At 45.5% G+C, this 72,089-nt stretch overlaps 1 protein-coding gene and 1 long non-coding RNA gene across 2 annotated transcripts in view; one reads left to right on the top strand and one right to left on the bottom strand.

Moving 5' to 3' along the window:
• Positions 1-39,757: 39,757 nt before the first annotated feature.
• LOC141258237 (uncharacterized) lies at positions 39,758-58,258 on the bottom strand. Its single transcript, XR_012318250.1, has 3 exons — positions 57,597-58,258; positions 47,097-47,170; positions 39,758-40,596 (listed from the first exon to the last, which is right to left on the bottom strand). It is a non-coding gene; the product is annotated as an uncharacterized lncRNA (long non-coding RNA).
• Positions 58,259-63,602: 5,344 nt separating this feature from the next.
• TAB2 (TGF-beta activated kinase 1 (MAP3K7) binding protein 2) overlaps positions 63,603-72,089 on the top strand; it is a 73,415-nt gene continuing 64,928 nt past the window's right edge. The window contains 1 exon segment of the mRNA XM_073671397.1: positions 63,603-63,985. The gene's annotated coding sequence lies outside the window, so the exon portion shown is untranslated.

Genomic DNA, 72,089 nt, shown 5'->3' with positions numbered 1-72,089 from the left:
CTGGAGCGGTGAGCAAGAGTAGAGCAGGACAAGGCCGCCAGGAGCGGTGAGCAAAGGGTCAGAGCTGAGTGAGACTGCCGGAGCAGTGAGCAAGAGTAAAGCAGGACGAGACCGCCTGGAGCGGTGAGCAAGAGTAAAGCAAGACTGCCGGAGCAGTGAGCAAAAGGATAAGAGCGGAGCAAGGCTGTCGGAGCAGCGAGCAAAGGAGTCAGAGCAGGCTAGAACCGCCGGAGCGGTAAGCAAAGGAGTCAGAGCAGGCTAGAACCGCCGGAGCGGTGAGCAAAGGAGCCAGAGCAGGCTAGAACCGCCGGAGCGGGGAGCAAAGGAGTCAGAGCAGGCTAGAACTGCCGGAGCGGTGAGCAAAGGAGTCAGAGCAGGCAAGGCTGAGCAGGGGGGACAGGGCTCTGTTCACACGGAACAGACAGGAAGGGAAAGGCAGAGCCAGATACCCACAGGGTGCTTGCAGTGAAGTAGCGAGTGGACCACAAACTCACAAACGGGAGTACAGAGACAACAAGCAGGAGTTAGGTACGAGTTCAGACTCTGCAGAAAAAGGAAGGGAACGGACATAGAGGCAAAACAGGTAAAGGATAGGAGAGAGTTCAGACTGGAACTGAGTGTACGGAGGAGACCGACACTGCAGCGGAATACAGGAGCGGGTCTGGGAATACGGCCCCCAGAGAGGCAGGACGAACAGGCAAGGAGCGTGTTCAGACAGGACAGACAAGATACAGGAGCGGGTCTAGGTAATCGGCCCCTAGAAGGCGGGAGGAACAGGCAAGGAGCGTGTTCAGACAGGACAGACAAGATACAGGAGCGGGTCTGGGAATATGACCCCCAGAGAGGCAGGACGAACAGGCAAAGAGCGTGTTCAGACAGGACAGACAAGATACAGGAGCGGGTCTAGGTAATCGGCCCCTAGAAGGCGGGAGGAACAGGCTAGGAGCGTGTTCAGACAGGACAGACAAGATACAGGAGCGGGTCTAGGTAATCGGCCCCTAGAAGGCAGGAGGAACAGGCTAGGAGCGTGTTCAGACAGGACAGACAAGATACAGGAGCGGGTCTAGGTAATCGGCCCCTAGAAGGCAGGAGGAACAGGCTAGGAGCGTGTTCAGACAGGCCTGGAAATACAGCCTCCAGGATAGGCAGACAAGAGAACACAGAACGGGACCTGGCACCTTCAGAGTGCAAGCACACACTGAAAGAAACACTATGCTCAGGCAGGGATTGATTGGAGCAGCTGGGTTATATACCAGGTGACAGACAGCAATAGGCTGAGGACGCACAAGGGGTGTGACCCACAACAGGTACAAAAAGCAGGAAGTGATCGGGCGCCGCCCTTAAGCAGCAGAAACAGACACAAACAGACAGCATGGAGGGAAGCCAGAGAGACATTCTGGACTGGAGATCAAGTGCGCGCTCTTGCACAGTGGGAGATGGACCACCATGCAAGGGCGCCGCCAGGTATGTTACAGTACCCCCCCCCCCTTACGCCCCCTCTTCTTCAGGCCTGCCAGAATCTTCCGCAGGGAATTCGAGGGCCAATCCTTCACTTTAAGGAGATCACTCCCACTGTCCACAGGAAAAACTGGTCTCATCTGGTTAGCTAGGATGCTACCTCCTATCCAGCCATCCTCAGCAACAGACGAAATGGGTGGAGTACCAGGAACAGCACACAAGGAAGTCACTCTCCACATATTTTCAGGTGGCACCCCAGAGGGTACAGGAGACAACTGGAAGTCCTCCACCGGGTTGGAGGGGAGCAGAGACTTGGGGGTAAACTCTGCTTCGAGGTACATCTTGTCAAGCTCACAGGAAGAAATAGACGGGTTATCAGGTACAGGATGAGGAAAAATCACTGTCTCTTTGTTATCTGGTGGTACCCCAGAGGATTCAGAAAACAACTGGAGGTCCTCCGCCGGGTCAGAAGAGTGCAGAGGCTCGGAGAAAACATCTGCTTCAGAGTACACTAGGTCGGACTCACTGGACGAAGCAGGTGAGGTATCGGGTACCGAGTATAGGAAAGTCTCTGTCCATTCACCACCAGGTGGCACCCCGAAGGGTTCTGGAGACAACTGGAGGTCCTCCGCCTGATCGGAGGGGTGTAGAGACTCGGGAGTAACCTCTGCTTCAGAGTACACTAGGTCAGACTCACTGGACGAAGCAAGCGAGGTATCAGATCCAGGATATAGGAAAGTCTCTGTCCATTCACCACCAGGTGGCACCCCGAAGGGTTCTGGAGACAACTGGAGGTCCTCCACCTGGTCAGAGGGGGGTAGAGACTCATGGGTAACCTCTGCTTCAGAGTACACTAGGTTGGACTCACTGGACGAAGCAAGCGAGGTATCAGGTACAGAGTATAGGAGAGTCTCTGTCCTTTCGCTACCAGGTAGCACCCCGAAGGGTTCTGGAGACAACTGGAGGTCCTCCGCCTGGTCGGAGGGGTGTAGAGACTCGGGGGTAACCTCTGCTTCAGAGTACACTAGGTCGGACTCACTGGACGAAGCAGGTGAGGTATCGGGTACCGAGTATAGGAAAGTCTCTGTCCATTCACCACCAGGTGGCACCCCGAAGGGTTCTGGAGACAACTGGAGGTCCTCCGCCTGATCGGAGGGGTGTAGAGACTCGGGAGTAACCTCTGCTTCAGAGTACACTAGGTCAGACTCACTGGACGAAGCAAGCGAGGTATCAGGTACAGAGTATAGGAGAGTCTCTGTCCTTTCGCTACCAGGTAGCACCCCGAAGGGTTCTGGAGACAACTGGAGGTCCTCCGCCTGGTCGGAGGGGTGTAGAGACTCGGGGGTAACTACCACTTTGGGGTACCCATTGTCAGGCTCACAGGACGGAGCGGACAAAGTATCGAGTACCAGGTGTAGAGAAGTCTCTCTCCATTTGTCATCGAGAGATATCCCGGAGGATTCAGGAGGCAACAGGGGGCCCTCCGCCAGGTAGTAGAGGTGCACAGACTCTGAGGTAACCACAGCTTTGGAGCATCCTTGGACATGCACACCGGTTAAAGTGGGTGAAGCATCAGATGCCGGGTGCAGGAAGTTCTCCTGTGTGGAGTCTGGATGGGCAGAAGTCTCTTCGGGCAGGAGAACTGGTGCACTACCCACGCACATTACCCGTTGGGGCTTCTCCGGGATACAGGGAGATAAAGCTTCAGTAGGGACTTCAAGGTTGGGGTCAGGAGGTCTCAGGGAGGACAGACCCTGGCGTGACGGCTTGCCTCTCCGTCTAGCACGTCTGGACTGCCTCTTGAGGTTGGGAGAAGTATTCCGGAAAGCGTAGTCACCCTGTGAGGATTCTGGGTGGGCAGTAGTCTCATTGGGCTGGAGGACTATTGCGCTACCCACACACATTACCCATCGGGGCTGCTCCGGAATATTGGGAAGTGAAGCTTCAGCAGGAGCCTCTGGGTTAGGATCATCGAAGACCATTAGAAAGGCCACCAGGAAGGCCATTAGGTCCAGGAGGATCGGATCCTGTGTTTCATATAGGGGGTTGATCCATTCCAAGGCATCACCCGCCAGGTAAGACATAATGAATGCCACCTTAACCCGATCGGTGGGAAAACATAGAGGGTAGAACTTGAAGTGTAGCATGCATTGCTCCACAAATGCACGACTTTGACTTGGATCCCCATAGTAACGTAGCGGATCCGCAGGAACGAGAGCAGATAGATCCATCTGGACGGGTGCGTAATTAGCCAGGAACTCAGCTAGAGAAAAAAAATTGTATTTATTTATTTTTAATGCATGTATTCGCTGGAAAACGTCTCAGAGAGCGAAGGCCGTGGGGCTCAACGGGAACCATGGCCTGAGCATGCTGTAATGCACACGCCCGGGCTGAGCGGCGTGTGCGTGTGATTCCACTGGACCGTGCAGGAGAGTGAATGCCTGGAGGGGCGTAACTAGGTATTCACCCGATCCGACCAGGGTCGCACGACGGCATACGACGCCAGTGCACCAAGGAGGAACCGAGCAGAGGGACCAGGTGCTACTCCAGGACAGACCCCGGACACGGCTGTTGACCCACACAGGGGAATACAGGAACAGGCTGGTAGGCTGGCGCACAGACTGGTGGGTATAGGCAGGCACGACTGGTATGCAGGCAGGCGGGTAAGCAGGCAGGGGGGTACAGGCAAGCACAGCTAGAGTGCAGACAGGGAGGCACTAGCAGGTAGGAACACAGGCGGGATAGGACCCAGTACACACTGGGACTCAGGAACAATACAGGCAGAAGGGTACAGGCAAGCACAGCTAGAGTGCAGACTGGGAGGCACTAGCAGGTAGGGACACTGGCGGGATAGGACCCAGTACACACTGGGACTCAGGAACAGAACCACAGATGTGGCGGACAAACACAGCAGAGTGAGGCCGCCCAGAGAGGTGAACGAGAACAGGGCAGGACAAGACCGCCTGGAGCGGTGAGCAAGAGTAGAGCAGGACAAGGCCGCCAGGAGCGGTGAGCAAAGGGTCAGAGCTGAGCGAGACTGCCGGAGCAGTGAGCAAGAGTAAAGCAGGACGAGACCGCCTGGAGCGGTGAGCAAGAGTGGAGCAAGACTGCCGGAGCAGTGAGCAAAAGGATAAGAGCGGAGCAAGGCTGCCGGAGCAGCGAGCAAAGGAGTCAGAGCAGGCTAGAACCGCCGGAGCGGTAAGCAAAGGAGTCAGAGCAGGCTAGAACCGCCGGAGCGGTAAGCAAAGGAACCAGAGCAGGCTAGAACCGCCAGAGCGGGGAGCAAAGGAGTCAGAGCAGGCTAGAACCGCCGGAGCGGTAAGCAAAGGAGTCAGAGCAGGCAAGGCTGAGCAGGGGGGACAGGGCTCTGTTCACACGGAACAGACAGGAAGGGAAAGGCAGAGCCAGATACCCACAGGGTGCTTGCAGTGAAGTAGCGAGTGGACCACAAACTCACAAACGTGAATACAGAGACAACAAGCAGGAGTTAGGTACGAGTTCAGACTCTGCAGAAAAAGGAAGGGAACGGACATAGAGGCAAAACAGGTAAAGGATAGGAGAGAGTTCAGACTGGAACTGAGTGTACGGAGGAGACCGACACTGCAGCGGAATACAGGAGCGGGTCTGGGAATACGGCCCCCAGAGAGGCAGGACGAACAGGCAAGGAGCGTGTTCCGACAGGACAGACAAGATACAGGAGCGGGTCTGGGAATACGACCCCTAGAGAGGCAGGACGAACAGGCAAAGAGCGTGTTCAGACAGGACAGACAAGATACAGGAGCGGGTCTAGGTAATCGGCCCCTAGAAGGCGGGAGGAACAGGCTAGGAGCGTGTTCAGACAGGACAGACAAGATACAGGAGCGGGTCTAGGTAATCGGCCCCTAGAAGGCAGGAGGAACAGGCTAGGAGCGTGTTCAGACAGGCCTGGAAATACAACATTAGAAAGATTTTGTGTTTAAATATTGTCAATATGTGATGTTAATGGTCTAATCTATGTGCCTTAGGCTATATATGTATACCACATTGCCCGAAAGGGTTTTAAATGTTTTTATGGGCATAATGAAGATTTTTTTATCACTTTTCTGTCTGCTGTGACTTAATAAAAGTATTGATCAAATATGAATGAATATGACTATTTTATATAATATTTGAAACTAATGAAGGAGATACATTAATGGTTATTGATTCTTGTGGGTAACTCCTTATAATATATTCAATGGACCTATATATCCATATTTTTCTAATTACCTCTGTGTTTTGTGTGGATTCAGGATCCAATATGGACTTTCGCAGTCGCGATGCAAACTGGGCTACACAGCTGGTGGAAATGTTTGGTAATGAATACCGCATGGGATCGGATCCTCCTATGCAACAATGTCATGAGTTGGAAACAAATTTAAAGAAACTACTCTATAAACGTACAAAAGCTTGGTGGAATAAAGCTACACTTGAACAATATTTAAGCAAAGATATTACACCTAGAGGCTTACGTGTTCAGGTATATCCAGCATTTTCAGTGGAAGATGATATTTTTATAAAAAGATGGGAAGATGCATGTAAACTTTGCTCCCGTACTATGATAGAGCTCCTAATCGGCTTAGATAAGAAATTAATAGAAAATCTTGAAATTGAAATAGAGGACGCTCAAAAAGAACTGAGATCTAAATCCTCAAAGGAAGCCTTAGAAATATTTGAGAAGGAATTAAGCAACGAGTATGGAAAATGGGAGACATATTAAAAATCTTAAAATGAAGAAATATCAGCGTGATATTACAGATTATCAAAAGGACAGAGTGTTTAAATGGCATCAAGGTCATAGGAATTTTCGAGCACGATCAATATCTAGAAATGACTCTATCTCTTCTAATGAAAGCAACTCTGCGGTTCGTTTTTTAGTCAAACGTTCAGCCACAGAGGACGATCCAGGTCCAGAAAAAGGAAGACGAATGGAAACCAGAAAATTTACCAGCGCCAAAAAAAAGACAGGAGCGCCGTGGAGGGAACAATTGAAAAAGACGAGCTAAAGGTAATTAATTTATCGGATAAAATACTAACAAATGAACAGATCGAAGTTTTGAGTAAGGGGTTAACCTTTTCCCCTGTCTCAAACTATGATCAATTCACGGCAATTAAGGATATAAATCTATTCAGTCGTAAATTACTTCTTAAAAAACACTTCTTCAAATCGGACGACGCTTTCCTCAGGGAGGCGTCGACCGAAGAAAGAGAAGCAGTTCATATACTTGAATCACTTCTTGATGAGCAAAATGGGGGTATTGGGGATGATCCTAAGTTCCCACCATTCATTAAGAAAAAATCAACAATGTGTCCTCCCTTGTCCGCCTGTCCAGTGATTGAGATGTTTACAAAATTAGTCACTGAGGAGCTGAGACATCTACCGAATAAACGTACACATGACAATTTAAGTTTGGGTCAGAGAACTGCACTTTATGAATTAAGAAATATGACGGACATAGTAATAAAAAGAGCGGACAAGGGAGGAAATATTGTCATTTGGCCGACTATTAAATATGAAAGGGAGGCTAATAGACAGTTGAACAATAAAATATGTTACAGGAAACTGGAAAAAAATCCAATAGTATCTTTTAGTAAAGAACTGATGATAATTTTGGATACAGCTTTACAAAAAAATATCATCCCTAAATCAATATATGATGGTCTTGTTGTTTCAAACCCAGTAATACCCACCCTATACTTCTTACCCAAAATTCACAAAGACATTGCTGACCCTCCAGGCAGACCTATTGTCTCGGGCAACAATAGTCTTTGTGAACCAATATGCAAATTTTTGGATTATTATCTAAAACCCCTTATGCAAAACTTACCATCTTACATTAGGGACTCCACAGATCTGCTGATAAGATTAAAGGATGTCTCCTTAGATCAGGATGTCATCATGGTGACTGCGGACATCGAGTCTCTATATACCTCAATTAGACACGAGGATGGACTGAAAGCAGTAGAATTCTTTCTAAAATCTACACACCTGGATCCCCATTTGACTGTATTAATTTTACAATTGCTTGATTTTGTGTTAAAACATAATTTCTTCCTATTTAAAGATCGAATGTATCTACAGGAGAGAGGCACTGCAATGGGGGCGTCTTGTGCGCCCGCTTATGCGTGCCTCTTTCTTGGATACTGGGAGCATAACATTATTTTCCCAGCAACAGAAAATGGTGCAGTCCAAATGTGGGTGAGATTCATAGATGATCTTTTCATCATATGGCAAGGTGAGGAAACAGTCTTGGAGAAATTCCTCCAGGACTTAAACATCAATATGTATAATATCAAGTTGACATATGCCTCGAGCTCTGAGGAAATTGACTTTCTAGATTTGAAAATTAAAAGGGAGGAAAACGGCAGGCTATCCACAGATATCTATAGGAAAAACACGGCTGTGAATGATATTCTTAATGCCAAATCGTCTCATCCTCCTCAGGTCATTAGATCTATACCGACTGGTCAGTTCCTCAGGGCTCGACGCATCTGCTCAACTGATGCTTTGTTCGAAAAACAAGCAATAGACTTGACAAGGAGATTCGATGCCCGCAGCTACAGAAATGATGTCATCCTGAGGGGATATCAAAGAGCTAAAATGACTAGCAGAAATGAACTTTTAAAACCTAAAATTAAAAAGCAAGATCAAAATGTGAGATTCATTACCCCTTACCATGGTCAATGGAGGGAAATGTATGGGATTATTAATAAATACTGGCCTATTCTTCTATCCGATCCTACACTAAACCAATTTATTTAAAAAAAAACCCTCAATAACCCCAAAACGATCAAAAACATTAACAGATATTTTGGTGAGAAGTCATTACATCCCCCCAAAACCGCAAAATATATTCACTGCCAATATTACCTATAGACAGGGATGCTTTTCTTGCGGTTCATGTGGGGCTTGCCCCCAGATTGATAGGACAAAGGAATTTTTTGATTCCACAAAAAAGAAGATATTTAAAATCTCTGAATTCATTAACTGTCGGTCCACAGGAATAATCTACTGGGCAATTTGCCCATGTGATTTAATTTACATAGGACTAACATCTCGAGAATTCAGAGTAAGGATTTTGGAGCATATCAAAGATATAAAAAATGCGAAAAAATGTGATAAACCTGAGGAAATCGTTTTTTTAAAAAATATACCAAAGCATTTCAAGGAATGTCATAATGGTAACTGGAGACTATTACGCTTCAGGGGTATTGATAAAATCAATCTGGGAGCGAGAGGGGGAAACCTTAAGAAAATGCTTGAACAAAGAGAGACCAAATGGATAACTACTCTGAACACGATTAAGCCCAAAGGGTTAAATGACTTGACAAGCTTTGTTTCATTTTTGTGACTTATGACATTGTTGCTACTATGATCTAAAATGAGGATTACTGATATATATGTGTAATACAAATATGTTTTGTACATGTATGAGAAATATAAGTATGGTATAAGATATTATAAAATATTGATTGTACTGATGGATTGATCTATGTGGTATCTATATGATTATATACTGCAGGCTAAATATTGCAAATATTAAGTAGAGGAATATAATGGGCTAATAATATGACTTGAGCAATAATGTAAGACAATGTAAATATATGGATAACTTTATACCTGTCCTTAAAATCTATCTGTTTTAAATTAGAGCTTGACATGATATGCACTACCTGAATATGGAGGAAAATCTAATTTCATATAAAAGACAAGTGCACTAAATAAAGAAGAACAAAAAGGAAAGAGAAAACAAAGTAAAAGATATGAAAAAGAGAAAAATACATCTTTAGAAGACAAGATTTAATAATAGATATATAAGACATACCACATTTAAATGATTAAAATAGATATTGTGGATCTTTTCTGTGGAAATTGCATAATGTTGGGCTAGAAGGCAAGAAGTGAATAGCTAAGGGCAAATTTTGCCCATTTGCAAAATGGTGGTAGACTATCTATGGTGGTGCGCGCCCCCGCCGCGTCATACTGTCCTCGCCCCCAGCGCTCGGCGTCCAATTAGAGGTTTCAACACGCGCGCATGCGCGGTGGAACTTCCGGAACGCCGACCGCGGTGGGTGACGCATTATGGGCGATGGGAGCGCGCCACAACACACACCGGTGATATTGGACAGGTACTAATAGTAATTATGTGGGACTGGTGATTTGCCAGACCCTTTGGCCCATTAAAAAGTTGGGCTACTTTATAATCTGCTGGCACTATGCTTCAATACCCCCTGAGGAAGCAATATACGCGACACGCGCGTTGGGGTGCTGGACAATGTGGTAGCCTTTAATATGGCACATGGTTGGTAATATAATGATCTATTTGAATATAATATATTAACTGTTTACTAAGGTATACAAATGTTTAATATAGCACTGCATTGGGGTACAAGACAATGTGGCAACCCATATGATTGATCATGCAATGCTTTATTGGATATAATAAGCTAACTTTTACCTTGGTATATATCTGTTAATTGATTATGTAATGCTTTACTAAATATAATAAGCTAATTTTTACCATGATATATACTTATTGACTTAATAGTGCACAGAACATTATGGTGTACACAATCTAATCTACAACATTAGAAAGATTTTGTGTTTAAATATTGTCAATATGTGATGTTAATGGTCTAATCTATGTGCCTTAGGCTATATATGTATACCACATTGCCCGAAAGGGTTTTAAATGTTTTTATGGGCATAATGAAGATTTTTTTATCACTTTTCTGTCTGCTGTGACTTAATAAAAGTATTGATCAAATATGAATGAATATGACTATTTTATATAATATTTGAAACTAATGAAGGAGATACATTAATGGTTATTGATTCTTGTGGGTAACTCCTTATAATATATTCAATGGACCTATATATCCATATTTTTCTAATTAGGCCTGGAAATACAGCCTCCAGGATAGGCAGACAAGAGAACACAGAACGGGACCTGGCACCTTCAGAGTGCAAGCACATACTGAAAGAAACACTATGCTCAGGCAGGGATTGATTGGAGCAGCTGGGTTATATACCAGGTGACAGACAGCAATAGGCTGAGGACGCACAAGGGGTGTGACCCACAGCAGGTACAAAAAGCAGGAAGTGATCGGGCGCCGCCCTTAAGCAGCAGAAACAGACACAAACAGACAGCATGGAGGGAAGCCAGAGAGACATTCTGGACTGGAGATCAAGTGCGCGCTCTTGCACAGTGGGAGATGGACCACCATGCAAGGGCGCCGCCAGGTATGTTACACTATCTAATTAATTTGTCTGTGAATTTCTTAAAATTGCAGTGGTTAAGCCTGTTTGTGGAAGCCATACTAACAGCTACCAGGCTTCCACGAACAGTGCAACTCCAATAAACATGTTTTTCTTTTTTTTTAGAAAAATTAATTTAACACAATTATCCATTAAGCCTTTGTGCCTTATGAGTGTGTTTTGATTACATTTTTAATATTTATTTATATTTTTGTAATTAACTCTTAATGATTGGCATACTCCCACTAGGTGTTATCTTCAAGTTGGCCACCTTTTTATGTACTTAAACCATTGTTTCTTATAGCTCCTTATTATGTATTTTTCCTGATGAAGGGGACAGTCCCACCCACAAACGTGTTGAATTATACATTTTACTAAATACTTATCCTTTCATCACTGGTCACTGGATCGTAACCAGCAACAGAGCCTGTTCAGCCTGCTTTCTCCAAGACTTTCTCTGTCCGTTCATTAAGACGCATCTGTCTCCTAAACGGAATCAGCACAAACAGCTGGATTTTAACTGTTGATACTACAAGGTGTTATGTATTTTAGAAACTTAAAGGTGAGAGTCCTTATCTTTGGGAGGGGGAACTCACCCCTGCCTAAACCTACATTATTACCCAATGAGTTATTTTCCTTCTTTCTGAGTTATTACCATCAGAGTTTTATTAGTAATTTTATTGCCTGAAAAATAGTCCACGTTTTTATGTATGAGAAAAATCACTGACATCTGAATGAGGACTTGAAGTGTTTCTATTTGTTCTTTGAATTTATATTAAATAAAGATGATGCATTATTTTGTGTACATGGATTTGGAGAAAACTGTTTTTTTCTGTGTCCCTTTTGTTTTTTTGTGTCTGCATAAGTGTTGTGCCATGACATTGTTTGGGGAAGGTGCTGTAGGAAAATCTTTTTATAATTATCACTATTTGTTGCTATTCACTATAGACATGGTGGTGATTTTCTATCACTGCTAAGCTTTGCACCTCATATAAATCATGACAATATTTTAGCAATTTTATTACCCAAAATTTGTCATACCTAGATGGTTACGATTATGAGCTTTGAATCTCTAAATCCCTGGAGGAGGGGAGAAGAAAAAAAACAAAGCGGTGACAACTTGCCCTTTAAAGTCTTGGCCATTTCTTGTCTTCATCCCCATTTTCCAAGATTCATAAGGGTTTTTTTTTATTTTGTTTGTGTTGCCATACTTGGAGACTCATAATATTTTTTATCTTTCTATTAAACCCTTCCATCGAATACAGTTTTTAGCTTCCTCATGAGGCCAATTTTTTCTAATCTGACATGTGTCACTTTATGTTGTAATAACTCTGGAGGGTTTCTAGATATCAGAGCAATTCTTAGACTGTTTTTTTCATTACACAATACTTTATAGTAGTGGTAAATTTAAATTGATAAGGTTTGCGTTTATTCATGAAAATATCTGAAAATTGATAAAGATTTTGAAAACAAAATCATAATTTTCAAACTTTAAATATTTGTGAACGTAAAACAGATGGTCATGCAGCACAAAAAGCCTTAGTTACTTACCGGTAACGGGATTTTTCGGAGCCCATGACAGCACCACGAGAGATAGGATCCGCCCATCAAGGACAGGAAACCTACAGGTTAAAAAGGGTGGCACCTCTCTCCCGCCTCAGTTTAAGTTAACAGAGCATGAGAGGACCGCCAAGGTTAATTACTACAAGATAAAACACAACATTCAATTTAAGCCAATGACTTTAACTAACTCCCCCCGTGGGTGTAAAAAGAAGGAAACAACCTTATGGGGGTGCAAAACACCAGTGTAGGGAGGGAATATAAGCGTGCTGTCATGGGCTCCGAAAAATCCCGCTACCAGTAAGTAACTAAGGCTTTATTAGTACTCCCATGACAGCACCACGTGAGAATTACAGAGACGAAGGAGATTAGGGAGGGACCACAGCCTGAAGCACATTTCTCCGAAAAGGTGAGATTAGAGGAGTCACCAAAATCTAACCTACAGTCATGGCCAAAAGTTTTGAGAATGACACCAAAATTATATTTTCACATGATCTGCTGGCCTCTGGTTTTTATTAGTGTTTGTCTGATGTTTATATCACATACAGAAATATAATTGCAATCATATTATGAGTACCAATAGGTTATATTGACAGTTAGAATGAGTTAATGCAGCAAGTCAATATTTGCAGTGTTGCCCCTTCTTCTTCAAGACCTCTGTAATTCTCCCTGGCATGCTCTCAATCAACTTTTGGACCAAATCCTGACTGATAGCAGTCCATTCTTGCATAATCAATGCTTGCATTTTGCCAGAATTTGTTGGTTTTTGTTTGTCCACCCGTCTCTTGATGATTGACCACAAGTTCTCAATGGGATTAAGATCTGGGGAGTTTCCAGGCCATGGACCCAAAATCTCTATGTTTTGTTCCATGAGCCATTTAGTTATCACCTTTGCTTTATGGCAAGGTTCTCCATCATGCTGGAAAAGGCATTGTTGGGCGCCAAACTGCTCTTGGACGGTTGGGAGAAGTTGCTCTTGGAGGACATTCTGGTACCATTCTTTATTCATGGCTGTGTTTTTAGACAAGACTGTGAGTGAGCCGATTCCCTTGGCTGAGAAGCAACCCCACACATGAATGGTTTCAGGATGCTTTACAGTTGGCATGAGACAAGACTGGTGGTAGCGCTCACCTCTTCTTCTCCGAATAAGCTGTTTTCCAGATGTCCCAAACAATCGAAAAGGGGATTCATCAGAGAAAATGACTTTGCCCCAGTCCCCAGCAGTCCACTCCCTGTACCTTTTGCAGAATATCAGTCGGTCCCTGATCTTTTTTCTGGAGAGAAGTGGCTTTTTTACTGCCCTCCTTGAAACCAGCCCTTGCTCAAAGAGTCTCCGCCTCACAGTGCGTGCAGAAGCACTCACACCAGCCTGCTGCCATTCCTGAGCAAGCTCGGCACTGCTGGTAGTCCGATCCCGCAGCTGAAACAGTTTTAAGATACGGCCCTGGCGCTTGCTCGTCTTTCTTGGGCGCCCTGGAGCCTTTTTGACAACAATGGAAGCTCTCTCCTTGAAGTTCTTGATGATGCGATAGATTGTTGACTGAGGTGCAATCTTTGTAGCTGCGATACTCTTCCCTGTTAGGCCATTTTTGTGCAGTGCAATGATGGCTGCACGTGTTTCTTTAGAGATAACCATGGTTAACTGAAGAGAAACAATGATACCAAGAACCAGCCTCCTTTTAAAGTGTCCAGTGATGTCATTCTTACTTAATCATGACTGATTGATCGCCAGCCCTGTCCTCATCAACACCCACACCTGTGTTAATGGATCAATCACTAAAACGATGTTAGCTGCTCCTTTTAAGGCAGGACTGCAATGATGTTGAAATGTGTTTTGGGGGTTAAAGTTCATTTTCTGGGCAAATATTGACTTTGCAAGTACAGTAATTGCTGTTAAGCTGATCACTCTTTGACATTCAGGAGTATATGCAAATTGACATTACAAAAAATGAAGCAGTAAACTTTGGAAAAATTACTATTTGTCTCATTCTCAATACTTTTGGCCATGACTGTATAATGCCTATAGAAGGTGGAGGGAGAAGACCATTTGGCAGCCTTACATATGTCTTAGATGGAAACCCCCGTCTTCTCGGCACAGGAAGTTGCTACTGCTCTGGTGGAGTGTGCCCTCAACCCCTCCGGTACTTCCTTATCTCCCGAGGAGTAGGCGAGGGTGATGGCCTCTCTAATCCACCTCGCAATTGTAGATTTTGAAGCTTTACAACCCTTCCTAGCCCCCTGATGGCATATAAATAGGGAACTATCTTTCCTAAAACTCTGTGAAACCTCCAGATATTTAAGCACGCACCTTCTAACATCTAATGTATGTAGTTTCTCCTCTTTCTGATTTTTAGGGGGGAAACAAAAAGTTGGAAGATTTACCTCTTGAGTTCTATAAAAATGTGAGACTACTTTTGGAAAAAAAGCTGGGTCAGGCTTTAGTACAATTCTATCATCCATAATTTGAGAAAATGGTGGGGATATAGAAAAGGTCTGTATGTCACTTACTCTTCTGGCCGAAGTAAGGGCAACTAAAAGGGCTGTTTTAAGAAGAATAATTTTATGGGTGGCTGAATCTAGAGGTTCGAAGGGGGGGTTAGTCAAAGCATTTAAGACCAGGTTTAAATCCCAGGGAGAGGGTATGGATTTAATAATAGGTTTACACCTGAAAGAGGCTTTTATAAACCGTGCTACCCAATAATTAGCTGCTATATCAAAAGAAAATAAGGCTCCTAAAGCCGAAACTTGTACCTTCAACGTACTAGTGGTTAGGCCCTGTTCTAAACCCCGTGGTAGAAATTCTAGTATCTTCCCAATAGGGATCCCATCCTCTAGTTTGAATTCTGCAAAGGATAGGAACTTTCTCCAAGTTCTAGCATAAATGCGGGTGGTAACGGGCTTTCTGCTACATAGGAGGGTGTTTACTAAATTCATGAAAAACCCTTTGATGGCTAACAGTGCCCTTTCAAATTCCATGCCGTTAAATGGAGATTTGAGGCTGGAGGATGGGAAACCGGGCCCTGAGTAAGAAGGTCCGGAATCTTCAGAAGGACCCAGGGGTCTGATATTGACATTCTGCGGAGACAAGAGAACCATGGCCTCTTGGGCCAAAAGGGGCATATGAGGATTATTCTGACTTTGTCCGTCCTGATCTTCTTTAGGACTGATGGAAGCAGGACCATGGGAGGGAATGTATACGCCAAAGGAAACTCCCAGGGAATCATGAAGGTGTCCACTGTCAGGGGCTTTTCTCTGGGATTTAGAGAAGAAAATGTTGCCACCTTCCGATTGGATTTTGTCGCGAACAAGTCCACTGCTGGAAGACCCCACATTCCCACAATCTTGGAGAATATTTGAGGGTTCAAGGACCATTCTCCTTCTTTTAGGGAATTGCGGCTGAGAAAATCTGCTCTGATGTTTTCTTTTCCTCTTAGATGAACAGCAGAAAGGGAGAGAAAATGATCTTCTGCTTTCTGAAGAAGTCGGTCTGCTACTCTCATTAAGTCTTTTGAACGGGTTCCCCCTTGATGATTTATATATGCTACTGAGACTTGATTGTCCGAGAGTATACGGACAGCCTGGCCCTGTAAATATACAAGGAACCCATTGAGCGCATAATCAACCGCCAAAAGTTCCTTAACATTCAAGGAAAACTGTACCTCATTCTCTGACCAGGTTCCTTGAATTAAGTTATCTTCAAAATGAGCTCCCCAACCTGTAGCACTTGCATCTGTAGTCAAGACTGCAGTAGGTTTACTTTCCCAAGGGACTCCCCTAGAAAGATTAGTGTATACCAACCACCAACGAAGGGATTGTAAGGAGCGAGGGGCCAAGGTAAACTCCTAGTCTAGAAATCCATCTAGAATTGAGTAGTTATATAATACAGTTAGGTCCATATATATTTGGACAGAGACAACATTTTTCTAATTTTGGTTCTAGACATTACCACAATGAATTTTAAACAAAACAATTCAGATGCAGTTGAAGTTCAGACTTTCAGCTTTCATTTGAGGGTATCCACATTAAAATGGGATGAAGGGTTTAAGAGTTTCAGCTCCTTAACATGTGCCACCCTGTTTTGAAAGGGACCAAAAGTAATTGGACAGATTAAATAATTGTAAACAAAATGTTCATTTCTAGTACTTGGTTGAAAACCCTTTGTTGGCAATGACTGCCTGAAGTCTTGAACTCATGGACATCACCAGATGGTGTGTTTCCTCCTTCTTGATGCTCTGCCAGGCCTTCACTGCAATGGTTTTCAGTTGCTGTTTGTTTGTGGGCCTTTCTGTCTGAAGTTTAGTCTTTAACAAGTGAAATGCATGCTCAGTTGGGTTGAGATCAGGTGACTGACTTGGCCATTCAAGAATATTCCACTTATTTGCTTTAATAAACTCCTGGGTTGCTTTGGCTTTATGTTTTGGGTCATTGTCCATCTGTAGTATGAAACGATGACCAATCAGTTTGGCTGCATTTGGCTGGATCTGAGCACACAGTATGGCTCTGAATACATCAGAATTCATTTGGCTGCTTCTGTCCTGTGTCACATCAATAAACACTAGTGACCCAGTGCCACTGGCAGTCATGCATGCCCAAGCCATCACACTGCCTCCGCCGTGTTTTACAGATGATGTGGTATGCTTTGGATCATGAGCTGTACCACACCTTCGCCATACTTTTCTCTTTCCATCATTCTGGTAGAGGTTGATCTTGGTTTCATCTGTCCAAAGAATGTACTTCCAGAACTGTGCTGGCTTTTTTAGATGTTTTTTAGCAAAGTCCAGTCTAGCCTTTTTATTCTTGATGCTTATGAGTGGCTTGCACCGTGCAGTGAACCCTCTGTATTTACTTTCATGCAGTCTTCTCTTTATGGTAGATTTGTATATTGATACGCCTACCTCCTGGAGAGTGTTGTTCACTTGGTTGGCTGTTGTGAGGGGGTTTCTCTTCACCATGGAGATTATTCTGCGATCATCCACCACTGTTGTTTTCCGTGGGCGCCCAGGTCTTTTTACATTGATGAGTTCACCAGTGCTTTCTTTCTTTCTCAGGATGTACCAAACTGTAGATTTTGCCACTCCAAATATTGTAGCAATTTCTCGGATGGGTTTTTTCTGTTTTTGCAGCTTAAGGATGGCTTGTTTCACCTGCATGGAGAGCTCCTTTGACCGCATGTTTACTTCATAGCAAAACCTTCCAAATGCAAGCACCACACCTCAAATCAACTCCAGGCCTTTTATCTGCTTAATTGAGAATGACATAACGAAGGGATTGCCCTCACCTGTCCATGAAATAGCCTTGGAGTCAATTGTCCTATTACTTTTGGTCCCTTTAAAAACAGGGTGGCACATGTTAAGGAGCTGAAACTCCTAAACCCTTCATCCAATTTTAATGTGGATACCCTCAAATGAAAGCTGAAAGTATGAACTTCAACTGCATCTGAAATTGTTTTGTTTAAAATTCATTGTCGTAATGTCTAGAACCAAAATTAGAAAAATGTTGTGTCTGTCCAAATATATATGGACCTAACTGTATATCCCATTGAAGAGCCCTTGAGTGAAATTGAGACCAATGCACCGCAGTAAAACTTGAGGTCAGGGTTCCTAATAATGACATGGCTTTACGGAGTGTCATAGAGGGTCTATCCATACAATGTGTCACTAGTCCCTGTATTTTTGCAATCTTCTTATCTGATAAATGGCATAATTGTCTTTCTGAATCTAAAATAAGCCCCAGGAACTGTTGGGCTTTTTGTGGGGTCAACCTAGATTTTTCCAGATTTAGAAACCAACCTAGGCCTTCTAGGACAGAAATTGTTACGTGAAGGTGGGCCTCACATTGTACAAAGGAGTTCCCCACTATCAGGAAATCATCAAGGTAAGGGATTATTAAGATATCTTTTTCTTTTATATGGGCCATAACTTCTGCCACTAGTTTGGTAAAAACTCTCGGGGCTATAGCAAACCCAAAGGGAAGGTCGGTATACTGGAAGTGTTTTACTACCCCTTTTATTTTGATGGCCAATCTTAAATACTTTTGATAATCCCTATGAATGGGAACATGGTAATAAGCGTCTTTAAGATCCAGGACTACCATATAACAGTGGGGAAAAAGTAATTTTATTATCGTTTTTAATGATTCCATTTTAAAGGTGTCTATTTTAAGAAAGCTATTTAAGGATTTTAAATTTATGATTGTCCTGAAACACCCATCTGGTTTGGGGACCAGGAAGAGCGTGGAGTAGAATCCGTGTCCCTCTTCTGCTTTCGGAACCTCAATCAGGACGTCTTTCTTTGTTAGGTCTTGAATTTCCGATAGGAGGGCAGTCTGCCGCTCTGGGGAGGAACTAGAGAGAATAATCACAAATCTTCTGTAATGAAGAGCTTGAAATTGAAATTTAAGACCAAATCTAATCAGGCTCAAAATCCAATTGCTATGTGAAATACGTTCCCAAGCCGGAAAAAAATGACAATCTCCCTCCCACCTGGGCCGATTGTGATTCCCCTGGTTTCTGCTCATCTCTGGAAGAAGAACCAAAGAGTAGGCCTCTACCTTTGAGACCTCTTTCCTCGAATTTCTCCTGTTCTCTAAAAAATCTTCTTCGGACAAACTTCTTTTTCCGAAATTATTTCTTAAAAGAGGGTAGAGATACAGACGGAACCCCCCTCTTAGGATCTCCAGCATTCTCCAACAGATCATTCATAGTTTGGCCGAAAAGATATTCCCCCTCACAGGGGATTGTACAAAGTCTAGATTTAATTTGTACATCTCCAGGCCAGCACTTAAGCCATAGGGCTCATCGAGCAGCATTTGAAAGAGCTGATGATTTCGCTGCTAGTCTAACTGAGTCCGCAGACGCGTCAGCAAGAAAGGCCACTGCACCCTGGACTAGGGGAAGGGAAGACATAATCTCCTTCCTGGAGACACCCTCCTTCAGTTGGTTGTCTAGCTGTTCCAACCAGACCATCAGGGCTCTGGATGTGCAGTTGGCAGCCACTGCTGGTTTCAGGGCTCCTGTAGCTGTCTCCCATGCACCTTTCAAAAAGGTATCTGCTCGCCTGTCCAAGGGGTCTCTTAAAGCTCCCATGTCGTCGAAGGGGAGGGAAGCTTTTTTTGATGCCTTAGCAATGGCAACATCAAGCCTTGGTGCCTTTGACCAAGAGGAACATGCGGTATCATCAAACGGATACCTCCTTTTGAAGGAGGGAGGGATGCTGCCCTTCCTGTCTGGCTTTTGCCACTCTCTATCAATGAGATTCTTAATTTTTGTGTTCATGGGGAAGCATCTTTTCTTTTTTTGACCTAATCCTCCAAACATTACATCCTCTAAAGACTTCTCTGGTCTAGTGTCCACAATGCCCATGGTAGAATGGACAGCTTTCACCAAGTCATCCACCTCATTTAGAGGGAAACACTGTCTATCAGATTCGCTATTAGAGGAAGAGAGGGAAGAGGAAGAAATGTCTGAGAAATTGGAGTCTGAGCCTGGTCGAGGGTCCTGAGGAGAATGCTTGGCCTCAGAATTCCCTTGCAAAGACTAGCCTATTTCTTCTTTAATTAGAGTTTTTAGACCCAAGGAAAACCCTGGGGTTTCTTCCGTCATCACCTTATCAATACAAGGATGGCACAATTTCTTAATATCTGCATCAGGGAGCAGACTGCTGCATAGGGCACATTCCTTATGTTTTGATTTAAATGGACATTTCTTGCTCTGAAAAATGTATAGACAGAGAAGTAGAAGAAAAAATTAGTAGAACTTTCACGAAGATTCCACTTACCCCCTGGAATATATGGTACCGTAGAAGCAGAGGAATCCTTCTTAACCGGCGGAGGATCACGCCGAACGACAGGACCTTCCTTCCTGCTTTTTGCGGTGAATTTCCTGGTTAAACGATTGGACCCGGACCGGGAATGACGTTGCACTGCCTGTTGTGAGGGCTCCCCAGAGGGCTGCTCCTGCAGCAGTTGTTCTTGCTGCTACTGTGTATCTCTCATGTTGCCAAAGAAAAAACAAGGGGCTGGGAAGCACCTCTGTATGCAACCAGGCCCTTTTGTATACTGGCCATACAGGTACCTGTGTGGAAAGGACCTCCCCCTCCCCGGTGGGCTGAACACTGCTTCCCAGCAGCACTGGCGGGACGCTCTTCCTGTCTCCTCGTTCGGTGAACAGAGCTCCGGCGTCCCCACTTTGCTCGCATGCGGTCCTGCACTTCCTGGCCACGCGCGAGCTGCGCCCACTTCCGGTGGAGGCCGGCGCACTGGAAACACGTCACAGGGCCGCGCCTGACACGTTCTCCGCCGGCGCGGCCCAGATCTCTTGTTTAGTGTAGCGGGGGGGGTTGCCCGCATGCGGTCCCACACATAGCGGACCATCCAGCTCCACCGAGGGGATGTCATGCTGACCGCAACGCACATGGAGGTGCCCCAATGAGCCCTGCCGTGGCGTCTCCAGAAGATCAGGACTGACTAGGGCAGGAACTTCACCGCTCCAGGCACCCTGTCTATCCATCTGGGCAAGAGACCAATCTTCATCCTGCAAGAACCTGATAGGTCTCCCATCAAGGACAGGAAACCTAAACTGAGGCGGGAGAGAGGTGCCGCCCTTTTTAACCTGTAGGTTTCCTGTCCTTGATGGGCGGATCCTCTCTCTCGTGGTGCTGTCATGGGAGTACGAATAAAAGTTAATAAATAAGATTTAATATATGTCTACTTTTTACATCAGCAACATTTTGGAAACATTTTTTTTTGTTAGGATCTTATAAGGGTTAAAAGTGTTACACCAAGTATTATTTTTTCAGTAAAATTTACAAAACCCATTTTTTAGGGGCCACTTCACTTTTAAAAAGACTTTGAAGGGACACAAATACAAGCACAAAAAAACTGCACTTGTTATGGTATTCAGAACCACATTCATGCAGCTTGTCAACCTTCACAAGGGTTGCCTGAAAACAGTTATTGAATATTAACAATTTAATTTAAAAAACTAACAACTTTTCTGACACTTCAATTATAAATTCCTTACCGTTCCCTCCCTGCTCTAACTTACTACCTTTGTTTAGTTTTTCTTATATCCAATGGCGTTTTATTTGAGTCACCCAGCATGCGCAGGAGATTCTCAAATGGCGCATTATCGGGGGGGGGGGGGGCGGCGCTGCTGTCACCCTGAAACAGGATGTCATCAAGGACATCCTTCTCAGAGGCTGGATTAGTCTCTGCTATACTGAGCATGTGCTGGTTTGCTGGTTGTCAATTCCGATGCATGCTCAGCATGGGCTCCCTGTTTGGCTGGAGCTCTACTACTTTCAATGCACTGATTACCAAAAAAGAAAAAATGTGGGGCACTAAAGGCTCATAAAACATAGCTTTTATTGAAGTAATAAGTTTAAAAAGACTGAAGGTAAAAAAGCAGAGTAACACAATGGAGGAGTACATGTATAAAAATAAACATACACTAACATATATATTGCTTGGTAACAGAATATGCTTTCCAGTGCCTATAAAATACAATAGTAAAGCACTTACAGTGGCTTGTGAAAATATTCACTCCCTTGGCTTTTTACCTATTTTGTTACATTACAACCTGTACATAAATATTTTTGTAATTGGATTTGTGTGTGATGCATCAGCACTAAACAGTCTAAGTTGGTGAAGTGAAGTGAGAAAAATATAAGCATAAATTAAATTTCTGGGATGAAATAACTAAAAATTGGCATGTGCATATGTATTCACCCATTTTGCTATGAAGCCCTTAAAAATTTCTAGTGCAAACAATTACCGTATTTTTCGGACTATAAGATGCACCGGACCATAAGACGCACCTAGGTTTTAGAGGAGGAAAATAGAGAAAAAAAATGTAAGCAAAATGTGTGGTTATGATGCACTGTTATGGGGGAGGAGGTCTGCTGCTGACACTGGTATTGGAGTAATGTCTCCCAATTCTGTTAATATCCTCTATCCTAGTATGTGTGGCTCCTCCTTCCTGGTATACGTGGCCCTCATCCCCATCCTGGTATGCATGGCACCCCTTGATCCCCCATCCTGGCATGCATGGCACCTCTTGATCCCCCAACCTGGCATGCTTGGCACCCCTTGATCCCCCATCCTGGTATGCATGGCACCCCTTGATCCTGGTATATTTGGCACCCCTTGATCCCCCATCCTGGTATGCATGGCACCCCTTGATCCTGGTATGCATAGTACCCCTTGATCCTGGTATGCATAGCACCCCTTGATCCTGGTATGCATAGCACCCCTTGATCCTGGTATGCATGGCACCCTCTGATCCCCATCCTGGTATGCTTGGCACCACTCCATCCTGGTATGCTTGGCACCCCCTGATCCCCATCACGCTGCCCACAAAAAAAAATAAAACAATCATACTGCTCCCCATGCCGGGACTGTGTGCGTGGGGAGCAGTGACCATTTACTCTCTTCAATAGCGCGCACACTGTAGCCGCAGCGCGGCTCCTGCTGTGGCTGGCGGTCTGTGTGCCTGGTATTAAAGACCATGAATATTCACTAGAACCAAGGGAGTAGGTTGCAGCAAATATTCATGGACTTTACTAGGGGGGACACTGACCGCTGGCCACAGCAAGAGCCGCGCTGTGGGTACAGTGTGCACGCTATTAAGGAAAATTAATATTCATTGCTCTCCACGCCCATTGACGTGGGGAACAGGGAATATTCATTTTCTTTAGCAGCGGGCACAGCGTAGGCTGCAGCAGGCTCCGCTCATTCCCCGCTGCCACTCGCCCCCTAGCCACCCCACCACCCACAGCACATATGTATACATGTTCGGACTATAAGACGTACCCCCCACTTTTCTTCAAAATTTTGAAGAAATTTTGAAGGAAAAAAGTGCACCTTATAGTCCGAAAAATACGGTACCTTCATAAGTCACATGCTTAGTGAAAGGAAATTCACCTGTGCACAATCTAAGTGTCAAATGGCCTGTCAATATACACACACCTTTTCTGAAAGGCCACAGAAGCTGCAAAACCATTAAGCAAGAAACACCACTAACCAAACAACACCATGAAGACTAAGCAGATGTCCAAACAAGTCAGACAAAGTTGTTGAGAAGTACAAGTCAAGGATGGGCTATAAAAAAATATCCCAATTTCTAATGATCCCCTGGAGCACCATCAAATCCATTATCATCAAATGGTAAAAACATGATACCACAACAAAGCTGCCAAGAGAGGGCTGCCAACCAAAACTCTCAGCCCGGGCAAGGAGGGCATTAATCAGAGAGGCAGCACAGAAAACAAAGGTAACCCTGAAGGAGCTGCAGAGTTCCCAAGCAGAAACTGGAGTATCTGTCCATACAATCACAATAAGCCATACACTACATATAGGTGGCCTTTATGAAAGAGTGGGCAGAAAAAAGCCTTTACTTACACACAAAAATTATATGACTTGTTTTGAGTTTGCCTAAAGATATGTGGAAGACTCCCCAAATGTATGAACAAGGTGCTGTGGTCAGATGAGACCAAAATTGAACTTTTTGGCCACCAATGTAAACGCTATTGTAATGCACACGCCCGGGCTGAGCGGCGTGTGCGTGTGATTCCACTGGACCGTGCCGGAGAGTGAATGCCTGGAGGGGCGTAACTAGGTATTCACCCGATCCGACCAGGGTCGCACGACGGCATACGACGCCAGTGCACCAAGGAGGAACCGAGCAGAGGGACCAGGTGCTACTCCAGGACAGACCCCGGACACGGCTGTTGACCCACACAGGGGAATACAGGAACAGACTGGTTAGGCTGGCACACAGACTGGTGGGAATAGGCAGGCACGACTGGTATGCAGGCAGGTGGGTATGCAGGCAGGGGGGTACAGGCAAGCACGGCTAGAGTGCAGACAGGAAGGCACTAGCAGGTAGGAACACAGGCGGGATAGGACCCAGTACACACTGGGACTCAGGAACAGAACCACAGATGTGGCGGACAAACACAGCAGAGTGAGGCCGCCCAGAGAGGTGAGCGAGAGCAGGGCAGGACGAGACCGCCTGGAGCGGTGAGCAAGAGCAGAGCAGGACGAGGCCGCCTGGAGCGGTGAGCAAGAGCAGAGCAGGACGAGACCGCCTGGAGCGGTGAGCAAGAGCAGAGCAGGACGAGACCGCCTGGAGCGGTGAGCAAGAGCAGAGCAGGACGAGACCGCCTGGAGCGGTGAGCAAGAGCAGAGCAGGACGAGACCTCCTGGAGCGGTGAGCAAGAGCAGAGCAGGACGAGACCGCCTGGAGCGGTGAGCAAGAGCAGAGCAGGACGAGACCGCTTGGAGCGGTGAGCAAGAGCAGAGCAGGACGAGACCGCCTGGAGCGGTGAGCAAGAGCAGAGCAGGACGAGACCGCCTGGAGCGGTGAGCAAGAGCAGAGCAGGACGAGACCGCCTGGAGCGGTGAGCAAGAGCAGAGCAGGACGAGACCGCCTGGAGCGGTGAGCAAGAGCAGAGCAGGACGAGACCGCCTGGAGCGGTGAGCAAGAGCAGAGCAGGACAAGACCGCCTGGAGTGGTGAGCAAGAGCAGAGCAGGACGAGACCGCCTGGAGCGGTGAGCAAGAGCAGAGCAGGACGAGACCGCCAGGAGCGGTGAGCAAGAGCAGAGCAGGACGAGACCGCCAGGAGCGGTGAGCAAGAGCAGAGCAGGACGAGACAGGGCTCTGTTCACACGGAACAGACAGGAAGGGAAAGGCAGAGCCAGATACCCACAGGGTACTTGCAGTGAAGTAGCGAGTGGACCACAAACTCACAAACGGGAGTACAGAGACAATAAGCAGGAGTTAGGTACGAGTTCAGACTCTGCAGAAAAAGGAAAGGAACGGACATAGAGGCAAAACAGGTAAAGGATAGGAGAGAGTTCAGACTGGAACTGAGTGTACGGAAGAGACCGACACTGCAGCGAGATACAGGAGCGGGTCTGGGAATACGGCCCCCAGAGAGGCGGGACGAACAGGCAAGGAGCGTGTTCAGACAGGACAGACAAGATACAGGAGCGGGTCTAGGTAATCGGCCCCTAGATGGCGGGAGGAACAGGCTAGGAGCGAGTTCAGACAGGACAGACAAGATACAGGAGCGGGTCTAGGTAATCGGCCCCTAGAAGGCGGGAGGAACAGGCTAGGAGCGTGTACAGACAGGCCTGGAAATACAGCCTCCAGGATAGGCAGACAAGAGAACACACAATGGGACCTGGCACCTTCAGAGTGCAAGCACACACTGAATGAAACACAATGCTCAGGCAGGGATTGATTGGAGCAGCTGGGTTATATACCAGGTGACAGACAGCAATAGGCTGAGGACGCACAAGGGGTGTGACCCACAGCAGGTACAAAAAGCAGGAAGTGATCGGGCGCCGCCCTTAAGCAGCAGAAACAGACATAAACAGACAGCATGGAGGGAAGCCAGAGAGACATTCTGGACTGGAGATCAAGTGCGCGCTCTTGCACAGTGGGAGATGGACCACCATGCAAGGGCGCCGCCAGGTATGTTACAGTACCCCCCCCTTACGCCCCCTCTTCTTCAGGCCTGCCAGAATCTTCCGCAGGGAATTCGAGGGCCAATTCTTCACTTTAAGGAGATCACTCCCACTGTCCAAAGGAAAAACTGGTCTCATCTGGTTAGCTAGGATGCTACCTCCTATCCAGCCATCCTCAGCAACAGACGAAATGGGTGGAGTACCAGGAACAGCACACAAGGAAGTCACTCTCCACATATTTTCAGGTGGCACCCCAGAGGGTACAGGAGACAACTGGAAGTCCTCCACCGGGTTGGAGGGGAGCAGAGACTTGGGGGTAAACTCTGCTTCGAGGTACATCTTGTCAAGCTCACAGGAAGAAATAGACGGGTTATCAGGTACAGGATGAGGAAAAATCACTGTCTCTTTGTTATCTGGTGGTACCCCGGAGGATTCAGGAAACAACTGGAGGTCCTCCGCCGGGTCAGAAGAGTGCAGAGGCTCGGAGAAAACATCTGCTTCAGAGTACAGTAGGTCGGACTCACTGGACGAAGCGAGCGAGGTATCAGGTGCAGAGTATAGGAGAGTCTCTGTCCTTTCGCTACCAGGTAGCACCCCGAAGGGTTCTGGAGACAACTGGAGGTCCTCCGCCTGGTCAGAGGGGTGTAGAGACTCATGGGTAACCTCTGCTTCAGAGTACACTAGGTTGGACTCACTGGACAAAGCGAGCGAGGTATCAGGTACAGAGTATAGGAGAGTCTCTGTCCTTTCGCTACCAGGTAGCACCCCGAAGGGTTCCGGAGGCAACTGGAGGTCCTCCGCCTGGTCGGAGGGGTGTAGAGACTCATGGGTAACCCCTGCTTCAGAGTACACTAGGTTGGACTCACTGGACGAAGCGAGCGAGGTATCAGGTACAGAGTATAGGAGAGTCTCTGTCCTTTCGCTACCAGGTAGCACCCCGAAGGGTTCTGGAGACAACTGGAGGTCCTCCGCCTGGTCGGAGGGGTGTAGAGACTCATGGGTAACCTCTGCTTCAGAGTACACTAGGTTGGACTCACTGGACGAAGCGAGCGAGGTATCAGGTACAGGGTATAGGAGAGTCTCTGTCCTTTCGCTACCAGGTAGCACCCCGAAGGGTTCTGGAGACAACTGGAGGTCCTCCGCCTGGTCGGAGGGGTGTAGAGACTCGGGGGTATCTACCACTTTGGGGTACCCATTGTCAGGCTCACAGGACGGAGCGGACAAAGTATCGAGTACCAGGTGTAGAGAAGTCTCTCTCCATTTGTCATCGAGTGGTATCCCGGAGGATTCAGGAGGCAACTGGGGGTCCTCCGCCAGGTAGTAGAGGTGCACAGACTCTGAGGTAATCACAGCTTCGGAGCATCCTTGGACATGCACACCGGTTAAAGTGGGTGAAGCATCTGATGCCGGGTGCAGGAAGTTCTCCTGTGTGGAGTCTGGATGGGCAGTAGTCTCTTCGGGCAGGAGAACTGGTGCACTACCCACGCACATTACCCGTTGGGGCTTCTCCGGGATACAGGGAGATGAAGCTTCAGTAGGGACTTCAAGGTTGGGGTCAGGAGGTCTCAGGGAGGACAGACCCTGGCGTGACGGCTTGCCTCTACGTCTACCACGTCTGGACTGCCTCTTGAGGTTGGGAGAAGTATTCCGGAGAGCTTAGTCACCCTGTGAGGATTCTGGGTGGGCAGTAGTCTCATTGGGCTGGAGGACTATTGCGCTACCCACACACATTACCCATCGGGGCTGCTCCGGGATATTGGGAAGTGAAGCTTCAGCAGGAGCCTCCGGGTTAGGATCATCGAAGACCATTAGAAAGGCCACCAGGAAGGCCATTATGTCCAGGACGATAGGATCCTGTGTTTCCCATAGGGGGTTGATCCATTCCAAGGCATCACCCACTAGGTTAGACATAATGAATGCCACCTTAACCCGATCGGTGGGAAAACATAGAGGGTAGAACTTGAAGTGTAGCATGCATTGCTCCACAAATGCACGACTTTGTCTTGGATCCCCATAGTAACGTGGCGGATCCGCAGGAACGAGAGCAGATAGATCCATCTGGAAGGGTGCGTAATTAGCTAGGAACTCAGCTAGAGAAAAAAATTGTATTTATTTATTTTTAATGCATGTATTCGCTGGAAAACGTCTCAGAGAGCGAAGGCCGTGGGGCTCAACGGGAACCATTGCCTGAGCATGCTGTAATGCACACGCCCGGGCTGAGCGGCGTGTGCGTGTGATTCCACTGGACCGTGCAGGAGAGTGAATGCCTGGAGGGGCGTAACTAGGTATTCACCCGATCCGACCAGGGTCGCACGACGGCATACGACGCCAGTGCACCAAGGAGGAACCGAGCAGAGGGACCAGGTGCTCCTCCAGGACAGACCCCGGACACGGCTGTTGACCCACACAGGGGAATACAGGAACAGACTGGTTAGGCTGCCACACAGACTGGTGGGAATAGGCAGGCACGACTGGTATGCAGGCAGGTGGGTGTGCAGGCAGGGGGGTACAGGCAAGCACGGCTAGAGTGCAGACAGGAAGGCACTAGCAGGTAGGAACACAGGCGGGATAGGACCCAGTACACACTGGGACTCAGGAACAGAACCACAGATGTGGCGGACAAACACAGCAGAGTGAGGCCGCCCAGAGAGGTGAGCGAGAGCAGGGCAGGACGAGACCGCCTGGAGCGGTGAGCAAGGGCAGAGCAGGACGAGGCCGCCTGGAGCGGTGAGCAAGGGCAGAGCAGGACGAGGCCGCCTGGAGCGGTGAGCAAGGGCAGAGCAGGACGAGGCCGCCTGGAGCGGTGAGCAAGGGCAGAGCAGGACGAGGCCGCCTGGAGCGGTGAGCAAGAGCAGAGCAGGACGAGGCCGCCTGGAGCGGTGAGCAAGAGCAGAGCAGGACGAGACCGCCTGGAGCGGTGAGCAAGAGCAGAGCAGGACGAGACCGCCTGGAGCGGTGAGCAAGAGCAGAGCAGGACGAGACCGCCTGGAGCGGTGAGCAAGAGCAGAGCAGGACGAGACCGCCTGGAGCGGTGAGCAAGAGCAGAGCAGGACGAGACCGCCTGGAGCGGTGAGCAAGAGCAGAGCAGGACGAGACCGCCTGGAGCGGTGAGCAAGAGCAGAGCAGGACGAGACCGCCTGGAGCGGTGAGCAAGAGCAGAGCAGGACGAGACCGCCTGGAGCGGTGAGCAAGAGCAGAGCAGGACGAGACCGCCTGGAGCGGTGAGCAAGAGCAGAGCAGGACGAGACCGCCTGGAGCGGTGAGCAAGAGCAGAGCAGGACGAGACCGCCTGGAGCGGTGAGCAAGAGCAGAGCAGGACGAGACCGCCTGGAGCGGTGAGCAAGAGCAGAGCAGGACGAGACCGCCTGGAGCGGTGAGCAAGAGCAGAGCAGGACGAGACCGCCTGGAGCGGTGAGCAAGAGCAGAGCAGGACGAGACAGGGCTCTGTTCACACGGAACAGACAGGAAGGGAAAGGCAGAGCCAGATACCCACAGGGTACTTGCAGTGAAGTAGCGAGTGGACCACAAACTCACAAACGGGAGTACAGAGACAACAAGCAGGAGTTAGGTACGAGTTCAGACTCTGCAGAAAAAGGAAAGGAACGGACATAGAGGCAAAACAGGTAAAGGATAGGAGAGAGTTCAGACTGGAACTGAGTGTACGGAAGAGACCGACACTGCAGCGGGATACAGGAGCGGGTCTGGGAATACGGCCCCCAGAGAGGCGGGACGAACAGGCAAGGAGCGTGTTCAGACAGGACAGACAAGATACAGGAGCGGGTCTAGGTAATCGGCCCCTAGAAGGCGGGAGGAACAGGCTAGGAGCGAGTTCAGACAAGATACAGGAGCGGGTCTAGGTAATCGGCCCCTAGATGGCGGGAGGAACAGGCTAGGAGCGAGTTCAGACAGGACAGACAAGATACAGGAGCGGGTCTAGGTAATCGGCACCTAGAAGGCGGGAGGAACAGGCTAGGAGCGTGTACAGACAGGCCTGGAAATGCAGCCTCCAGGATAGGCAGACAAGAGAACACAGAACGGGACCTGGCACCTTCAGAGTGCAAGCACACACTGAATTAAACACAATGATCAGGCAGGGATTGATTGGAGCAGCTGGGTTATATACCAGGTGACAGACAGCAATAGGCTGAGGACGCACAAGGGGTGTGACCCACAGCAGGTACAAAAAGCAGGAAGTGATCGGGCGCCGCCCTTAAGCAGCAGAAACAGACACAAACAGACAGCATGGAGGGAAGCCAGAGAGACATTCTGGACTGGAGATCAAGTGCGCGCTCTTGCACAGTGGGAGATGGACCACCATGCAAGGGCGCCGCCAGGTATGTTACAGCTATGTCTGGTGCCAAATTAGCACAGCTCATCACCCAAAGAAACATGGTAATTGCAGCATCATGCTGTGGGGATGTTTTTCGGCAGCAGGAACAGGGAAAGTTGTCCAAGTCGTGGGGAAGATGGATGGTGCAAAACCTGTTTCAGTCTGTCAGTGATTTGAGACTGGGACGGAGGTTCATCTTCCAACAGGACAATGATCCAAAGCATACTAACTACTAAAGCAACACTCGAGTGGTTTAAGGGGAAACATGTAAATGATTTGGAGTGACCTAGTTGAAGTGCGGACCTCAATCCAATTGAGAATCTGTAGTCAGACTTCAAGATTGCTGTTCACCAGAGGAAACCATCTAACTTGAAGAAGCTGGAGCAGTTTGCCTTGAGGAATGGGCAAAAATCCCAGTGGCCAGATGTGGAAAGCTCATAGAGACTTATACAAAGCGACTTGCAACTTTAATTCCCGCAAAAGGAAGCTCTACAAAGTACTGACTTTAGCGGAGTGAATAGTTATGCACATGGAAGTTTTCAGTTATTTTGTGCTATTTTTTGTTTGCTTCACAATAAAAAGAAAGCCAAATGTTCACAGTTGTAGGCATGTTCTTTACATGAAGTAAAAAAAAACAGTGAAATTCCAGGTTATGAGGTAGAAAAACACGAAAAATGGCAAGGGGGATGAATACTTTCAGCCACTGTACAGGTTATAATGGGAAAGACTTTTGTCACATGTGGTCCTGGTCCTAGGATATTTTGTAACCAAGCAATATACTGTATATGGTACTGTATGTTTATTTTTATACATGTGGTCCTCCATTGTGTTACTCTGCTTTTTTACCTTTAGCAATAATAATAATAATTTTATTTATCTAGTGCCAACATATTCCGCAGCACTTTACAATTAAGCGGTGACATATACAGACAATAATTCAATACAAGGTAAGACAGTTTAAACAGTTACAGGAGGAGTGAGGGCCCTGCTCACAAGCTTACAATCTACAAGGGTTCTTTAGTGTTTTTTAAACATATTATTTCAATAAAAGCTATGTTTTGTGAGATTTTAGTGCACCACATTTTTTATTTCTTCGCAATCATTGTAATCAGGTATGTCCTAGTTTACAATATTCTAGATACTAATATGCTCAGTTGTATTGGTCCTAATTACTTTCAATGCACACTGACAATATGCTCCCCCACCGGCTGTGAAGAGAACTGACGTACCAGCAAGAGAGAGCTGCTTTGCTGGTTCGTCTCTTCTCTTATTGGCACAGTTTTGTGAAGCAACTTTTTTATTGCATTTTATTCCATGTTTCTGCATAGTGTTATTATTTTAGCACCTTAAAGTAGGTCTACTTATGAGTACAAAGATAGTAAACATAAGGGGTGGTCTTCATTTTGCTTCCAGCTAGCATAGCAACCTACTGGCAGTCCAATAGAGGGTCCGACCGTTTAACTATTCAGATACCGCAGTCAGTCCTTACATCAGCTTTAAACGGTGTAACCTCTTTACTCCCCAGGCCTGATTTCACCTTCAAGACCAGGTCAAATTTTACAATTCTGACCAGTGTCAATTTATGAGTTAATAACTTTGGAACGCTACAACAGATCCCACTGATTCTCAGACAGTTTTTTCATCACATATTGTACTTTATGATAGTAGTATAGTAAAAACTGTTTGATATTACTTGTGTTTATTTGTGAAAAAAAAAACGGAAATTTAGCAAAAATTTAGAAAATTTTCCAATTTTCAAACTTATATTTTTTTTGCCCTTAAATCAGAGAAGTTTATAACGTAACAGCAAGAAAATAAAAAAAATCAAATTTTTCCCACAAAAATGTTATTATAGCCTCAATTTTTTATTTTCACAAGGTTAACAGGAGAAAATTAAACCCAAAATTTGTTGTGCAATCTCTCCTGAGTATGCAGATACTCCATATGTGGATGAAAACTATTGTTTGGGCGCACGGCAGGCCTCAGAAAAGGAGTGACATTTTGGAATGCAGACTTTGATGGAATGGTCTGCGGGTGTCATGTTGCATTTGGAGAACCTCTGATATGCCTAAACAGTGGAAATCCCCCACAAGTTACCTTATTTTTGAAACTACTCCCCTCATGGTGAGCAGCTTGAACCCCCAGGTTTATAACGTAGAGCCGTGAAAATAAAAAAATAACATTTTTCCCAGAAAAATTTTATTCTAGCCCCAAATTTTTTATTTTCACAAGAGAAGTTGGACAAAATGGACCCCAAAAATTTTTGTCGAATTTCTCCTGATACCATATTTGTAGTCGAATACTACTTTTGAGGCACAGTGCAAAGCACAGAAGGGAAGAATCGTCATATTGGAGTTCAGATTTTGCTGGACTCGTTTGAAGGTACCATGTAACATTGGCAGAGCCCCGGAGGTGTCAGAATAGCAGAACCTCCCATAAGGGACCCCATTTTACAAATTACACTTCTCAATGAATTCATCTAGGGGTGCAATGATCATATTGACACCACAGGTATGTCACAGAATTTTATAGTATTGGGCAATGAAGAAAAAATAATTGAATTTTTACCACCAAAATTTTGTTTTAGCCCCAAATTTTTATATTTTCACAAGGGGAAATGGGTAAAATTACACAAAAATTTGTCCCACAATTTCTGCTGAATGTAGACATACCCCATATGTGGCTGGAGAGTACTGCTCTGCCATATGGTGAGACTTGGGAGCAATGGAGCGCTATGTTCTTCCTGGAGCGTAGATATTCCTAGAATAGTTTGCAGACTCCATATACAGAGCACGTAAGTGATAGAAAAGCAGAATCCCCACTGAAGTGACATCATTTTGGAAATTACTTTTTGTGGATTGATTTGAACCTTTTTTTGGGAACATTTTACATAACATTTGGGATCACATTTATCCTGCGCCCTACGCTGAGCACTTAGTTTGGGGTATCCATCTAAATATCCGAGTGACATGATTCAGATGAAACCCCCAAAGGATCCATTTACTATAATAAAGCAGCAGAGTTACTCTGGACTCAGTCTGGCCTCTGTTCAGCAGTTGTGCTTTTCAGAAGTGCACAAAACTGTGGTGGACCGCGCTTTTATGCACGCCTAAAAAGACTGACACCGCCAGATCATAGGAGGCCAAACGGAGTCCACAGTGCCTCCATCTGCCTCATTACAAGGACTCTTCCACCGGGGTTTTTGTCTGAATCACGTATTTCAGAGATTTAAACGGAAACCCTGGTATAAGTGCTCAGTGTAGAGCGCAGAGTAAATGTGAGATGAGCCTTACTGCGATCTTTGGGAGGCAGAATGAACAAATCAACAGCAGGTGAAGAATTGGTTTTATTTATTTTTTACGCCGTTCATAGTGTGGTATAAGTGATTAGACGGCTTTATTGTTAGGGTTGGTACGATTACAGCAATACCAGATTTATATTGTTTTTTATGTTTGGCTACTGTCACACACCAAAAGATGCTTTTTATTGCAAAAAACAAGTTTTTGCATTGCCATATTTGAGAGCTATAGTTTTTCCATATTTCTGCCAACAGAGTCAAGTCAGGACTTTTTTTTTGCGGGACGAGTTGACGTTTTTATTGCTACCCTTTTCGTTACATTGTGCTACTTTGTTTGTTAATTGTATATGGAGGTAGCTCCTCCTAGTAAGCACCTGTTCACACCTATTTCTTGTATTGGAAGTGCCGTCAGTTTTTTCTGTTTCTATGTTTAAGCTTTGACTGAGCACCTAATGCCGCGGGTGGTTTTAATTGCAGTAGGATCTTACTTTCCCACACATAAGCAGACGGATGACCCTTAGAGAGGTATTCACATTGGTAGGGTCCTAACATCGAGAAACGCCTTATCGCGGCTATCAGGTACACATGAATTGGCCAATTTATGCACTAAGATTTCTCATTTATTTCTATATTCCATAGCAGTAATGCTATTCATATTTCATATTTAGATGCGCTAAAATTTCTCATTTATTTCTATTTTCTACAGCATTAATGCTATTCATATTTCACACTTCATAAATAAATACTAAGCGTTACATAGTGCTACTTTGTTTGTTAATTGTATATGGAGGTAGCTCCTCCTAGTAAACACCTGTTCACACCTATTTCTTGTATTGGAAGTGCCGTCAGTTTTTTCTGTTTTGATGTCCTGGGTGAAGGCCGTCAGCTAGCCAGAGATGTATGGCGTATGCCAGCGACAACCCCCCCCCGCTCACAGATGCTTGACCTACTGCATCTCGTTCAGAAGTGGTTGCAACCAGAGTCCTCCACTCCGGCCCAGATGGTGGAGCTGGTGGTGATTGACAGATTTGTGCATTCCCTTCCCAAACCAGTACAGACCTGGGTTGCCCAGGGCGATCCCCAGAGCGCAGATGACTTCATCGGCCTGATAGAGAGGTATCAGGTGGTTGAGAAATCCCTCGGGAAACCGGATATAGTCACTTCTCCATACTGGGGTACCCAAAAGTGGGCAGGTTCACCACGGAAGGGGTCTAGAGCCACCACTGGGAGGCATCCCACTCCCACTGAAGGTGCCACAAGGACTGGGGTTAAGGATATAGTCTGTTGGCGGTGTCACAACCCCGGACACGTAGCCGCCAGGTGTCATATGTCCCCTGAGCCCATGGACTGCAGTCTGGGCAGACGGGACTCCTATTGTGCTTACCCATTCTGCAGTGTGGACTGTCGACCTGGCGAGGGGCCGCAGGCATGTGTCGTATCCATTAATGGAGTTAAAGTGCTTGGACTGTTAGACTCTGGGAGTCTGGTGACCTTAATCAGAGCTACCCTTCCCCACCAGTTGATCTCTTCCAAAACTGTGGGGGTTCGGTGCATCCATGGTGATGCCAAGGACTATCCCGTGGCCACAGTGACAGTGGGAACAGACTGTGGTGCCCAATCCCACGAGGTCGGGGTGGTCAAGGATTTGATACATCCTGTCATACTGGGCCGTGATTTTTGTTTATTTTGGGACTTGTGGGGGAAGGGAACTAAACTAAGTAGTGTGGGCAAAAGCCAGGTCCCCGGAGAAGAACCCCCGAAGTCTCAGGTGGATGAGTTCCCACTGTGCGTCCTTGCTGGCGACGAGGGTGAGACGGTGACTGCGGAGGCCGACCTCCCTGAGTTAGATATGTCCGGAGAGCACTTTGGGACTGCTCAAGTTCAAGACCTGACCTTAAAGGGGACGTTTGACCAGGTTACTGTATGTAATAGGGTTGCCCAAGAGCCGGAGGCCGACACCAGGTTCCCCCACTTTGCAGTGCAGGGGGAGTTGCTATATTGGGTGGCCAAACTAAGGGGCGGTGAGATAGTGGAACAGCTGTTAGTGCCGGGGCGATACAAATGGAGGGTACTGGATATGGCCCATTCACAAGTTCTGGGGGGACACCTAGGGCTCGAGAAAACTCAGGAGAGGATACTGAGGAGGTTTTACTGGCCAGGGTGGTACCGAGAAATTCAGAACTATTGTAGGTCCTGCCCCACCTGCCTAATAACCGCTCACTCTTCCCACTTTCGTAGCCCCTTAGTTCCACTACCTGTGATAGAGGTTCCCTTTGAGAGGATTGCCATTGACCTCGTGGGTCCCTTAGTTAAATCAGCTCGGGGCCACCAATATATCCTGGTGGTCATGGACTATGCGACTCGGTACCCCGAAGCGGTACCCCCTAAGGAACTCGTCCAGTAAAAGTATAGCCCGAGAGCTGGTCCATATTTTTGCATCGAACCGGTCTGTCAAAAGAGATGCTGAAAGACCAAGGAACCCCCTTCATGAGCAAGGTGATGAAAGAGCTTTTCAGAGTCCTTCAGATTGATCAGATTCGGACCTCGGTTTATCATCCGCAGACAGACAGCCTAGTGGAACACTTCAACAAGACCTTTAAGGCGATGCTCAGCAAGGTCGTTGAAAAGGATGGGCGAGAGTGGGACTACCTGCTCCCATTTCTACTTTTCTCAGTCAGAGAAGTTCTGCAAGCCTCCACTGTTTTTTCTCCGTTTGAGCTCTTATATGGGCAGCATCCAAGAGGTCTCCTAGACATCGCCAAGGAAACCTGGGAGGCAAAGGTCACGCCACACCGGAGTATCATCGAACATGTCACCCAGTTACAGGAGAGAATGTCGAAGGTGATGCCCATCATGAAGGAACATCTCCAGGCGCAGGAAGTCCAGGCGAGGGAATATAACTGGTCGGCGAGACTAAGACAGTTTCAGCCCTGGGTCCGTGTTTTGGTACTAATCCCTACCGTCGAGAGCAAATGGCAAGGTCCGTACGAGGTGGAGAAAGTCAGCGAGGTTAATTATAAAGTCTACCAGCCTGGCCGAAGAAAACTGCACCATATATACCATGTGAACTTGCTCAAGCCGTGGCAGGATCGGGAACCTGTGGAAACTCCTTGCCTGGAAGCCGCACCCAAAGGCAAGGTGGAGGAGGTCACTATTGCAGAGACTATCATCGGCCCAGAAGCAACAGTGTCGAGAACTACTACAGCGGAATCGGGAGCTGCTCTCAGAGTTGCCGGGGCAGACTCAGGTGGTAAAGCATGACGTGCTAACAGAGCTACACGTAAGAGTGAATCTTAAGCCGTACCGGATTCCGGAAGCACGCCGGGAGGTGATCTCGGCCGAGGTGAAGAGGATGTTAGACATCGGTGTAATAGAGGAGTCAAAGAGTGGGTGGTTGATCCCAATCGTCGAGCCAAAACCCAATGGAGAATGGAGGTTTTGTAATGACTACCGCCAGCTGAATGAGGTATCCAAGTGTGACGCGTACCCAATGCCTCGCGTCGACGAACTTATCGAGAGGCTTGGACCAGCGAGGTACATCAACCACTTTTGACCTGACGAAGGGCTACTGGCAGATCCCCATGTCCCAGACAGCCAAGGAGAAGACTGCTTCTCGACACCTGATGGGTGTTTTTAATACACGCGGATGCAGTTAGGACTACAGGGGGCCCCAGCCACCTTCCAGAGGGCTATGGATCGGATCCTAGTCCCATATAAGTAGTATACTGCAGCCAACCTTGATGACATACTGGTCTTTAGCCCAGACAAGGCTAGTCACCTACCTAACGTACAGACCGTTCTGGATGCTCTGAGAAAGGTGGCATTTACTATAAATCCGAAAAAATGTGCCGTTGGAAAAGAAGAGGCCAAGTATTTGGGCTATGTCATCAGGAGAGGCGAAATAAAGCCGCAAGTAAAGAAAGTGGAGGCAATCCTGACCTGGCCGCAACAGCTCTCCAAGAAGCAAGTAAGAGCGTTCTTGGGAATGGTGGGATATTACTGGTGGTTTATCCCGAATTTCGCCATGATCGCCGCACCACTGACGGATCTTCTAAATGGCACCAAATCAACCATGGTGAAATGGATGGAAGAAACAGAGATCGTCTTTCAACAGTTGAAGCTAGCACTGTGCAAGCAGCCAGCCCTGGTCGCGACAGACTTTAAGAAAGAATTTGTGGTCCAGACGGACACTTCATAGGTTGGTCTAGGGACTCTGATAGAGAATGGGATGCTCTATCAGAGCCGGAAGCTTTCGTCCTGAGAGAAGAACTACGCCATAGTAGAGAAAGAGTGTTTAGCCATAAAGTGGGCCGTGGATACACTAAAATATTACCTACTAGGCTGGAAGTTTAAATTAGTATTTGACCATGCCCCATGGAGATGGTTGAGGGAGAAGAGGGGAAAAAATGCCAGGGTAACTAGATGGTACCTAGGGCTCCAAGATTTTAACTTTCACGTGGAGCATAGGCCCGGGAAGTTACATGGAACGCGAATGCCCTCTCTAGGATTCCCTGCCTGGTGTTGGAAAGTGCCCAAACCCCCGGTTTTGGGCAGAGGGGGGGAATATGTGACAGAGTCACTGGTAGGATCTATGAGGGGAGGTATGTGTCACACCGGTTGCTAGCCTGTGTGAACTGATACCAATAAACTTTCTGCCAGCATGTTATATGCTGGAGGGTTAACTCATTTAAAGGGTGTGGTTTTATGGGAATGATGTAGGGATGGGAGGAAAGTCATTCCCCCTACCTCACCCCAGGGTGGGGCTGAGCAAGGTTTAAATGCTCAGTCAGCTTTGTTTCTGTGGAGTGTGTGTGGTCAGGAGAGTGAAATCTCCAGGCTGTGTTTGGGTGAAACCAGAGAACAACAACGGAGGACTGCTGTTGCTGAAGACTTCACTGTGCTACCTGCAGTGGCAGAGCCTCGCTCAGTATTGGTCTCGGTCATACCTTATCTTTTGTTTTCCCGTTAACCCCAAGAGGGACTGTTTATTTTTTATGGGATGCTGCTGGAGTTTATGCTGCACAATAATTCCGCAGACAGTTTACCCAAACCGTGTGTCCTGTGTCTGCCTCCAGAGAGCCGAGCAAGTCGTCTTGCCACAAGGGATAATGCTATCAGTTTATTTTCAGGGACTGAACTAGTCTCCTTAATTCGAGCAAAGGGAAATCAAAACCACAAGATCCCTTCTTTACAGCTCCAGTCTGGTGCAGAAAGAAAAAAGTACATACTTACCTTCTGGGCCAACAACCCTCCTGCAATCTCAAAGCTGCCTCTATTGCTCACTTGGTTTCATATTCCTGCATCCAGCACAGGTCGCTCCTTGGTATACATCTGCATCGGAAGCGTGTGTCACCGTTCAACCAGCCACAGGACTGCTGCGGCATTGATAAGCTGAAACAACTAGGCGATTTGAACACTGCCATCATATTCTGCAGCGCTTTGCATCTTATTCACTGTCCCCATTGGGTCTCACAATCTAAATTGCCTCTCAGCATGTCTTTGGAGTGTGGGAGGAAACCAGAGCACACAAAGAAAACCCACAGAAACACAGGGAAAATGAAGATTGGAGAACCCGGAGGAAACCCTCACAAACACGGGAAGAACATACAAACTCCCTGCAGATGTTGCCTTTGCTTGGATTTGAACCCGCGACCCCAGTGCTGAAAAGCAACAGTGCTAATCCTACAGCCATCGTACTGCCATCTTAGGTCATTCTCCCTGTTTTGTGGGGCACATCTCTTCCAGAAAGCCATTACCCATTACCACCGAAGGCCTGAAAGTGTCTAAATGCTTCCAATACCTTATTGTGGGGCCCAAATGCATATGACAGAAAGACTTGTGACGCGCCCCCTGGGCCGTGGGGTGCTCGATGCCGGGCCGGTCGGTGCAGGGGATGTCACAGTGGCAGTGACCCGGTCCATGACCCAGGGCGGTCAATAAAAGGGGATTTTATAGTTTTTATAATTTAATGTTCGTGACGCCACCTGGTATGCAGCTATGTGGGGCCGCCGCTGCGGTGCAGAACCTCTGGAGCTGATGGTGACGTAGCAGAGTTGGTTCAGCTCTCCACAGGTAGAGCTTAGCTCCAGGGCAGTGTAGTGATGATTTGAGGTAGATGTTGCTTGTGCTGTGTAGTGCAGGGCGAGTGATGGCGCAGCAATTATTCACAGACACAGTGGGGTGCAGTCTTCAAGCTTTACTCACGGTTTTCAGACTCCAAGTTACCAGCGCCAGGGTAACTGCCCACACTGTCCTGTGCTCACCAAGGGAGGGGTTCAGCAAACACCCAGGTTTCTCAAGAGTACGTAACGGGGCCCCAGTCTGTGTGCCTTCCTCGGTCGTCTTCCTGCGCTGGTTCTCACCATCCTGCCCTGCGCCTCGCAACCAGTGTCCCAAGCGGGTGACCTCGGATCTTGTCTGGCGACCTGCAGTCCCCTGGACCCTCTGTGGCCACCCTTTCGGCGATTTAATTGCGGCAATTAGCAACTACACCCTGAAAGTGCAGAAGAATCTGGTTTCTAGCTGAGCCTTGTAGTTCTCCACTAGTTTAGTGGGCGGTCCCCTCTGCGGCCAGATCCCTCCACATCCTGGTAGATTCGGGCGCACGGGTGGCATCCGCACTTCCCGTGCCCCTAGGAACCCCTTACTCCTGGAGCCTTCCTCCGCTCCCTTCCTCTTCAGCCTTTCCTCCTGGGCCTCTCTCTCTAGGCCCGCTCCTCCTGAGCAGAGCTCCTGCTCCCACTCCTTCTCCTCTCAGACTGTCTGGTCTCAACTGTTCTGACCACTCCCAAGATGGCTCCCCTTTTTATACTACTGCTGAAGTGCTCCCCTGTACTTCTTACTCCACCCACACCCACTACATGGTTCCACCCTCCAGCTAGGGACCAGGGACTGTGCTCTCCCTTAGGAGCAATCTCGCCCTTCCCTCCTGAAGTGTAATGGATGCAAGTGTGTGGGCCCCGGGCAGTACTCCATCCTTACCTGAGAGTGGGATACCACACCTCTGGGTCAGATGCAGTACCTCTGTGGCGACTGAACCCGCAGGGGTGCCACACTTGCATGCCAAATCTTTTCTGTTATGTGCATTGTGCTCCACAACAAAGTTTTGAAAAATGTATCTAACGTTGCCTTGATCTCCTCTTCCTTGTGTCATGGCATAACAACATTTGTTACTCCAATTTCTTTCTTGCAGCTCATGAAATCTAAAAAAAATATAATACAAAAGTTTAATTCACCCAAATAACAAACAAATCTAAGTCTGAGCTTTTCTGTTCCATAAAATAACATCGTCATCTTAACTAAAAGGAATTTTGATCTTAATCTGATATAATTAGAGGTGTAGCTTTGAGACAATGTAAAACTGGGTGGCCACCTAAGAGTTCTCTCTTTATAAATGTCACAGGGATATGGTAAAAGATTCCAGACAGTTGACATGTTCCCATGTCCATACACCTTCAGCAGCTGTCAGCTGAACGTTTGTTCTGCCAAGCGCTATTCCTATCGAACTCCCCATACACATGCAAGATCAATTCGGCTGAGAGTGCATATATTCTCAATAGGGAGATGCAGAAATTCAACATGCCAGAATTTTTTTTGCTTCTCAACATAGGCAAACAAATGTCAGCTAAATACCTCACATATACACATTTGATACGCTGCCCTACCAAAACTGGGGGGTGAAGCAATAAGCCAACTTTAGTCTAATGCATATGGCCACCATTACTCAAATGCAAGACTAAACTGCTAGTAAAAACTTTCCATTCTGACCTTATAAAAGGGTATATCCCCACCTGATCTTCTGATGTGCTCACAAAAGAGCCCAGAATGCCCACCAGAATACCCATATATGACAGTGGTAGCCAATAATGACACAAAATCATTTTAAGGGGACCTTGAAATTGCAGTCCAAACTGCGGGAGGAGCTGAGCAGACTGCTATGTACGGTAGTTTTCAGGGACAGTATGACCCGTGTTTCATTAATTAATATCTACGCTTATTCGGAGCTTTTCAGTAAGGTGGGCAATTCTACTGAGGGATTGACAGCTTTCCTTGTGTGCATACAGAAAGGTATCAATTCACATTAGGATCGCCCATTTTACTGAAAGCACAGAAAGTAAAGGGATTTAAATTAATGCATTGCAAGTTATAACAAGTCTTTTCCCACAAAACAGTATATCAGTCTTCTCAAATCCTCCTCTGTCTGTTTGCTGGACTGTATTTTCAAAACGATGGGTTCTTTTTAAGTAGTTTAATACAGACTGATAGGAAAAAATCTGCATGGGATTGAGGTTAAGTGCACACGTAGCGTTTTTGATGCGTTTTCGCAGAATTTTCTCCGCGCGGAAATGCATCAAAAACGTCATGTAATCCTTCTGCCAGCTAATGCAATGACAATCCTGATATGCTGTGCACATGATGCGGAATTTTCCGCTCAGGATTGTCATTGCATTTAAATACGCAACATGTCCATTGTATGTTGCGTTTCTGCAGCGTTTCCTGCCCATTGACTTTAATTGAACCGCAGCAAACCCGCAGGTATAAATACAAGTGCATCTCACTAAATTAGAATATCATAAAAAAGTTAATTTATTTCAGTTCTTCAACACAAAAAGTGAAACTCATATTATATAGTCATTACAAACAGAGTGATCTATTTCAAGTGTTTATTTCTGTTAATGTTGATGATTATTAGTGATGAGCAAGTATGTTCGGTTAACCCTTTCGCCGAGTATACTCGGCCGAGCACAGAGTATTTATAGTGTGCTCGAGCTTTAAGTTTTCCTCGCTCCGTGAACATGATTTGCGACTGTTTGACAGATTTAATACATGTGAGGAAGGCCTGTTTTTCCAGCATTCCTCACATGTATTAAATCTGTCAAACAGTCGCAAATCATGTTCACGGAGCGAGGAAAACTTAAAGCCCGAGCACACTATAAATACTCTGTGCTCGGCCGAGTATACTCGGCGAAAGGGTTAACCGAACATAACCACTCATCACTAATGATTATAGCTTACAGCCAATGAAATGGACCCCAAAATATGTTTTGCGATTTCTCCCGAATATGACGATACCCTACATATGGTGAAAAACTTCTGTTTGGGCACACTGCAGGCCTCCAAAGGGAAAAAGCGCAAACTGAATTCTGGAGTGAAATTTTGGCTGGAATAGATTGAGGATGCTATGTCACATTTGAAGGGCCCCTGACATGCCAAAACAGAAAAAATCCCCAGAAGTGACCCCATTTTGGAAACTACACCTCTTGTGGAATTCAACTAAGGGTGCAGTGAACATTTTTAACCCTTAGGCGATTCACAGAATAGTATAACATTAGGCTGAGTCAATGGAAAATTATCCTTTTTTTCTACTAACATGTTTCCCCCAACCTGTGACTGATGACTTTACATAGATGTAAATATAAAGAGGGATATCTGTAGTGCTGCAAGCAGAATCAAGGAGCATCAGAAAGACTTTACAAGGAGAATGAGAGACATCCTTCAGGACAGTAGATGGATTGCATGGCGGCTCCATCAAACGTCGTGGAGGACGAAGAAAACTCCGCTGAGATGGACCCAGAGGAATTGCCAGAGCAAGGACCCAGTGGCGGTCTGGATTCAACCCAGTCCCCAGCAGCCTGAAATCAGGAGTTGTTGGTTGCATTAGGACCAGGAGCCTCAAGTGGGGAAAGGGCTTGTGTTATGTAATCAGTTTTGGGAGTTCCAGTACCCCTACTGCCAGTGCCAGACCCTACTCCCATGATGGTTCCCCACCTAGGAACTCATCTAGGCTAGTTTCCTAAGCTTGTCGTTACCTTCTCTCTTTGGGGGCCTGACAAAAGCTGGGTGCCACTAGAGGGGGTAGTTGGCCTTGGAAGCCCCGAAATTGCAGCTACTCTTTTCTCGGCGGGCCAGCAGAAGGGTGAGGACTCTGTAATTTGCACCATCTTGGGTACTTGCTGGGACTGTTATGCCTGTTTATTGTCCGATTGTGGTTCAATAAAGTAGTGCCACACTGTTTTACCCTCACCCTGTGTTGTCTGAGTAGTGTTATGCCCACGGAAGACCCTGGGTCTTCACATGTTGCTTTAGCCCCAAGATTTTAATTTTTAGAATGCCTAATAGGAGAAAATGAACAGTACTATTTGTTAAGCAATTTCCCCTGAGTACAGCAATACCCCATATGTGGTCAAAAACTACTTTTGAGGCACAGTAGAAAGCTCAGAAGGGAAGGAGCACCATATTGGAGTTCAGATTTTGCTGGAATGGTTTTAGGCTGAAATGTCAAATTCGCAGAGCCCCCGAGGTGCCAGAACAGCAGTACCCCCCCCTATAAGAGACGCCATTTTACAAACCACACCTCTCAATGAATTCATCTACGGGTGCAGTGATCATATTGACTACACAGGTGTGTCACAGAATTTTATACCATTGGGCAGTGAAGAAAAAATTACTACATTTTTACAACAAAAATTTTCTTTTAGCCCCAGATTTTACATTTTTACATGGGAAATAAGTAAAACTACAGAACAAAATGTGTCACACAATTTCTGTTGAGCGTGGCAATACCCCATATGTGGCTGTACAATACTGCTTAGCCACACAGCGAGATTTGGGAAAGAGGGAGCACTATTTGACACTTGGAGAACAAATGATCATTGAATAGTTTGCGTACTCCATATACAGATCCCCTAAGTGACAGAGGGCAGAATCCCCCCTCAAGTGATCCCATTTGGGAAATTACACCCTCTGGGAATTTATCTACAGGTGTTGTGAAGATTTTGACTCCATGTGTGTTTTCCAGAAACAAGGGGTAGTGGATTTTGCTGAGTGAAAATTGCAAATCTGCCATTGCAGTGCCCATACATTGCAGTGCCCAGTATGTTGTAGTGACCAGTACATTGTAGTACCCAGCCCGTGCGTCTGGAGACATGAGCCCTGTAAATTAGACAGGTTCTCATTGCTACAGAAAAACCAAACATGTGGTCACTAAATGTGGTTTAGGCACACTGTAGGGCTCAGAAGTGAGAGAGGCATTTGGACTTGGGAGCGCAGAATTTGCTGGATTTCTTTTGGCGGGGCTAGGAGCCATAGCGCTTTTCCAGAGCATATGTGCTACAAGTAACGTAGAAGCCCCTTATATTTCCATTGAAAGATGATGGACCTGAGTGGGGACTTGCTTTTTTTTTCAGATTGAGTTGTAGCTTTTGTTGGGAACATTTTATATAACATTTTGGATCACATTTATCCAGTGCTCTACGCTGAGCACTTACATCAGGGTTTCCATCTAAATCTCCGAATGAGGTGATTCAGATAAAATCCCTGCATGATCCATTCACTGTAATGAAGCAGGAGAGTTACTCTGGATTTTGCTTGGCCTTTGTTTAGCAGTCTCCTTTCCTTTTCAGAGGTGCACCAAACTGTGGTTGACCACAGTTTTATGCATGCTTAAAAAGACGGACACCGCTGAATCATAGGCCAGACAGGGTCCACAGTGCCTCCATCAGCCTCATTATAGGTAATCTTCCGTCGTGGGTTCTGTCTAAATCATGTAGTTCAGACATTTACTTGGAAAGCCCGGTGTAAGCGCTCAGCGTAGAGTGCAGGATAAATGTGAGCCGAGCCTTACTGCGATCATTGGGAGGCAGAATGAACAAATTAACAGCAGGTCAAGAATTGGTTCTATTTATTTAAGTTATTAGATGACTTTATTCTTCAGGCCAGTGCAATTACAGTGATACCAGATTTATATTGGGTTTTTATGTTTGGCTCCTGTCACACTCTAAAAGACGCTTTTTATTGTAAAAACTAGTTTTTGTATTGCCATATTTTGACAGCTATAATTTTACTATATATCTGTCGATAGAGGCATGTGAGGGCTTATATTTGCAGGACGATTTAACGTTTTTATTGCTACCATTTTCGGGCACATAACATTTTTTAATCGCTTTCTATTCCAATTTTTGGGAGGCAAAATGAACACAATCAAGCAATTCAGGAACTGTTTTTTTGGATCGTTTTAATGATGTTCACTGTGTGCTAAAAGTGATAACAGCTTTATTCTTTGGGTATGTACAATTATAGCGATACCACATTTATAGAATTTTTTTATGTTTTGCTTCTTTAGCACAATTAAAACTATTTTATAGAAAAAATAATTGTTTTTGCATTGCTGTATTCTGAGAGCTATAACTTTTTTCTCTATCCACTGAGAGAGCTGTATGGCAGCTTGTTTTTTTGCGGGACAAGATTGCGTTTTCAGCGATAACATTTTTATTTCCATTTTGATCTCATCTGATACAACTGTTTAGCGGTATGATCAAAAAGCATATTTTTTTGCCATGTTTTTTATTTAATGTTTTTACGGTGTTCACTGAAGGGTTAACTAGTCTGACAATTTTATAGGTTAACTCGTTCGGGATGCAGCAATACTAAATATGTGTACTTTTTTTGTTTATATTGTTTTTACATAAATATGTGTATTTATTGGTATAATATTTGCTTTTATTTTCTTTGTTCTTTATTTTGTGAGTTTTTTAAATATTTTTACAATTGTTTCACTTTTTCACTTAGTCCCTTTTTGGGACTTTAACTTTTATCAGACAGATCGCTGCAATGCATTATACCTGTCAGTGCTGAACTGACAGAAGCCTATTAGACCAGCATGGTCTAACAGGCTTGCCGTAGCTGGCTGACCCGTGGGTCGTCATGATGACCTCAAGCTGCCATGGCAATGTGCACAAGTGCATATAAGGGTGTGGCCTGCCCTTTCCTTGAGCTAGAAAGTTTATTCATCTTGCTTCCCAGGTCTGTGTGTACACTAGCTGGGTTCAGTCTCTCAGCCCGTATCCACATGCATGCCACTTGACAAACGGTAAGGTTTTAAATATTAGAGTTAGGAGTGTCCCAAATAGGGTCACCATGATGACGTGGGATGGCTTTTGCATTATTTTGATCAAAATTATGTTAACTAAATACCCTATATTATTTTCATGCATCGTTATGGTTTATTTATTTATTGCAGGGTATTTGTGTATTGTGTTTGTGTCTTTGTTTTTTTTCTCATCTCTGATCATACTCCAGCTCCTGGCCAGGGGAGGATGCAAAAGAGAATATACAGTAGTGGTAAAAATAATAGCAGTCCAATATGACTAACCAGATTAATCACTGTTTTGGTACAAATTATATTACCACATGTCAAACAATTTCCAAGTTGGTGCAGTAGATTCTAAGAAAACCAACTCAGCATTCATGATCTGCATGTTTTTGAGTCTGTGTATTTAAATAATTAATCGAAAGGGGGTGTGATCAAAATAATAGCAGTGTGGAGTTCAATTAGTGAGGTCAAACATTCTGTGAAGAAACAGGTGTGAATCAGATGGCACATATTTAAGGGTGAAGTCAGCACATGTTGTACATGCATTTCTCCTTGAAAGCCTGAGAAATATGGGTCGTTCGAGACATTGTTCAGAAGAACAGCGTACTTAGATTAAAAAGTTGATTGGAGAGGGTAAAACTTATAAAGAAGTGCAGATAATGATAGGCTGTTCAGCTAAAATGATCTCCAATGCTTTAAAATGGAAGGCAAAACCAGAGAGACATGGAAGAAAACGGGAGACTACCATTTGAATGGATCGAAGAATAGCCAAAATGGCAAAGGCTCAACAAATGATCAGCTCCAGGATGATCAAAAACAGTCTCAAGTTACCTGTGAGTACTGTGACAGTTAGAAGACGCCTGTGTGAAGCTAATCTCTTAGCAAGAAGTCCCCGCAAAGTCCCACTGTTAAAAAAAAAAGACATGAACCCAAGCAGATACAATTTGCCAATGAACACATCAACTGGCCTAAAGAGAAATGGAGAAACATTTTATGAACTGATGACTGTAAAATTGTTCTTTTTGGGTCCAAGGGCCACAAACAGTTTGTCAGACGACAAACGCTGCATTCAAACCACAGTACACTCTGAAGACAGTGAAGTATGGTGGGGAAAGCATCATGATATGAGCATGTTTATCTTACTATGTTGCTGGAACTATTTACCGCATACCAGGGATGATGGACCAGTTTGCATACAGTATATTAAAATACTTGAAGAGGTCATGTTGCCTTACGCTGAAGAGGATATGCCCTTGAAATAAGTGTTTCAACAAGACAACGACCCTAAACACCCCAGTAAATGAGCAAAATCTTGGTTCCAGTCCAACAAAACTGAGGTTACGGAGAGGCCAGCCCAATCCCCGGACCTTAATCCGATAGAACACTTGTAGGGTGACAACAAAAAAGCCGTTTCTGAGGCAAAGCCAACAAATGGCAACAATTTTTTTTAAACACATAATTGTGAAACTTATTTTTATTCCAAAATATATTGATTAAAATGTACTGTACTTTGTGCAAAAACCCCTTGAAGCCAAGCTCCCCGTAGTGACCGTACAGGCATAGCTCCTGTACCCATATCTCAAAGGTCAGGAATCCCTATCTAACCATGACGTATGGGTACGTTAAAGGCCTTGAAGGAGTTAAAGACACACATAACCCCTTCCCGACCTTAGACATACTCAATACTCCTGGTTAGGAAGTGCTTCCTGACCTTGGACGTACTGAGTATGCTCAGGCGATTTTGCGTGCACACAGGCTATGCGCGCAATCGCTGCCGGGTGTCAGAGCTGACAGCTACAAAGCATAGCAGTGCTCCTGCATTGCTATGCTTTATGACTGCAATCAGACTGCCAAAAGTGAAAATCCCATAGTGGGACTAAGCAAAAAAAATAGGAAAACAAAAATTGAAAAAATATTTAAAAAAAAAATAATCAGAAAATAATTAAAAAAATATATACATATTGTACTTATAAATTTGTAATTTTATGTAAAAAATGAAATAAAATTGTAAAAAATACATGTTTGGTATTACCGTGTCCGGAATGACTTACTCAATAAAACTGTCCCACTAGTTAACCCCTTCAGTGAACATCGTAAAAAAAGGAAAACAGAGCAAAACAATGCTTTTTCATCTTACCGCCAAAACAAAAAGTGGAATAAAACATGATCAAAAAGACAAATCTAAATAAAAATGGTATAGCTGAAAACGTCATCTTGTCTTGCAAAAAACAAGCCGCCATACAGATCAATCAGCGGAAAAATAAAAAAGTTATAGCTCTCAGAATAAAGCGTTGCAAAAATAATTATTTTTTCTATAAAAGTGTTTATTGTGTAAAAGCAGCATAAAATAAAAAAACAATAGAAATGTGGTATCGCTGTAATCGTACTGACCTGAAGAATGAAGCTGCCTTATCAATTTTACCACACCCACAACGGCATAAAAAAAAAAACAATTCCTGAATTGCTGGGTATTGTTCATTCTGCCTCCCAAAAATCTAAATAGAATGCGATCAAAAAATGTCATGTGCCCAAAAATGGTACCAATAAAAACGTCAAGTCGTCCTGCAAAAAACAGGCCCTCACATGACTCTGTCAGCAGAAATATGGAAAAATTATAGCTCTCAAAATATGGCAATGCGCAAAAAAGTGATATTTAGTGTGTGACAGCAGCCAAACATAAAAAAAACAATATAAATCTGGTACCGCTGTAATCGCACCAACCCGAAGAATAAAGTTGTATAATCACTTATACCGCACAAAGAACAGTGTAAAAATAAATGAAACCAATTCTTAACCTGCTGTTCATTTGTTCATTCTGCCTCCCAAAGATTGCAGTAAGGTTTGGCTCACATTTATCCTGCGTTCTATGCTGAGCGCTTACATCGGGGTTTCCGTGTAAATCTCTGAAATATGCGATTCAGACGGAACCTCCGGTGGTAGATTCCCTATAATGAGGCAGATGGAGGCACTGTGGCGTATGACCTGTGATCCGGCAGTGTCCATCTTATTATGCATGCATAAAAATGCTGTCAGCCACAGTTTTGTGCACTTCTGAAAAGAACACCGCTGAACAGAGACCAGACGGAGTCCAGAGTAACTCTATTGCCTCATTATAGTGCCTCAGGGATTTCATCTGAATCACGTCACTTTGATATTTAGATTGAAACCCTGATGTAAGTGCTTAGTGTAGAGCGCAGGATAAATGTGATCTAAAATGTTATGCAAAATGTTCCCAAAAAAAGCTTCAACTCAATCCACAAAAAAAGCCCCCACTCAGGTCCGTCATCTGTCAACGAAAATTTAGGTAGCTTCCACATTACTGGTAATACAAAGGCTCAGGAAAAGCGCTATGGCTCTTTGCCCCCCAAAAGAAATCCAATGAATTCTGCTCTCCAAAATAGAAATGCCCTTCCTCTCTTCTGAGCCCCACAGCGTGCCTAAACCACATTTAGTGTACACGTTTGGCATTTCTCTAGCGATAATTTACGGGAGCATGTCTCCAGAAGCATGAGCTGGGCACTACAATGTACTGGTCACTACAACGACAGTTTGCAATTTTCACTCAGCAACATCCACTGCTGCTTGTTTCTAAAAAACACCCATGTAGTCAAAATCGTCACTACACCTGTAGATAAATTCCCAAAGGGGTATAATATCCAAAATGGATACACTTGAGGGGGGATTCTGCTCTTCTAGCACTTAGGGGCTCAGTATACGGAGTCTGCAAACTATTCTAGAAAAATCTGTGCTCCAGGAGGCAAATAGCGCTCCATCACTACTGAGTCTCACCGCGTGGCTCAGCAGCACTGTACAGCCACATATGGGGTATTACCACATTTAGCAGAAATTGTGGGACAAATTTTGGTGCCATTTTTACCCACTTCCATGTGTGAAAATGTAAAATCTGGGGCTAAAAGCTAAATTTTGGTGCTAAAAATTTCATTATTTTTTCTTCACTGCCCAATGGTTTAAAATTCTGTGACACACCCGTGGTATATAATCACTTCACCTCTAGATGAATTCGTTGAGAGGTGTAGTTTGTAAAAGGGGGTCACTCATAGGAGATTTTACTGTTGTGGCACCTCAGGGGCTCTCCCAGTGGGTCATGGCACCCTCAAACCACAGCAGCAAAATCTGCACTATAATATGGCGCTCCTTCTCTTCTGAGCTTTGCACTGTGCCTGAAAAGTATTTCTCGATTAGGGTATTGGCGCACTCAGGAAATATGGACCTCAGGTTGTTGTAAAAATTTCTCCTATTAGCCCTTAGAAAAATTAAAAACATGGGGCTAAAACAACATTTTAGTGGTAAAAATGTAATTTATTCTTTCTTCACCGCCCAATGGAATAAAATTCTGAGGCACATGTGGTGTCAATATGATCACTGTACCCCTAGATGAATTCATTGGGGGGTGTTGTTTGTAAAATGAGGTCACATATGGGGGTTTCTGTTGCTCTTGCACCTCAGGGACTCTGCCAATGTGACATTGCACCCTCAAACCATTCCAGGAAAATCTGAACTCCAATATGTCACTTCTTCCCGTCTGAGCTTTGCACTGTGCCACAAAAGTAGCTATCGATTACATATGGTGTATCAGTGTACTCAAAAGAAATTGCACAACAAATTTTGGGGTCCATTTTCTCTTGCTATCCTTGTGAAAATTAAAAAAATTGGGGGTGAAAACAAAATTTTTGTGGGAAAATATATTTTTTCATTTTCACAGATCAAAGTTATAAATTTCTGTGAGGCACCTGTGGGTTCAAGGTACTCGCCACACATCTAGATAAATTTCTTGAAGGGTCTAGTTTCTAAAATGTGGTCACTTGTCAGGGGTTTCCACCGTTTAAGCACATCAGGGGCTCTCCAAATGCGACATGACACCTGCAGACCATTCCATCAAAGTCTGCATTCCAAAACATCACTCCTTCCTTTCTGAGCCCCGAGGTCCTCACTACTGTCGCTGGAAGCGCCACTCATGCTGCATCCTTAGAAGGTGTTCTGCCCTCTATATAAACATGGCCTGTTGACCCCCCCCCCGACACAAACGCCCCTGAGGAAGCCAAATGCGAAACGTGCATTGGGGCCACTCATCCACGTCTCCATCAGGTTGTATACAGGGCACTACACTATTCTATACTGGAAGCATGGGGTTTGGAACGGGTGGGGGTCTTATTGGATTGATACCGTGACCCCTTCCATGGTTGCTGCTGAACCTCTCTTAGGTCTATTTACAAAGTTGTTTCTTCTCATACTCTGCATATCTACCTGTGACTGTGCTGCATTTATATTTGGTTGGTTATCTCCCCAGTCCACCATTTGAGGATTAATGGTGGATTTACACTCTTACCACTGTTAATTTAGATGCTGCTATTATTTGCCTTACTGTCTTACAAGAACTTTACATAGTCCATTAGGAATTTGATATTTATATGTTGGGCTCTATTGATATTGACCTACAGAGGGATTATGTATAACTTTCTATCTGACCTTGTTTAGACTGACAGCCTTTTTTGACTCCCTAAGCTTTTGATTTATGTATTCCTGCATTAATTGCTGTATACTTCTTGTATGGACATGGAACTTTGTTGTCGCTCTTCTCATTTTTTATTCCTTATTGGAAGTTGTTTGATGTTTTTATGGATTCTCTAATAAAGATTGTTAAGATTTTTACCTGATACACTCCAGTTTCTTTTTGATTATATCCTGCAATAGAAGAGCATTATAGATAGACCGATTTCCACCTTCTCTGGTTACATAGAATCTTATTGGTAGCACCTGCCATCTCCTGTCTCCGTAATGGGAAAGTCGGTTTTCACCGAATACAGATTTTACCTCTGAATTAATAATTTTGATAATAACTGACCACTTAAGGGGTTAACTAGTGGGACAGTTTTATAGATCATGTCTTTCCAGATGCGGCAATACAAAATATGTGTACTTTGTTTATTTTTGGTTTTACATTTTACATAAATATATTGATTTATTGGATTAATATATATATATTTTTTTGTTCTTTATTTTGTGATTTTTTTTTTGTTTTTAGATTTTTACAATTTTTTAAAACTTTTTTTTTTTTTTTTTTTTTTACTTTACCTTGTCCCTCCATGGGACATTAACTTTCCCTGCCCTGATCGCTGATCTCATACTCTCCAATGCTTTTGCATTGCAGGGCATTAGATCAGTGCATCGCACACAAGGAGCAGGCGTGTCAGCTTCTACTCTGAGAAGAGCTTACAAGCCATCATTCCTGGGTGACGCGTCGTACCGACTGGAGCAGAGAGAGTGCTCCCTCCATCAAATTCTCATTCGGATATGCAAATAATTTTTTCCTCTTTTATTTCACGATACATGGGGCTTACTTTTTTATATACTGTTCAGATTCCTTTTTCTTTCTAAAATCGGGAGAAAAGTAAACAAAAATATAAAAAAGGTGTCTGTTTTTCACTTTTTTTTATTTATAATTTAATTTTTTACGACCACAAAGGATTGTTAGAAACAATTTAATTTGCATTCCCGTTCACGTAGAAATTATTTTAATGCATTGCACAATTATTATTTACAAAGGCGGGGCTAGAAAGTGATTCAGATTGTGTTATTATTTTTTTTACTTTTGATTTATTTATTTATGCTTTGTTTCTATTTTATTTTTGTTTGTTTTTTTATATTTATTTTACACACTTTGCCCCCCTTAAGATCTTAAAAGATCTTGGAGGGGTGGGAGTGGGGGATAATTTTCATGTATTAATTCTGCCTCCTGCCTGCATAGCAAAGTTGCGCTCAATGAGACTCGGCGGCTATGTTGAGTTTTGTCGTCAGTACCTGTGCATACCATGAACTTTACGGCTATTCTCAGACCCCGGATTCAGGGAACGTGGGCTACATCAGAGCTTCATGGGAACATTTTTAATAATACATTGGTGAATGAGGGACAGTCTCGTTTATTTCTTTCTTTTTATGTTTTTTAGGCATCCATTTCTGGACTACATCGGATTCGGTGGATTACGCCGGACCAGTGGGGGATTTTTTTTTCTTTCCATAAATTGGTGACCCAGGAATAGTGTGGGGGAGTCTTTATTCAAATAAAGGTTTTTTTTGTGTGTGTGTTTTTTTTTTAATTACTGGTATTTTGAGAAATCACAGCTGACATCAACCCCAATACCATTACCCCGATTGCCAATGCATCAGGGCAATTGGGAAGAGTCGGCAAAGAGCCAGAATTGTCACATCTAATGGATGCGCCACTTCTGGGGCGGATGTGTGGCACCCCAGGTCTGGTCGCCACAGTGGCAGCAATGTCATGTCTGAGAGCAGGTGGGAGGTTCCCTGGTTGGGGACAATTATCATGCAGTACCTCCTGCCTCAGTCCAACCTACCCGTAACATCTGCAAACACCTCTAGTGCAGACACGAGCACACCCAGTACACAGGAGGTGGAAACAGGGGACTTGAGTAGAGTACCACCAGACAGTGGGTTACGTAGGTCCATCAGGAGCACTAGGGGTCAAATACCAGCTCGCTGGAGAATTTAAAATGTAATATAAATACCTGTATATTGCAAATGTTTTATGTTTGTTGCCTGCGTACTAATTATGTTTTTCTAGTTACCCAACAGGGTTCATGGACTAACAGGTTATGGACAATGAATAACCGGAACTGTACCTTGTACATAGTTGCACCTGGTAAGGTGCCCTCTTTTGAAGACGACCACAGAGCACAAAACCCATGGAGGTGGCTGAAGACGTGGTCCAACTCCAGATCATCAAAGCCCTGGAGCCACCCCAGGGCCTACGTGGAGGGTTTGGGACGGGTTCCTCAAAGTGCATCTTGGGTGACAAGGACACCTGGTTACGGGAGCGCCGTTACCTAAAAAGACTAAACTTCTTGTATATATGTTACTGTATTGTTATTACCTGTTGTGTTTTTGCAAAATGTGTTTAGTCCCGGAGTAGTAAATTTCACTAGGGGGGAATGTGGCACCCCAGGTCTGGTCGCCACAGTGGCAGCAATGCCATGTCTGAGAGCAGGTGGGAGGTTCCCTGGTTGGGGACAATTAGCAAGCAGCACCTCCTGCCTCAGTCCAGGGAGGGGAGAAATCTGCCCTTTATAAACTGGATCTGGGGCGGGGTTAGAGAGACCAGTTGGAGAACAGTTAGAGACAAGTTGCAGATAGGGACAGGTCAGCAGCAGGCTGAGGAGTCCCTGTAGGCAGAGGAGGAACACGAGGCCAGGAGGGGAGCTAGCAGAGCTCATCCTGGCTAGAGACTAACAGAGCCGGACACTGGAGTCCGAGGCTGTGAGGGTTATAAGCCCAGCAGCAGAAAACCACCACGCAGGGGACTTCAAGTCCTCTGGCCCAAGGAAGCCCGGAGGCTCAGCCACACGAGGAGGGACCACTACTGCCCTGGAGGGGTGAGAGGTACGGAAGGCCCGAGTCGCCAGTCATACGGGTGAGAACAACACGGTACACTCAGAGACGTGGGCTACCACTACACTACAGCGGGATAGCCAAGAAAGAGTGAAGTCAGCACGGTAGGCCTACAAACTCCCCCTGACCAGTGGGATTTCCCAGTTGCTCTCAGACTGACCAGGCCTCCATTGTTAACCTGTATTCCGGACGGGTCCCTTAATACCACCAACAGTAAAGACCCTGAATCGCATGACAGACTCTGTGTGGTTACTGCTGCTCCCGCGCACCATCACCACCAGCATCCCTATTGTCTGCCCTGAGGCTATACTCCTCCCGTGGGGAGTTATACTACCCCCAGCTGCACCCACAACACCAGCCTCAGCGGTCTGCCCTGCAGCGGCGGTTCACTCTGACCGCAATCCACGGGTGGCGTAGTTGGACATTCAGCATATAGACTACCATTTGGTTTGACCGCCCTGGGCACGGACCGGGTCCCTGCCACGCAAGAACTACAACCCCCAGCATCCACAACGGGTCCAGTTCCGGGTATCCCCACACACACATGGCCCAGGGGGCACGTCAGATGCTGGCTTGTATTTTTAGGCTGAGAAGGACCCAATAACCATGGACCCTCCCAGTCTAATAAGCCCGCAGCTGTTTGCTTTATCTTTGCTGATTATCAAAAATAGGTGGGACCCCACACCGTTTTTTTCATTTATTTATTAGCTTAATACAAGTACAGTAAACTACACACACAAAGCATTAATTATATATCTACACCATATCTATCTGTATCTTTGCACAACTTTAACACCTAAACATCTGTCATTTCTAGTCTGCATTCTTATTCCAGTACGCGTCACACGGATGGTGCACACGGATGCCACACACGTACACGGATAGCACCGGTACTGGTTTTTCCAGTACCAGAAATATCAGGACGTGTGAAGGAAGCCTAAGTGCTATTCTCAGGAGAAATTATCTGCGAGTTATGGAAACAGTATACCACAGTAAGGTATGCTGCTTCCGTATTTTAGAAGTTGAATTAAATTGTTGAAATGGGAAAATTGAGGAAGTGTAAAAAATTCTGGTAAAGTTTATGAACATCCTCCCATGCATGCATTTGGCAATTACATAACACTATCATGAAAGACGCCCATAAGTATATTTTTAATTAAGAACAATTCCATCAGTCATGCTATTTGCAAGTTTAACCTAAGTATAGTTTTTGTGTATTTGATGGAAAAACATCAGTTTGCTGTTTTGCACTAAAATATGCTGATCTGAAATTGTTTCATACTTTAGTAAATCACCTCAAGTCCTTCTCATATAAATCACTCAAGGTAGTTATCTATGGCAAGAGAAAGATTTTACTCACATCTGACATGTCTTGGTTATACATATGGATTTAATAAAATTTGGAAGGGGAAACTTATGTGTAGTAGACCTATCCAAATCAGTGGGGGAGGGCTACTGTAATGGGGATGATCAGAATGACTTGTGAGAACACTTTGCGAGATTACCATAATCCTAGAGATATCCAAATGCAAGAGGCATGGTATTACTACAAGTTTGCACCCTAGGAATTTTCCTTAGAGCCGTGTTATTTACACCATACACATAACCTACTGGTCGTATGGACACATGCAATCTGCTAAGCATGAATGTTTATATCTACCACCATTCTCCCTGATGAGCACAGGTTAAGGCATGTTGTGATCAGTTGTGCTCCCCCCATACCCAAGATCACCACCTTTTATTCCCTTACACCAGGGTGATTGTAGAGCCACCTCTCTGCTCAGCTGCAGGACTCCTAAAGCTGACCATACATATAAGAGCTGTAAACCCACAGCCATTTCCCCTCATAAACATGCATGCTTGGCCTCATTCAGAGAGGGAGGGGAGGCACGCTGCTGACACTTCCAGCAGAGCAAGATAGCAGGCAGATTTCAATCCAACATACCCCTAACTTTTCTCATCAGTCAGAATGCCCTCATCTACGGACGTCATTATTGGCATGAGGAACCAGCTATGAGATAGAAAGCAACTGAAACTTAGATTTTTCCTGAACAACTGAACCAAAAATCATGGATGGCCCCTGAATTTTTACCAACATTAGCCACTTCCCTTTAAAAAAAAACCTCATCTCCATGCCATGCCCCAATATAATACCTATGAATCATAAAAAAGTATATATTAAATAAAAACGTTGTATACAGATGTTGTCACTGCAGCTCGGGATGTGAAAAAGACATGATGTGGCAGCAAAACTAACTGCAGCTCTGGATGTGACAGGAGTAGAAAACATGTAAAAACAGAATAGTGACTACAGCATAAAAATAAAGTAACAGCAGAATAGTGACTGCAGCTCTGGATGTGACTGGAGTATAAGACATGATGTAAAAGCAGAATAGTGACTGCAGCTCTGGATGTGACTGGAGTATAAGACATGATGTAAAAGCAGAATAGTGCCTACAGCTCAGGATGTGACTAGACTACAAGACCTGATATAATAGCAGAATAGAAATTGCAGCTCTGGATGTACTGAGTACAAGACCTGATATAATAGCAGAATAGAAATTGCAGCTCTGGATGTACTGAGTACAAGACCTGATATAATAGCAGAATAGTGTTTGCAGCTCTGGATGTCACTGGAGTATTAGACCTTATGTAACAGCAGAATAGTGCCTGCAGCTCAGTATGTCACTGGAGTATTAGACCTGATATAACAGCAGAATAGTACCTGCAGCTCTGGATGTAACTGGAGTATAAGACCTTATGTAACAGCAGAATAGTGCCTGCAGCTCTGTATGTCACTGGAGTATTAGACCTCATATAACAGCAGAATAGTGCCTGCAGCTCAGAATGTGACTGGAGTATAAGACCTTATGTAACGCAGAATGGTGACTGCAGCTCCACTCTTACCTCTTGCGGCCCACCTGCGTCCCGGCTTGTCAGTCTGACTGGTTGTTGGTGTGTTTGTACTGCCTATATAATCCATGCGTAGTACAAACTTTGGTAAAGAAAAAAAATAGATCATGGACGGAGTTTCTTTCTGCAGGACACTACAGAGTGCAGTAAACAAAAGCAGATATTTTTTGCATTATTCGTGAATTTACGGACGGCTGACAATCCAGCATGAAAGATTAAGATGTAAAAAACTAATTATTTGAGTTGGTGTGAATCTACCGTATTTTCAGGACCAGTTCCTTTGATCACATCTGTGGTACAGAGACATGAGAACTGCCTTTTACCGGATGGCATCCATGGCTCCTCTTTTGATTAGCCGACCTGGCACGATAGCACATGTGCCACTGATTACAGTCGTGGCTGATGGACCAGGTCATGTGAATAGATTCGCACCAACCATACTATAGCTGTTTTGGTGCTATCCTGACAACTCTGCTGCTCTTTTGGATCACCCAATTTAGAAAGAAGATTGTCAATGTACCCAACATCTTAAGTGGCTACCAGGGCTTAGAGGGAACATTGATCGCCACACTAATGCTGACTGGGCTGCTTGTGCAAGGGTCCATAGGTTGCTTTAAAGGGTTTTCTAATGCTGCTCATTTCCTCATCAGGTGAGTGGTGCTGGTGATGTTGCTTCCGCACAAACCAGCCAGTAGGTAGGAATCATGCCTGTGTTCTAGTCTGTATAGGGCAGGACAACGCTTATAACCCCTTAGTGACCGGACCAATTTTTTTTAAATATGACCAGAGTCACTTTAAGTATTAATAACTCTGGAATGCTTCAACATATCCCAGTGATTTTGAGATTGTTTTTCCGTGACACGTGATACTTTAAAAGAATGGTAAATTTAGGTTGATATGTTTTGCGTTTATTTATAAAAAATATCAGAAATTTGACAAAAATGTTTTAAAAATTGCAATTTTCAAACTTTGAATGACTATCCCTTTAATCCCAGTAGTCATACCACACAAAAACATGAATAAATAACATTTCCCTCATGTCTGCTTTACATCAGCACCATTTGTAAAGTGTTGTTTTATTTTTTTAGCATTTTAGAAGGTTTAAAAATGTAGCAGTAATTTTTCATTTTTCCAAGGAAATTTACAAAACTTATTTTTATAGGGACCTGTTCCGTTTTGAAGTGACTTTGGGGGTCCTATATGTTGGAAACCACACAAAAGTGATACCATTTTAAAAAATTAAACGTATTTAAAAATTATTTCAGGTAGTTCATTAACCCTTCTGGTTCTTTTCAGGAAGTAATAGAAAGTGGCATGACAAGAATGAAAAAGTTTATTTTTACCACCTAAATTTTGATAACTTCTGAACAAGCCACACAATCAAGATCTCAGGGTGCGATGAGGTTAAAGAGGGAGCCCCCACACTGTTAACTATTTAGATTCTGTAGTCACTATTGACAGAAGCTAAGGCGTTAAACGTCCAAGGTCGGTGCCAACACTGATCATGGCTGATGCAGCAAATTGTCAGCTATAGTGTACAGGTGACAGCTACAGGATTGTCACCTGTCAGGAAACGCTAGTCTCTTATATCGCAGGTCAGTAAAAAGATGTCTATTGGTCACTTTAAAGGAAATCTGTCACCAGGTATTTGCTACCTCATCTCAGAGCAGCACAATGTAGAGAACGAGACCCTGATCCAGCAATCACTTAGTTTACTGGGTGCCGCAGTTGTGATACAGAGTTTTTAGATGTAGCAGAGCTCAGAAAGCTAACCCAGCCCACACCACAGATTAGCATCTTTCTGTGTACCTTGGATATTGACAGTAAGCTGCTAATTAGTGCTGGTGGTGACAGAGTTGGACCTGGATTAATGTGGGCACATAGTATTCCAGTGATAATCTCCTGCTGATAAATCACTCATTGTACTGAAACAACAGCACACAGCCTAATAAGTGACACATCCCTGAAATCAGCGTCTCGGACACTACCTCATCCTGACCTTATATTACATAGCAGAAAGCTACTGACAGATTCTCTTTAAACATGTACATGAAAAAATGGTATCTGTGTCATCGGTCTTTTCCATCAGTGTGTCATCCATGTGTCTGTTTTGACCATCAGTGTTTGGTCCGGGTGTCTGTTTTGACCATCAGTGTTTGGTCCGTGTGTCTGTTTTTACCATCAGTGTTTGGTCCGTGTGTCCGTTTTTACCATCAGTGTTTGGTCCGTGTGTCTGTTTTTACCATCAGTGTTTGGTCCGTGTGTCCGTTTTTACCATCTGTGTTTCTCATGGATGGATAAAGAAGTAAATGAAAAGGCTTCTCCTGTACTCTGCAATGTTAAACACATACAGCACCCGGACTGTACACTGCTGCCGTCCGAGTGCTGTACGTGTTTTTCACGGACCCTCAGACTTGTATTGGCCCTTGTCATACACCTGCCGGAAAAAAATGGACATTTGAACAGCGGCGTAGGTTATAATGGGTACGTTTTGGATCTGTGAAAAATAAGGAAACAAAGGGCTGCAGTGGAGTCATAACGTCAACAGCGCAGTGACAAGAAGCAGCCTGCTCTCAGTACCCCTGCTATCGGTCAGTGACTAGAAGCAGTCTGCTCTCAGTATCCCTACTATCGGTCAGTGACTAGAAGCAGTCTGCTCTCAGTATCCCTACTATCGGTCAGTGACTAGAAGCAGTCTGCTCTCAGTACCCCTACTATCGGTCAGTGACTAGAAGCAGCCTGCTCTCAGTACCCCTACTATCGGTCAGTGACTAGAAGCAGTCTGCTCTCAGTATCCCTACTATCGGTCAGTGACTAGAAGCAGCCTGCTCTCAGTACCCCTACTATCGGTCAGTGACTAGAAGCAGCCTGCTCTCAGTACCCCTACTATCGGTCAGTGACTAGAAGCAGCCTGCTCTCAGTACCCCTACTATCGGTCAGTGACTAGAAGCAGCCTGCTCTCAGTACCCCTACTATCGGTCAGTGACTAGAAGCAGTCTGCTCTCAGTACCCCTACTATCGGTCAGTGACTAGAAGCAGCCTGCTCTCAGTACCCCTACTATCGGTCAGTGACTAGAAGCAGTCTGCTCTCAGTATCCCTACTATCGGTCAGTGACTAGAAGCAGTCTGCTCTCAGTACCCCTACTATCGGTCAGTGACTAGAAGCAGCCTGCTCTCAGTACCCCTACTATCGGTCAGTGAATAGAGGCAGCCTGCTCTCAGTATCCCTGCTATCGGTCAGTGACTAGAGGCAGCCTGCTCTCAGTATCCCTGCTATCGGTCAGTGACTAGAGGCAGCCTGCTCTCAGTACCCCTACTATTGGTCAGTGACTAGAAGCAGCCAGCTCTCAGTACCCCTACTATCAGTCAGTGAATAGAGGCAGCCGGCTCTCAGTAGCCCTGCTATCGGTCAGTGACTATAGGCAGCCTGCTCTCAGTACCCCTACTATTGGTCAATGACTAGAGGCAGCCTGCTCTCAGTATCCCTACTATAAGTCAGTGACTAGAGGCAGCCTGCTCTCAGTACCCCTGCTATCGGTCAGTGACTAGAAGCAGCCTGCCCTCAGTACACCTACTATCGGTCAGTGACTAGAGGCAGCCTGCTCTCAGTAGCCCTGCTATCGGTCAGTGACTATAAGCAGCCTACTCTCAGTATCCCTACTATCGGTCAGTGACTAGAAGCAGCCTGCTCTCAGTACACCTACTATCGGTCAGTGTCTAGAGGCAGCCTGCTCTCAATAGCCCTGCTATCGGTCAGTGACTAGAGGCAGCCTGCTCTCAATAGCCCTGCTATCGGTCAGTGACTAGAGGCAGCCTGCTCCCAGTAGCCCTGCTATCGGTCAGTGAATAGAGGCAGCCGGCTCTCAGTACACCTACTATCGGTCAGTGACTATAAGGAGCCTGCTCTCAGTATCCCTACTATCGGTCAGTGACCAGAAGAAGCCTGCTCTCAGTATCCCTGCTATCGGTCAGTGACTAGAGGCAGCCTGCTCTCAGTATCCCTACTATTGGTCAGTGACCAAAAGAAGCCTGCTCTCAGTATCCCTACTATCGGTCAGTGACTATAGGCAGCCTGCTCTCAGTATCCCTGCTATCGGTCAGTGACTAGAAGCAGCCAGCTCTCAGTACCCCTACTATCGGTCAGCGACTAGAGGCAGCCTGCTCTCAGTATCCCTACTATCGGTCAGCGACTAGAGGCAGCCTGCTCTCAGTATCCCTACTATCGGTCAGCGACTAGAGGCAGCCTGCTCTCAGTATCCCTACTATCGGTCAGCGACTATAGGCAGCCTGCTCTCAGTACCCCTGCTATCGGTCAGTGACTAGAAGCAGCCTGCTCTCAGTATCCCTACTATCGGTCAGTGACTATAGGCAGCCTGCTCTCAGTAGCCCTGCTATCGGTCAGTGACTAGAGGCAGCCTACTCTCAGTACACCTACTATCGGTCAGTGACTATAGGCAGCCAGCTCTCAGTACCCCTACTATCGGTCAGTGACTAGAAGCAGCCTGCTCTCAGTACCCCTACTATCGGTCAGTGACTAGAAGCAGCCTGCTCTCAGTACCCCTACTATCGGTCAGTGAATAGAGGCAGCCTGCTCTCAGTACCCCTACTATCGGTCAGTGACTAGAGGCAGCCTGCTCTCAGTATCCCTGCTATCGGTCAGTGACTAGAGGCAGCCTGCTCTCAGTACCCCTACTATTGGTCAGTGACTAGAAGCAGCCAGCTCTCAGTACCCCTACTATCAGTCAGTGAATAGAGGCAGCCTGCTCTCAGTAGCCCTGCTATCGGTCAGTGACTAGAGGCAGCCTGCTCTCAATAGCCCTGCTATCGGTCAGTGACTAGAGGCAGCCTGCTCCCAGTAGCCCTGCTATCGGTCAGTGACTAGAGGCAGCCGGCTCTCAGTACACCTACTATCGGTCAGTGACTATAAGGAGCCTGCTCTCAGTATCCCTACTATCGGTCAGTGACCAGAAGAAGCCTGCTCTCAGTATCCCTGCTATCGGTCAGTGACTAGAGGCAGCCTGCTCTCAGTATCCCTACTATTGGTCAGTGACCAGAAGAAGCCTGCTCTCAGTATCCCTACTATCGGTCAGTGACTATAGGCAGCCTGCTCTCAGTATCCCTGCTATCGGTCAGTGACTAGAAGCAGCCTGCTCTCAGTATCCCTACTATCGGTCAGTGACTATAGGCAGCCTGCTCTCAGTAGCCCTGCTATCGGTCAGTGACTAGAGGCAGCCTACTCTCAGTACACCTACTATCGGTCAGTGACTATAGGCAGCCTGCTCTCAGTATCCCTACTATCGGTCAGTGACTATAGGAGCCTGCTCTCAGTACCCCTGCTATCGGTCAGTGACTATAGGCAGCCAGCTCTCAGTACCCCTGCTATCGGTCAGTGACTAGAAGCAGCCTGCTCTCAGTACCCCTGCTATCGGTCAGTGACTATAGGCAGCTTGCTCTCAGTACCCCTGCTATCGGTCAGTGACTAGAAGCAGCCTGCTCTCAGTACCCCTGCTATCGGTCAGTGACTAGAAGCAGCCTGCTCTCAGTACCCCTGCTATCGGTCAGTGACTAGAAGCAGCCTGCTCTCAGTACCCCTGCTATCGGTCAGTGACTAGAAGCAGCCGGCTCTCAGTACCCCTGCTATCGGTCAGTGACTAGAAGCAGCCAGCTCTCAGTACCCCTGCTATCGGTCAGTGACTAGAGGCAGCCGGCTCTCAGTACCCCTGCTATCGGTCAGTGACTAGAGGCAGCCTGCTCTCAGTACCCCTGCTATTGGTCAGTGACTAGAGGCAGCCTGCTCTCAGTACCCCTGCTATCGGTCAGGGACTAGAGGCAGCCTGCTCTCAGTACCCCTGCTATCGGTCAGTGACTAGTAGCAGCTTGTGCTTCCCTGCTCCCTCGCTGACACATGTATAGCAGGGCAGATTGGAGCAGTCAGTCACACTCAGCCTGCAGCGTCTCCAACAACACACTCTGAGACAGGCTCGTCACCATAGCATCCTCTCGCGGGATCTCGCTGGGCTCTCGTCCGCCATATTTCGCCCTGCTAGTATTTTGGTTTCGCCTCCTGCCTGGAAGCAGAGGAGTCATAGACAGAACTGCAGCTAGAGGAGGGACCGTTACGTTCCGGGACCCGTGACGTCAGAGGCGCTTGGTTCCGCTGGCGGAGCGCGGGACATTCTGGACTGGGCCTGACACAATTTTGAGGCCGGGACTTTGCAGTGCGGCGGAGGGGGGGAGGTGGCGGTGAGATTGCCGGGCCGGGGCAGCAGAGGCGACGCTTGTCCCCCTCCCCCCCGCTGGACCGAGTTGGCTTCGCTAGGAGGCTGACGGAGAGGTGTCGCGGGCCCCTTATCCGAGCTGGCGGCGGAGGAGAAGGCTGCGAGGTGAGCGGGGACTGCAGGGCAGGTTGTTGGGCCCAGGCCTGAGCGGAGGAGGGGGCGGTGGGCGGTGATAGAGCGCTAGGCCCCGGTCTAGGCCTGTCACTGACACTTGTGTATGGCGGCTCCTCACCTGAGCCGAGGTGTTCGCTGCTCACAGGGAGAGCCACTCATGATGCCCTCACTATGCCAGTCACTGCAGGCATGTTCTCCTGCCAGGGCTGTTCTGCCACCTTGCCCCCTGTGTTGTCCTGTGTACAGGCTGTCATGGGAGATGCAGAGCTGTCACCTATTGTAATGGATGGCTGTGTGCTGCAGGTGATGGAATTCCACCCATAATCTAATAATGGCCAGAAATGCTAGCCAGAGCCAGTGTTCACTGATGCCCTATTGTCAGTGTGTGATCACCCAGGAGCGGGCAGGTAATATTGCTGCAGCAAAGCCGAATACCAGAGTGTCTGTAAGGGTATGTGCACATCACGGCTTCTCCAGGTGGAAAAACCCGGCGGGCTTAAAGGAAAAAAAAACCCTTTAGGATAAAAAAATAGCTGACGTTTTCTGAGCCGTCTTTTACAGCGTTTTACTTTTTTTTTCTATATTTTTTTTAAGGATCCCTGAGCGTTTTTTTTTTTTTTTTTTGACACTTTTGGCCCTGTCAGATTTTTATTTTATTGGTTTTGGGGTGCCTTCTTAATTTTTATTTTGCAAACTTCATTCAGCAATAAAGAAACCATTAATGTTTTTTCAAGCAATAAATGCTAGCAAAACATTGAAAGAATCCCGTGTGGTGTTGGTTTTTACATATTTTTTTTTTTTTAGTGTCTTCCCATTGAGTTGTAGTGCAAAGCAGCGCTGTGGAGTTGGTATAAAATCAACCGACTCCTAAAATATATAATAAATTGGGTGCAGTAGTACAATGCAGGATGTGCTGTAAATGTTTTCATAAGAATTTGGGAAAGTTATGAAATGCTCTATTCCTGAACTAAGGATCTCGGCTTTTAGTTGAGATGAATCTGTGCTGCTCTTTATGTACATGCTCAGTAGTGAGGCAGAACTCTGGAGTCGGGAGTCAGGGAAATTGAGGAGTCGGTGGTCTGGCTTATCGACTCCACAGCCCTGGTGCAAAGTATAGAAAGTCCTTAGGGTGCAAGATGCCTGAAGAATGGTCAGGTCACTTTTATTAACTGCTTGGTGTCTTTGAAAGCTTGAAGTTTAAATACTATCAAGAGCCAAATCATATGAACAGCGAGTCATTGTGCATATGTTCGTTCTTTTAACCACTTTTCGGTCGGGTATCAGAGCGGGTCTGCCTCAAAATAACGTTGTGTGCACATACCTTTAGGCTCTAATCACACACTTGGGTCCAAAACATCATAGTCTATTTCAGTATTGATAATGTCTGTCTACAGTGTGATGCTTGGTGTAGAAAATACAAGAACCCCTATGGACCTCATTAAACTGGTTGTATGATTAGGTGAGGACATCAGTGTTTGGTTTGTGGGAATTTGACCTATGGAAACCGACTGATCGGTACAGTGACCCCATTTATGGCCTAACCTTATTAGAGGGAAACCTCTATCAGACTGGTGGGGGTTTTTTTTCACTGGAAACTGAATTCATGCTATACTACTTTTACATTTTTGAAATTTTTATTTTGGTAGCATTTTGCAATTAAAAATGTAAATATAAAATATTCTTGTTGAGCCGGCAGAGGTAGCAGATTGTCAGTCCCTTTATAATTTGCAGGGATCAGATATGCAAGCTCCTCAGTAGTAGGCGGAGGATTGAAATGACTGCTCTTTTTTTGTATATGGACTAAATAATCATGGCCTAGACAGATTGGGGGGGGGGGGGGCAATGGCAGATATATTTTGTGCATAAAGGTCCGTTTACGTGGACTGACCGACGGCACGATACAACTGTCTATCAGCAAACTTTTAACACAGGCAGACCAAAGCAAATGATGCACACTGAGTGATCTATGCTAGATTGCTCAGTGCACATAGGCTGCCATTGTTCTCGACAGAGCAAGTCCTCTTTACACAGGACGATGCGCCACTGAAATGAGATTGATGATCTTTTATGCAGCACAAAAGATCATTTTGCCCAATGAATGAGTGTTTTGCTGCCCATTTCCCTCTCCCCATTGAGATTATTTGCACACTTTACTGAAGCATCAGCAGCTTCTCAAAGCCTAGGAGCCCAGTGTAACATGCTGCTCCTATACTTTGTAGCGTATGGGATTGCAGCAATGTAGTGCCATTTTACAACCAGTACAGCCATTCAGAAGTCCAGAAATTGCTCTGTGCGAGAGGACCGGAGCACTGACACTCTGCTCCCTCTCCCAGGGGAGCAGGAGCCAAGTGTCATTAGCATATCGCATCCGATGCCATACGCAAGTGGGACCCCGGCCTAAAGGCTCATACTCTTCTGCGTGAAAAACGGACAAGTGCAATCTGATAAAAAATTGGATTGCACTCTGACCACTCTTAATCTGTGAGTCTCTGCTCATCTGCGTTTTTTTTTTTTCTCAGCTGAAATCGGACTAAGAAAAAAAACGCATCATGCTGCGATTGGCCTCATATCCCAGATGAGACTCGCCAATGCAAGTCAGTAGGTGCAATTAAAAAAATCGGACCATGCGAGTGCCATCTGATTGCAATACGATTTTAACATGGGCTTTTACATAGAGGAATTCTGTTATTTTCACATGTTTTTCCAAGGAAATATTCTTCATCGTATTTGTGTATTTTATTTAACAATTTCACTATGGTGTTAGTAATGGGGACGTCTTATAGATGCCTCTCCATTACTAACCCCTGGGCTTGATGTCAGCTGCAGATACAAAGCTGACATCAACCCCAGCCTTATTACCCACATGCCACCGCACCAGGGCAAGTGGGAAGAGCAGAGGCTAAGCACCAGAATTGGCACATGTTATGGATGCGCCTTTTCTGGACCGGCTGAGAGCTGATGTTTGTAGTCTGGGAGGGGGGCCAATATCCATGGCCCCTTCCTAGCCTATTAATATCAGCCCCGCAGCTGTCTGCATAGCCTCTGTTGGTTATTATAGTGGTGCCCCACGTCTTTTTTTTTTTTTTTAATAATCAGTAAAGGCTAAGTATACAGCGGTGAGCCGATATTAATAACCTGGGAAGCAACATGGGTATTACCCCCTTATAAAACTCATCCCCAGCTGTCCCTTTTCCTCTACTGGTTAATAAAATTTAGGGGGATACCATGCTTTTTTTTTTTTTTCCCAGAAATTTAATTATTGCTAAATTACATGTACAGTAAGCTACACACGCAAATCATTGACTATATTTCTAATTTATATATGTATGCATCTAATTTATATATGTATGTATTAAAAATTTTCTAAGGCAATATTCATGTGACAATGACATGAAGATTTCCTCTATGTAAAAGCCCATGTTAAAAGCTCATTGCAATCGGATCGCATTCACATGACAATCTGATGTAAATTGGATACTAGGTGAGAAAAATGACACTCGTGCAACTTTTCCTTTCAAACATCGGAACTTTTTTTTTCACACAGATGAGTGCAAGCCCTTAAATAAACACTGACACTTGTATATCCATCTAAAATATAAGGGTTGTATTAAGTAAGCTTTCTAAATCTAAATAACAATGAGGTATTGTGAAGACCCGGGGTCTTCCATGGGCATAATACTAAGACAACACAGGGTGAGGGTAAAACAGTGTGGCAATACTTTATTGAACCACCAAATGGACAATAAGCACATCGAACAGTCCTAGCAAATACCCAAGATGGTGCAAAATTACACAGTCTCACCCTTCCGCTGGCCCGCTGGGAATAGAGCCGCTGCGACTTTGGAACTTCCAGGGCCAACTACCTCAACCAGTGGCCCCCCGCTTTTGGCGGGACCCCACAGAGAGGAGGTAGCTCCAAGCTTAGGAAACTGAGGGTCCCACCCTGGCGTCTCCGAGAGTTTCCATGGGGCCAGATGACCGGTGGGTCCCAATCTGGCTTCTCCGAACGTCTCCATGGGTTCCAGGCGACCGGAGGGTCCCACCTGGCAACCCGAAACAGCATAGCCATGGGGCCAGATGACCTCATTGTCCATACCTGGCCAGGGCTGTGGAGTCGGTAAGCCAAAGTTCCGACTCTTCAATTTCCATGAGTCCGACTCCCTAATACATGACTCCTTTCTTCGAAGAATATTAAAAACACTAACACATTTTTATCAGTAATAAGGAAATATGTCTTCACTGAATATACATTTTATCCATCAAGTGAAAGATCGTTCCAGGGGATTTCTCTGATAATATACGACTATGGCAAAATTTTCTGCTCTCCCGGTTATATTAGAACCTCCTGTCTTATCAACGCTTCGGTAAGAGCTCAATCGTCTCACTGCTGTGCATGTTTGAATGTCTTGCATCAGTTCATTCGTGACCATGGTGAGAAACAATGGCTGCCCCACTTGTGATTTACATGAAAGAAGAGCAGCGTGCAGTGATTCGTGCTTGTGCTATCAGGCTACTGTATGGGGTGCCGATATTTATCGCAAGCTTTGTGCACAGAATGGAGAAAGTGTTTTGTCATGAAGAAATCTGTATGAATGGAGAAGTTCCAGGAAGGTCTCACAGGTGTCAGCCATGAACACAGAGCAGAATGCCCATCCATGACTGATGACAACATTGAGCGTGTACGTGAACTGATTGTGTAGGATAGACGAGTGACAGTGGATTATGTGGCAAATCAGGCCTACAAGGATGAAGACTCACGTCTGAAGAGTTGAAGGCAGCGGTGCATTCGTGGCTCACAACTTGGCCTAAAATATTATTTAATGAGTGAATACAAAAGCTTGTTGACAGGTGGACAAAGTGTATTGAAATGCAGGGAAATTGTTGAAAAATGATGCATTTGTTCTTAAAGGTGTTTAATATACTACAGTCAGAGTGTGAATAATTTTTGATGGACTCATATTGGTTGCTTGCTTTCTTTTGTGCTAGTGATTTATGGCATACAGATGAACTATTACATCATGTAGCGTGTCAGGGTTTTTGACCCAGTCTCTGGAGTGTAGCTCTAACCACATAGGGCAAATGCTGGCTAAATTACTGCCAATTGCCACTGTTAAAGGGGTATTCCCATCTCCAAGATCCTATCCCAATATGTAGTAGGTGCTATAATAGTAATAGCAAATATCTCCAATTAGAAATGTAGTATATTTTTACTGATTTGTGATCTCTTTCCTCATGTGCAGGCATCGCAGGACCTTAGGTATCCATGGTTACGACCACTGATAAAGTCAGTTAGTTAGCTAGTTACTAGTGGTCGTAACCACGGATACCTAAGTTCCTGCACATGAGGTAAGAGAGATAGAAATGTAGTCTAGTATTTTTGATTCGCTATGTGGAGGTATTTGCTAATATTATTATTACACCTTCTACATATTGAGAGAGAATCTTGGAGATGGGAATACCCCTTTAACTTCTGAAATACTTCTGTCAATCACTTAAGCACTGCAATATGGATGGGGCGTACTTTTGGTCTCTCATCGCTTCCCCTGCCAATTGATCACTTGGAGCCAGTGGGTTACTGTGATAGCCAAGGGCCTGCTAGAGTGACTCTTCTCCTTCAGCTGCAGGCTTGCTGTCACCTGAGACACAGGTTTTAACCATATGCTGCAATACTACTGTATTGCTGTAAATAGTAGAAGTAATCAAATATTTGTAGGTTCAAACACCCTAAGGTCACGTTCCCACAGTAAGCTTTTGGTTAGTTTTTGACCCTGCAGAATTTCTTCACCTATTATTTAAATTGGGTTATTTGCAGGGGTTTTTTCTGCATTTTTTTTTTTTTTTCTCGGTGTGTCATGCTTTAAAGGAGTTGTCCGGTCAAAACACTGTGTGTGACTGACTGCAGACTTATGAATCCCCCCCCCCCAGCGCAGGCACTGTGCGCTGCGGCGATTCGCTGGTTTCAGACTCGGTAACGGAGGGTATGTATAAGTTATACATACCCCCGGCCAGTGGGCTCAGCCTCACTCTCCATACCTGTATTGATCGAGGCTGTGCATTCTAGTCGGACACACTCACTGGCCGTGTGTGTGTTACTAGCCGGGGCGTGGCCTCGCTCAATACAGGTATATGGAGCGAGGTGGCGCCTACTGGCCGGTGGTATGTATAACTCATACATACCTTCCGTTACCGGGTCTGAAACCAGCAAATCCTTGCACAGTGCCTGCGCTGGGGGGGAGATTCATAAGTCTGCAGTCACACAGAGTGACTGAAGACTTATCACTTTTGACCGTACAGCCCCTTTAAGTAAAGCTGCTTTGTTTGTGATATTTCCTGGGATTTGGCTTTGACATGAGTGTGGATTACATGTGTTTTTGATGCGTTTCAGCCACAGAAACACTAAAAACGCATGCGCGTTTTTTACCTGCAGATTTTCCGCATCTAATGCAAGTCTATTGAGAAAATCCACACACAAAACTTAGCGTACCCGCAAGAGAAATTGACATGCTGCGGATTTGAAACACACACTGCAGGTCAGTTTATGCTTAGTTAAAAAGCACAGTGGGCGTGAGATTTCTATAAATCCCATCCACTTTGCTGGAACTGTAAGACGCTGTGTTTTTGAAACAGCAAAATTATGCAGTGTCAAGAAAGGCACCAAAAGCTCGTCTTGGGAACATAGCCTAAGAGAACTAACAAAGTAAAAAGGAAAAATGAAAGTTTGATTATTTTTTTTTTTTTAATTTAAATTTCTCCCCCTATTCCCTGGTTATATATAAAGACATGTAAGAAAAACAAAACTGTTTGTATCATAGTGTTTTCTGATTTATAAATATTTAACCCCTTTACCCCCAAGAGTGGTTTGCACATGAATGACCAGGCCAATTTTTACATTTCTGCCCGCTGTCACTTTGAGGTAATTCCTCTGGAACGCTTCAGCGGATCCCCCTGATTATGAGATTTCTTTTCGTGACATATTTTACTTCATGATAGTGGAAAAAAATTTCTTCGATATCACTTGCGTTTATTTGTGAAAAAAAAAAAAAATTTCAAAATTTAATTTTTCATGCCTTTCAATCAGAGAGATATGTCACACAAAATAGTTAATAAATTACATTTCCCACATGTCTACTTTACATCAGCATAATTTAGGAAACAAAATTTTTTTTTTTGTTAGGAAGTTATAAGGGTTAAAATATGACCAGCAATTTCTAATTGTTACAACAAAATTTACAAAACCATTTTTTTAGGGACCACATCACATTTGATGTGACTTTGAGGGGCCTTTATGACAGAAAATACCCAAAAGTGACACCATTCCAAAAACTGCACCCCTCAAGGTGCTCAAAACCACATTCAAGAAGTTTATTAACCCTTCAGGTTCTTCACAGGAATTTCTGAAATGTGGAAGAAAAAAAATGAACGTTTACCTTTTTTCCCCTTCTCCCATGACAGCACCACCTGAGAGAGGGTATCCGCCCACCAAGGACAGGAACCTACTGAATAAAAAGGTGGTACCTCTCCTCCGCATCAGTTTTTGGTTCCTGTCCCTGATGGGAGCCTCACCAGGTGGTACCTCAAGTACCTGGATTATGGACGGTGTGGCCTGGAGGCCGTGGAAGCAGCAGATGGTCCCTGTTCCCAGCCCGTCTGGCTGCTGCCCGGGTCTGCGTGTGGGGAGGAGGTGCTGTTTTCCTTTGGATGCCTCCCCGCGTGCGCCGGGGCCTGCGGCCGGGTCTGCGCCTCGCAAAGATGAACTGAGCGCGCCGGCCGGCAGGTCTTCCGGGCTGCGCACGTGGGAGTCGCGTCGCACCCTGTGACGGAGCGCGCCGGAAGTCCGGGCTGCGCACGCGCGGGGTGCTGACGCGCCCTATCACGGAGTGCGCCGGAAACCGGGTCTGCGCATGCGCGGGTGGGAAGCTGTCATCCCGCTGCAAGCGCGCCGGGTGCCGCTGGGCTGCGCACGCGCAGAGGCAGGTGGATCTGCGGGTAGCGCGCCAGCTGGCTAAAATTTTTTGAAAAAGAGAGAGGAGCACGCTGCCGGAAGGGGAGGAGCCTAAAGGAGGTGGAGCCCTACTGCTTTTAAGGATGGGGAGCA

Source organism: Phyllobates terribilis, unplaced genomic scaffold (assembly GCF_046119375.1).
Source record: "Phyllobates terribilis strain yellow unplaced genomic scaffold, ASM4611937v1 Scaffold_3__8_contigs__length_932513732, whole genome shotgun sequence".
In the NCBI taxonomy this organism is placed as follows: Eukaryota; Metazoa; Chordata; class Amphibia; order Anura; family Dendrobatidae; genus Phyllobates; species Phyllobates terribilis.
Note: the sequence above shows the minus strand (reverse complement) of the source record. Positions and strands in the feature narration are given on the sequence as shown.